The sequence below is a fragment of the Oncorhynchus tshawytscha genome, linkage group LG02 (assembly GCF_018296145.1).
Source record: "Oncorhynchus tshawytscha isolate Ot180627B linkage group LG02, Otsh_v2.0, whole genome shotgun sequence".
NCBI lineage: Eukaryota > Metazoa > Chordata > Actinopteri > Salmoniformes > Salmonidae > Oncorhynchus > Oncorhynchus tshawytscha.
Genome location: NC_056430.1, coordinates 48,896,668 through 48,948,382, shown reverse-complemented (window position 1 = coordinate 48,948,382; position 51,715 = coordinate 48,896,668). Strand labels below are relative to the sequence as shown.

The 51,715-nt window shown below is 41.4% G+C and overlaps 1 protein-coding gene across 3 annotated transcripts; it reads left to right on the top strand.

The window, feature by feature from the left end:
• Positions 1 to 12,973: 12,973 nt before the first annotated feature.
• LOC112214250 (phosphatidate phosphatase LPIN2) lies at positions 12,974 to 49,336 on the top strand. Of its 3 annotated transcripts, none has more exons than XM_024372876.2 (19): positions 12,974 to 13,125; positions 20,864 to 21,064; positions 22,833 to 22,928; positions 24,963 to 25,213; positions 25,446 to 25,556; positions 32,473 to 32,581; positions 32,701 to 33,688; positions 33,886 to 33,982; positions 36,370 to 36,557; positions 38,669 to 38,762; positions 38,884 to 38,953; positions 40,526 to 40,624; positions 40,943 to 41,034; positions 41,234 to 41,381; positions 41,494 to 41,642; positions 44,632 to 44,718; positions 45,062 to 45,329; positions 46,746 to 46,849; positions 47,139 to 49,336. In XM_024372876.2, the coding sequence occupies exons 2-19, from the start codon at positions 20,873 to 20,875 to the stop codon at positions 47,284 to 47,286; spliced, it is 3,291 nt and encodes a 1,096-aa protein (XP_024228644.2). In that variant the 5' UTR covers positions 12,974 to 13,125; positions 20,864 to 20,872; the 3' UTR covers positions 47,287 to 49,336. The 3 variants fall into 3 exon arrangements, with proteins under 3 accessions (XP_024228644.2, XP_024228636.2, XP_024228653.2); XM_024372868.2 differs by lacking the exon at positions 12,974 to 13,125 and adding an exon at positions 17,630 to 17,724; XM_024372885.2 differs by lacking the exon at positions 12,974 to 13,125 and adding an exon at positions 20,369 to 20,391.
• Positions 49,337 to 51,715: the final 2,379 nt, after the last annotated feature.

The following is a 51,715-nucleotide window of genomic DNA, read 5'->3' as shown; positions in this document are numbered from 1 at the left end:
CGACCTGTATGCTCTAGTCGGCTGGCCCTCGCTACATGTTCGTCATCAGACCCACTGGCTCCAGGTCATCTACAAGTCTATGCTAGGTAAAGCTCCGCCTTATCTCAGTTCACTGCTCACGATGGCAACACCCACCCGTAGCACGCGCTCCAGAAGGTGTATCTCACTGATCATCCCTAAAGCCAAAACCTCATTTGGCCGCCTTTCTTTCCAGTTCTCTGCTGCCTGCGACTGGAACGAATTGCAAAAGTCTCCAACTTCAGAGATTTTGATCTCCCTCACCAACTTTAAACATCTGCTATCTGAGCAGCTAACCGATTGCTGCAGCTGTACATAGTCCATCGGTATAAAACCCACCCAATTTACCTACCTCATCCCCATACTGTTTTTATTTTATTTACTTTTCTGCTCTTTTGCACATCAGTATCTCTACCTGCACATGTTCATCTGATCATTTATCACTCCAGTGTTAATCTGCTAAATTGTAATTATTCACTCATATGGCCTATTTATTTGCCTACCTCCTCATGCCTTTTGCACACAATGTATATAGATTATTTTTTTTCTATGTTATTGACTTGTTTATAGTTTACTCCATGTGTAACTCTGTGTTGTTGTCTGTTCACACTGCTATGCTTTATCTTGGCCAGGTCGCAGTTGCAAATGAGAACTTGTTCTCAACTAGCTTTCCTGGATAAATAAAGTTGAAATTAAAAATAAATAAGTGGCAGAAATTGATTTGCAATGACTTATTTCAACATATTGTATCAAATGGTAGGTTACAGTAGCCAACAATGGCATATAAAGTAATAGCATACTTGATGGCCAACAGCTGCAAATGTATCATTCTTCACATTTAATGTCAGTTGGTTTTAGGGCCTATAATGCAATTCTTCAGAAAATGGGCATGGCTTCACAACATTTTCAGACTAGAAGAAAATGGAGGAAAATATAGAGCAGATACAAATCCCTTGCTTTCACAAATTATGGCAAATGTTAAGAAAATGTTTGGCAATGTAATAAAGTAATGACTTTTAAATGACGTTACACGTTATGTTGGCTGACAATTTGTTAGCTACACTAACCTTGAAAACCGCATATCATTACAGCAGTTTGTATGGACCAGTATATTAGCTAGATACCTAACGTTAGTTGGCTAATAACACATCAAACTTGCCAGTATATTAACCAGTGGAAGCTGCTGAGGGGAGGACGGCTCATAATAATGGCTGGAAAGGAAGCAAATGGCATCAAAACACATGGAAACCATGTTTTTTATGTATTTGATACCATTCAACTCATTCCTCATCAGCCATTACCACGAGCCCATCTTCCCCAATTAAGGTGGCACCAACCTCCTGCAATATTAACTATATGCTAACTACCCAATGTGTATCGACTTGATTATTCACGTCACTCTTAGCTTATGTAAGTGGTATAGCCGTTGTGCGTCCCAATGGACATTGTTAATGAAGTCATAAGATGTCGAGCTAGTAACTTGCTATGCTAGCAAGAAGTTGCATAGCAACAGCATCAACTTCCGATAGACAGGCACATCGAAAGAACACTCAACTGAAAGGATAATGTTTGTTTACAATATACTAAAAGGAATTAATTGTATATAGTAAACAGTATTTTAGTATGGGAATTCGAAAACGGCAAGTGTTTCCCAAACTCGGTCCTCAAGATGCAAGAGGTACACGTTTTGGTTTTTGCCATAACACGACTCAAATGATCAAATCTTGATGATTAGTTGATTAGCATATTTTAAATCAGCTGTGTAGTACTAGGGCAAAAAAACAAATGTGCACCCCTTGGGGTGCCAAGGACAGAGTTTGGGAAACCCTGCCATAAGAAAAGTCAACATTAGAATGCAGTTTACTTTAAACCACCTCTGAACGACTTTATCTAAAGCGCTCTAGTGCGCCTAAAGTCATTTTCCAGTGCTTTGTCACAGTTATATCAGTTCTGGAGCATTAATATGTTTTTTGGAAAAAGGGTTGGAAATAGGTCTCTCCATAATGACAATCTAAACAGCCTACCTACAACTAGTAAAAAGTTTTCATGACGTGTACATTCCATATCTGTGACTCAACCAGTGCTCTCAACACACACTCCTCAATCATTCACATGATAGGCATCAGGTCACAGTAAAATAAAATTTAAAAATTTAAAAAAAAATATATATATATATATATATATATATATATATATAATATAATATATACACACACACACACAAAAAGTACCAGTCAAACGTTTGGACACACCGACTCATTCAAGGGTTTTTGTTTATTTGGACTATTTTCTAACTTGTAGAATAAGAGTGAATAAATCAAAACTATGAAATAACACATGGATTCTTCAAAGTAGCCACCCATTGCCTTGATGAGAACTTTGCACACTCTTGGCATTCTCTCAACCAGCTTTACCTGGAATGCTTTTCCAACAGTCTTGAAGGACTTCCCACATATGCTGAGCACTTGTTGGCTGCTTTTCCATCACTCTGCAGTTCAACTCATCCCAAACCATCTCAATTGGGTTGAGGTCAGATGATTGAGGAGGCCAGATTATCTGATGCAGCATACCATCACTCTCCTTCGTGGCCAAATAGCACTTATACAGCCTGGATGTGTGTTGGGTCAATGTCATGTTGAAAAACAAATGACAGTCCCAATAAGCGCAAACGAGATGGGATGGCTTATCGCTGCAGAATGCGGTGGTAGCCATGCTGGGTAAGTGTGCCTTGAATTCTAAATAAATCACAGATAGTGTCACTGGCAAAGGACCATCACACCACCTCCATGCTTCATGCTGGGATCCACACATGCGGAGATCATCCATTCACCTACTCTGCATCTCACAAAGACACAGTGGGTGGAACCAAAAATTGCAAATTTGGACTCATTAGACCAAAGGACAGATTTCCACCGGTCTAATGTCCATTGCTCGTGTTTCTTGGCCCAAGTAAGTCTTCTTATTGGTGTCCTTGAGTAGTGGTGTCTTTGCAGAAATTCGACAATGAAGGCCTGATTCACGCAGTCTCCTCCGAACAGTTGATGTGGAGATGTGTCTGTTATTTTAACTTTGTGAAGCATTTATTTGGGCTGCAATTTCTGAGGCTGGTAACTCTAATGACCTTATCCTCTGCAGCAGAGGTAACTCTGGGTCTTCCTTTCCAGTGGTGGTCCTCGTGAGAGCCAGTTTCATCATAGAGCTTCATGGTTTCAGCAACTGCACTTGAAAAAACGTTCAAATTTCCCAGATTGACTGACCTTCATGCCTTAAGGTAATGATGGACTGTCATTTCTCTTTGCTTAATTGAGCAGTTCCATAATATGGACTTGGGTCTTTTCCCAAATAACAGTAGCGTATAACACACTACCTTGTCACAACACACCTGATTGGCTCAAATGCATTAAGGAAAGAAATTCCACAAATTAACTTTTAACAAGGCCCACATGTTAATTGAAATGTATTCCAGGTAACTACCTCCTCAAGCTGGTTGAAAGAATACCAAGAGTGTGCAAAACTGTCATCAAAGCAAAGGTTGGCTACTTTATTTAACACTTTTTTGGTTACTACATGATTCCATATGTGTTATTTCATAGTTTTGATGTCTTCACCATTATTCTACAACATTCTACAAATGATTAGGTATGTCCAATTTTTTGACTGGTACTGTATATATGTTTTCTTTAAGAGAAATGCCTTGGGGGCCGCAGTGCAATTTAGAAGTAGCGCAAAAACCTGCTACCCGCGACCAAATCATTTTCACCCCTGACATCGTTTTCAAAGTAGCCCAATTGTGCTAGCCCAATTGAGGAAAACCGCAGATATGGCAACCCTGGTGCGACCCTGATATGGCGGACTACAACCCACAATGCTGTATTGTCGCGGGTTGAAAAAAATGTTATGTGGAAAAAATCTAAACCATACGTGATATGAATGAGTGGCATCGGAAGAGATGGCTGACATTTTACGGGCTCCTATCTAATTGTGCTATTGTCTATGTTTTTTTGTCAGGTTATTTGTAACTTATTTTGTATATAATGTTTCTGCCACCCTCTCATATGACAGAAACAAACTTCTGGATATCAGGACAGCGATTACTCACCTCATACTGGACAAAGATTTTTTCTTTAAGTCGGATGCAAATGATTTACATCAGACAAGTCCCACATTCCCATGATGAAGACACATATCGGGGACGTAGGTCAGGGTGCCTTGTAAGGATCCAACGGCGAGTTTGTAATCCCCCTCTATCATCAGTCCTATTAGCCAACGTGCAATCATTGGATAACCAAATGGATGAGCTCTGATCAAGGCTATCCTACCAACGGGACATTAAAAACTGTAATATCTTATGTTTCACAGAGTTGTGGAAACATGGGTAGCATACAGCTGGTGGGGTTTTCGGTTCCTTGGCAAGATAGAACAAGTGCCTTCGGTAAGACAAGAGGTGGCGGTCTGTGTCTAATTGTAAATAACAGCTGGTGCACGAAATCTAATATTAAGGAAGTCTGAAGGTTTTGCTCACCTGAAGTAGAGTATCTCATGATAAGCTGTAAACCACACTACTTACCAAGAGAGTTTTCATCTATATTTATTGGCGTTGTCTATTTACCATCACAAACTGATGCTGGCACTAAGATGGTAAACAAACTGTATAAGGCCATAAGCAAACAAGAACATGCTCATCCAGGTGGTGCTCCTAGTGGCCAGGACTTTAATGCAGGGAAACGTAAATCTGTTCTACCAGCATGTTCAATGTGCAACCAGAGAGGGGTAAAGAGAGAGAGAAAAAATATATAATAAATAAATAAACTCAAGATCACTTTTACGCCACACACAGAGACACGTACAAAGCTCTCCCTCGCCCTTCATTTGGAAAATCTGACCATAATACTGTCCTCCTAATTTCTGTTTACAAGCAAAAACTAAAGCAGAATGTATCAGTGACTCGCTCAATAAGGAAGTAGTCAGATGACACAGATGCTAAGCTACAGGACTGTTTTTCTAGCACAGAGTGGAATATGTTCTGGGATTCTTCCAATGGCATTGAGGAGTACACCACATCAGTCACTGGCTTAATCAATAAGTGCATCGATGACATCATCCCCACAGTGACCGTACGTACATACCCCAACCAGAAGCCATGGATTACAGGCAGCATCCGCACTGAGCTAAAGGGTAGAGCTGCCGCTTTCAAGGAGCGGGACTCTAACCTGAACACTTACAAGAAATCCCGCTATGCAGTCTGACGAACCATCAAACAAGCAAAGCATCTATACAAGACTAAGACTGAATTGTACTACACCGGCTCCGACGCTCGTCAGATGTGGCAGGGCTTGCAAACTATTACAGACTACAAAGGGAAGCACAGCCGCGAGCTGCCCAGTGACACAGCCCTACCTGTAGTGGCTTCCTTTCCTTCTTCCCATAGCCACTGCCCAAGCCTGAAGCGGGGTTGTTTGGTGCGCATACAGTCCACACTCAAGATTTCCAAACGGCCAAACATTCAATGACATCCAGGGATATGGTGCAACAAAAAAGTGTATTCTTCTTATATCTAACAAAGAAATGATTCTCCAATCAACTTAAAGCATAGATTACTTGATATGGAAAATACATATTATGACCTGTATGTATGTCTGTATGTATGGTCAAAAAACTATACCGCTCCCGCATCTAGCAAGGACTCCCTCCCCCGAAGGCCCAACTTCCTGCCTTTATCCTAACACACTTACCACAATACAATGAATGGGCAAGAGGGGGGGCCAAAAACTGAGTTACACTAACAAATTAAAATATCTCAATCAGGTGAATATAAATCATGAAGGTACCTAATATTTCATCATGTACATTCATATTGAATATATTTACACAAATATACATGGAGCTCCGTATGTTCAGTCTTTTATACAAATATGTCCAAATCGGCTCTCACACTACAAGATGAGCGAAATAACTTCTATGATCGCTTCGAGGCAAGCAACACTGAAGCATGCATGAGAGCATCAGCTGTTCCATATGACTGTGTGATCACGCTCTCCGTAGCCAATGTAAGTAAGACGTTAAACAGGTCAACATTCACAAGGCCACAGGGGCAGACGGATTACCAGGATGTGTACTGCAAGCATGCGCTGACCAACTGTTTTCACTGCCATTTTCAACCCGTCCCTGAGAGTCTGTAATACCAACATGTTTCAAGCAGACCACCATAGTCCCTGTGCCCAAGAACACCAAGGTAACCTGCCTAAATGACTACCGACCTGTAGCACTCACGTCTGTAGCCATGAAGTGCTTTGAAAAGGCTGGTCATGGCTCACAGCAACACCATTATCCTAGAAACGCTAGACCCACTCCAATTTACATACCGCCTCAACAGATCCACAGATGATGCAATCTCTATTGCACTCCACACTGTCCTTACCCACCTGGACAAAAGGAACACCTACGTGAGAACGCTATTCATTGACTACAGCTCAGTTTTCAACACCATTGTGCCCTCAAAGCAAATCACCAAGCTAAGGACCCTGGGACGAAACACCTCCCTCTGCAACTGGATCCTGGATTTCATGACGGGTCGCCCTCAGGTGGTAAGGGTAGGTAACAACACATCTGCCACACTGGATCCTCAACACAAGGGACCCTCAGGGGTACGTGCTTTGTCCCCTCCTGTACTCCCTGTTCACCCATGACTGCGTGGCCAAGCACGACTCCAACACCATCATTAAGTTTTCCTACAACACAACCGTGGTAGGTCTGATCACTGACAACGATGAAACAGCCTATAGGGAGGAGGTCTGAGACCAGGCTGAACAACAACGTGATCAAGACAAATTAGATGATTGTGGACAACAGAAAAAGGAGGACCGAGCACGCCCCCATTCTCATCGACGGGGCTGTAGCGGAGTAGGTTGAGAGCTTCAAGTTCCCTAGTGTCCACATCACCAACAAACTATCATGGTCCAAACACACGAAGACAGTTGTGAAGAGGGCACAACAATGCCTATTTCCCCTCAGGAGACTGAAAAGATTTGGCATAGGTCCCCAGATCCTCAAAAAGTTATACAGCTGCACCATCGAGAGCATCTGACTGGTTGCATCACCGCCTGGTATGGCAACTGCTCAGCCTCCGACCGCAAGGCACTACAGAGGGTAGTGCGTACGGCCCTGTACATCACTGGGGCAAAGCTTCCTGCCGTCCAGGACCTCTATACCAGGCAGTGTCAGTGGAAGGCCCTAAAAATTACCAAGGACTTCAGCCACCCTAGTCATAGACTGTTCTCTCTATTAACGCACGGCAAGCGGTCCCGGAGCTCCAAGTCTAGGTCAGAAATGCTTCTTAACAGCTTCTACCCCCAAGCCATAAGGCTCTTGAACAGTTACTCAAACGGCTACCCGGACTATTTGCATTGTCCCCACACCATCCCCCATTTTTACCCTGCTGCAACTCTGTTTATTATCGATGCATAGTCTCTTTACCCCTACATTCATTTAAAAATGACCTCGACTAACTGGTGCCCCCGCACATTGACTCTGTACCGGTACCGACTGTATATAGCCTTGCTACTGTTATTTTATTGTTACTCCTTGATTATTTGTTATTTTTGCTCTTATTGTATTTATTTTTTCCTTCCGTTTATTTTAGTAAATACTTAACACTTTTGTCTTACAACTGCATTGTTGGTTAAGCATTTCACCTGTTGTATTCGGCGCATGTGACAAATACAATTTGATTTGATTGTGAAGCTAACTTAATCCAGCCAAATAAAATTGTAAATTGACAACAACAAAACATTCCATGTAACTCCTCTGCTGAGAAATCTTTCAGTCCCAGGAACCGCTCCGCCGCATCCACAATATAACATCTATTTTCCTGGACCGTCTCTCCACTTTGGCAGTGCCATTAATCACCATAGCTATAAAGTCCACCTTCTTAACCTTTAAAATATCCTGCTGGGTCCTGCTGGTGAAAGGCAACCCCTGCAGCCTGCAGTGAAGGCCCATCCACCACCATGAACTCTTTAAGAGCACCATTCAAACCCACAACCCCTATTAACATCTGCTGCCTAACTTTGGCCACCTCATTTTCTTTCACCCTTGTCAGGCATTCAAAAGACGTGACTTCCTGGTTCCCACCACAATTGCAGCATGTCACATTTTCATAACACATGATATAATCTTTTCCACAACTTGGACATATTGGTTTCTCCCTTCTGCCAACACTTGAAACATGACTAAAAGCTTTACAGTGATCACACTGCATGCTCTGACTCTGTAGTTTATATACCCCAACTGCACTTGAATAGGGAGAGACTCCATATCAAAAAACAAAAGAACAGATGAACTCTTCACTTTTTCATAATTCACCACACAATTCATCCGATGTGCATCAATCACTCCAGGAATATTTTTAATCTCTTCAACATCGACTTCCCACTAGACGCCATATTACCCCCTTGAGGGGTGCCCTGTTCCCAGTACTTAAGTAGTACTTTAAAGTATTTATACTGAATTCTTTTGGGGGGGGTATCTGTACTTTACTATTTATATTTTTGACAACTTTTAATTTACTACATTCCTAAAGACAATAATGTACTTTTTACTCCATGCATTTTCCTCGACATCCAAAAGTACTCGTTACATTTTGAATGCTAGGCAGGACAGGAAAGTGGTCCCATTCACACACTTATCAACAAAACATCCCTGGTCATCCATACTGCTTCTGATCTGGCTTACTCACTAAACACACATGCTTCGTTTGTAAATTATGTTGGTGTGCTTCTGGCTATTCGTAAATATTAAAAAAACAAGAAAATGGTGCCGTCTGGTTAGCTTAATATAAGGAATAAAAAAAGTATTTATACTTTTACTTTTGATACTTAAGTATATTTTAGAAATTACATTTACTTTTGATACGTAAGTATATTTGAAACAAAATACTTTTACTCAAGTTGAATTTTACAGGGTGACTTTTACTTGTATCGTTCTCTATTAAGGTATCTTTACTTTTACTCAAGTATGACGATTGGGTACTTTTTCCACCACTGCCTGTTCCAAAGACACACACACACCACGTCAAACGTACCAAATCGGGTGAGAAGCAACACAAGTTCCTTATTAGGCAAGGTTGTCCTATCTCTCCGTACCTGTTTTTATTAATCACCCAACGTCTTACAAATTCTTTAAATAATAGTCCTGTACAAGGTATTTCCATAGCTGGTAAAGAAATTATTATAAGCCAGCTGGAGGACGATACTACACTTTTTTTGAAAAATGCTAACCAAATTCCCATATCGATCAATGTGATACAATCCTTTTCCAAAGCGTCTGGTGTATATCTTAACATTAATGGCTGTCAAAGATTGTGTGACACCTTCATATTATGGTATTCCAGTAAAAGAAGAACTTACATATTTAGGCATAACCATTACAAAGGATCAGAAGTCTAGAGGCTTACTAAATTTTAACCCTCTTATTAAAAAAACCAAGAAGAAGCTAAATCAATGGCTACAGAGGGACTTATCTTTAAAAGGTAGAGTCCTAATAACCAAGGCTGAAGGTATCTCTAGACTAACATATAGCACTCCATCTTGATATCTTGACAGTAAAATAAGCAAGAAGATAGACATGATGCTTTTCAACTTTCTGTGGAGAAACCGTACCCATTACATTAGGAAAACTGTTGTAATGAAAACTTATGAGAATGGTGGGCTGAATTTTCTGGACTTCACTACCTTAAATAATACTGTTAAGATCAATTGGATAAAACAATTCCTAAGAAGACCCACTTCTATGTGGAATTTTATTCCTCATGTCTTCTCTACTTTTGGTGGCCTTAACTTCATGTTGGTTTGCAATTATAATATTGACAAAGTTCCAGTGAAACTTTCTGCTTTTCATCGGCAGGTTTTAATTTATGAGAATAATTTTTCTCCAAACAGATATTATATATGGAATAATCGGGATATATTGTATAAAAATTTTGTTTTTTAGAATATTGGTTCCGAAATAATATCCTATTGGTGTGCCAACTCGTAAATGCAGAGGGTCTTTTACTCAGTTATAAGGAATTCTTATCACTTTACAAGGTCCCTGTAACACCTAAAGATTTTGCAATTGTTTAGATGCCATTCCCTCAGGTGTTGCTTTATTATTCAGGAACGTGTCAAGACCTGACCCTCAGAGCCTACCTATGTGATTTTCTGGATTTTTTTTCTCATTTTGTCTGTCATAGTTGAAGTGTACCTATGATGAAAATTACAGGCCTCTCTCATCTTTTTAAGTGGGAGAACTTGCACAATTGGTGGCTGACTTAATACCTTTTTGCCCCACTGTACCTACTTGTTAACAAAATTAAGGAAGTCTCCTTTAAAATTATTCATAAATACAGTGCCTTGCGAAAGTATTCGGCCCCCTTGAACTTTGCGACCTTTTGCCACATTTCAGGCTTCAAACATAAAGATATAAACACTGTATTTTTTGTGAAGAATCAACAACAAGTGGGACACAATCGTGAAGTGGAACGACATTTATTGGATATTTCAAACATTTTTAACAAATCAAAAACTGAAAAATTGGGCAGGCAAAATTAATTCAGCCCCCTTAAGTTAATACTTTGTAGCGCCCCCTTTTGCTGCGATTACAGCTGTAACTCGCTTGGGGTATGTCTCTATCAGTTTTGCACATCGAGAGACTGAAATTGTTTCCCATTCCTCCTTGCAAAACAGCTCGAGCTCAGTGAGGTTGGATGGAGAGCATTTGTGAACAGCAGTTTTCAGTTCTTTCCACAGATTCTCGATTGGATTCAGGTCTGGACTTTGACTTGGCCATTCTAACACCTGGATATGTTTATTTTTGAACCATTCCATTGTAGATTTTGCTTTATGTTTTGGATCATTGTCTTGTTGGAAGACAAATCTCCGTCCCAGTCTCAGGTCTTTTGCAGACTCCATCAGGTTTTCTTCCAGATGGGTCCTGTATTTGGCTCCATCCATCTTCCCATCAATTTTAACAATCTTCCCTGTCCCTGCTGAAGAAAAGCAGGCCCAAACCATGATGCTGCCACCACCATGTTTGACAGTGGGGATGGTATGTTCAGGGTGATGAGCTGTGTTGCTTTTACGCCAAACATAACGTTTTGCATTGTTGCCAAAAAGTTCAATATTTGGTTTCATCTGACCAGAGCACCTTCTTCCACATGTTTGGTGTGTCTCCCAGGTGGCTTGTGGCAAACTTTAAACAACACTTTTTATGGATATCTTTAAGAAATGGCTTTCTTCTTGCCACTCTTCCATAAAGGCCAGATTTGTGCAATATACGACTGATTGTTGTCCTATGGACAGAGTCTCCCACCTCAGCTGTAGATCTCTGCAGTTCATCCAGAGTGATCATGGGCCTCTTGGCTGCATCTCTGATCAGTCTTCTCCTTGTATGAGCTGAAAGTTTAGAGGGATGGCCAGGTCTTGGTAGATTTGCAGTGGTCTGATACTCCTTCCATTTCAATATTATCGCTTGCACAGTGCTCCTTGGGATGTTTAAAGCTTGGGAAATCTTTTTGTATCCAAATCCGGCTTTAAACTTCTTCACAACAGTATCTCGGACCTGCCTGGTGTGTTCCTTGTTCTTCGTGATGCTCTCTGCGCTTTTAACGGACCTCTGAGACTATCACAGTGCAGGTGCATTTATACGGAGACTTGATTACACACAGGTGGATTGTATTTATCATCATTAGTCATTTAGGTCAACATTGGATCATTCAGAGATCCTCACTGAACTTCTGGAGAGAGTTTGCTGCACTGAAAGTAAAGGGGCTGAATAATTTTGCACGCCCAATTTTTCAGTTTTTGATTTGTTAAAAATGTTTGAAATATCCAATAAATGTCGTTCCACTTCATGATTGTGTCCCACTTGTTGTTGATTCTTCACAAAAAATTAAGTTTTATATCTTTATGTTTGAAGCCTGAAATGTGGCAAAATGTCGCAAAGTTCAAGGGGGCCGAATACTTTCGCAAGGCACTGTATTATCCTGCCAACCACTATATGAATAAGTTTAAGGAAAACATCAACTAAAACTGCTCCTTTTGTAATGACCACCCAGAAACAGTGTAGCATCTTTTTTGGCATTGTATTCATGTAAGAAACTGTGGCAAGACATCAGTAGATTTATAATTGAACACATTTATGAAGATCTTACACTATTGTGGAGAGATGTACTGCTTGTATTCTTTACCTAAGATAGAAATAAGCTGAAACATTTTTATGTAATTAATTTCATTATTCTTTTGGCCAAATTTCATATTCACAAATGTAAATTTACAAACAAAAAACACATTTTCTTACCTTACAAAAATAAATTGAACTGTATTTTAAGACAATTAAATATTCTACTAACAAAAAAGCTGTTAGAATTATAAGTGTATGTATGTCCCTTAAAGTCCTTGTGTAATGTGATATTGAACCCTCTAGCCCAATTGTCCATTGTATATTATTCATATATACTTGTGTTCCCACAGGTACTTCCTGTATTGATTTGTTGTTAATAAATAAATTATATATATTATATATTATATATATTATATATATATATATATAATTTATTTATTAACAACAAACCAATACAGGAAGTACCTGTGGGAACACAAGTATATATATATATATATATATAAAGCAACACAAGTTCCTTCTGATCCGCAGAAGTACAACAAAACAAATCAAATCAAGCCCACCTCTCGTTTTAATCACAACCTTCACGTTACCCATCACTTTCTCCACCAGTTTGGATAGCTCAAATTGATTCTTCAAGAAGAATTTTGGACAATACACAAATTGTCCTTAATTCTACCGCCATTAGATTCACAATCGCTTGAGTTTCCGCGATCTTTCCCGCCACCATCAAATTTGGCAGGCTGTTGGCAATTTGGCCGGCTGTTGGCAATTTGGCCAACTTCCGACTCCTGGTGCATACGTACCTCCTCTAACCTCGATTTTATTTTGTCGCCTTCCGGCTACTTTCAGTATACCACTCAAACGCTGACTTGCATGTTGTTCCATAGAGAATAGTGTGCGCACGCGCCTGGAGTAGGAAGCATCATTTTGTGGAAACTCCGTTTGTAGGTAAGATCAAATAAACAATCGTTACTGTATCGTTAATTAAACATTACATGTACATGGATAGAAAGATGATGTGCGAAATAATCGTATTTTTTAAATTTTAAATAGTGTTAATACGTTTTTTTGTGAAGCGAACCTAATAGTAGCCATGTCAGCCAGCCACGTCGCAAGGAACGGGAGAGTTTGGTTGATCGTGTTGTTGATGTCCAGAATATTAATTCCTGACAACTATGATGGCTGGCTAGCTGCTAACCCACCACCAACTGCTTTTAGCTACGCACTTGGTTTGAAAACTATAGATAAGTACGGAACGTAAACTATTTTGAACATAAAGGGTTTTGGTCATCATAACATGGAACTGCGCGTTTAGTCTCGCTGAAACAATGTGACAAACCAATTGACTGGCGTCAGTGTTCAAGTCTGGCTTGAAATGGTTCAACATTCGAAGTAGCGTCTTATTGGAGCAGTGTCCAAAGTAAATTGCGTAGTGCTTTCAAGGATAACTTGTATTAAAAACCCCTGGAGACGAATGAATCTAATCAAAATACTGAATATGCCCATTTTAGTCGTTTGTTTGATCCAAACAAGGGTTTGTTTGAATGTTGGCCCATCTCTACATGTAATAAACTATCGCAAAGTCATTGTTGCTAGGATATTGGAATCAAATGTACATAGTCATTTAGCAGACTCCCTTATCCAGAGCAACTTACCGTAGTGAGTGTATACGTTTTCGTACTTTTATCCTGGCAAATGCCACCTCCACCTTTTTTACAGGTCATGTCATGCATGATGGTCTTTATTTTCCAAGTCCAGGTCAGATGCATGCTAGTAGCACATACGTCAGAGGTACACTGTGAGTAGGTGGTTTCTAACCAATGATGTAGCACAAAGGCAAGCAGGCCTTTCTAATCGACCTGGCCCGGGTATCCTGGAAGGATATTGACCTCCAGTCAGTAGAGGATGCCTGGTTGTTCTTTAAAAGTGCTTTCCTCACCATCTTAAATAAGCATGCCCCTTTCAAAAAATAAATACACAATCAGTTAGGAAAGCAAAGGCTAGCTTTTTCAAACAGAAATGTGCATCCTGCAGCACTAATTCCAAAAAGTTCTGGGACACTGAAGTCCATGGAGAATAAGAGCACCACCTCCCAGCTGCCCACTGCACTGAGGCTAGGAAACACTGTCACCACTGATAAATCCACGCTAATTGAGAATTTCAATAAGCATTTCTCAACAGCTGGCCATGCTTTCCATCTGGCGACCCCCAACCCCAGCCAACAGCTCTGCACCCCCCCCGCAGCAACTGGCCCAAGCCCCCCCCTGCTTATCCTTCACCAAAATCCATACAGCTGATTGTTCTAATAGAGCTGCAAAATCTGGATCCTTACAAATCAGCTGGGGCTAGGCAATCTGAATCCTTTCTTCCTAAAATTATCCGCTGCCATTGTTGCAACCCTTATTACTAGTCTGTTCAACCTCTTTCGTATCGTCTGAGATTCCTAAAGATTGGAAAGCGGCCGTGGTCATCCCCCTCTTCAGAGGGGGAGACGCTCTAGACCCTAACTGTTACAGACCTATATCCATCCTGCTTTTCTAAAGTCTTGGAAAGCCAAGTGAACAAACATATCACCGACCATTTCAAATCCCACCGTACCTTCTCCGCTATGCAATCTGGTTTCCGAGCTGGTCACGGGTGCCCCTCAGCCATGCTCAAGGTCCTAAGCAATATCATAACCACCAGCCGTCTTCATCGACCTGGCCAAGGCTTTTCACTCTGTCAATCACCATATTCTTATCGGCAGACTCAACATCCTTGGTTTCTCTAATGACTGCCTCGCCTGGTTCACTAACTACTTCTCAGAGTTCAGTGTATCAAATTGGAGGGCCTGTTGTCTGTACCTCTGGCAGCCTCTATGGGTTTGCCACAGGGTTCAATTCTCAGGCTGACTCTTTTCTCTGTATATATCAATGATGTCGCTCTTGCTGCGGGTGATTCTTTGATCCACCTCTACACAGACGACACCATTCTGACACCACCCGTAGCACGCGCTCCAGCAGGTATATTTCACTGGTCATCCCCAAAGTCAATACTTACTTTGGCCACCTTTCCTTCCAGTTCTCTGCTACCAATGACTGGAACAAATTGCAAAAATCACTGAAGTTGGAGACTTATACCTCCCTCACTAACTTTAGGCATCAGCTGTCAGAGCAGCTTACCGATCGCTGCAGCTGTACACAGCCCATCTGTAAATAGCCCATCTAACTACCTACCTCATCCCATATTTGTTTGTTTTTCTGCTCTTTTGCACACCAGTATCTCTACTTGCACATCATCAGTACATATATCACTCCAGTGTTATTTGCCAAATTGTAATTACTCTGCCACTATGGCCTATTTATTGGCCTATTTATGGCATATTATTTATTATTCCTTACTTCATTTGCACACACTGTATACAGATTTTTCTATTGTGTTATTGACTGTACGATTATTTATCCCATGTGTAACTCTGTTGTTTTTTTTGTCGCACTGCTTTGCTTTGTCTTGGCCAGGTCGCAGTTGTAAATGAGAACTTGTTCTCAACTGGCCTACCTGGTTAAATAAAGGTGAAATAAAAAAAATACATCGGAGGTACACAATGTATTTATTAGGGACACCCATTAGCTGCTGCTGGGGCATCAGCTACTCTTCCTGTGGTCCAAACACATTAAGGCACGTACATATGAAACAAAAGATACAATATTATTACACCACTACATATTTACAATACAAATTGTATAATACCACCATACAACAATATTACAATGTAGATGTGTGTGGAGTACGTGAGCTTGTATGTGTGTCTACCTTTTTGTGTCTCTCTTCACAGGCTCAGCTGTTCCATAAGGTGCATTTTTACCAGTTTTTTTTTTAAATATCTGATTCTACTGCTGTGGAATAGAGTTCCATGTAGTCATGGCTCTATGTAGTACTGTGCGCCTCCCATAGTCTGTTCTGGACTTGGGAACTGTGAAGAGACCTCTGGTGGCATGTATTGTGGGGTATGCATGGGTGTCTGAGCTGTGTGCTAGTAGTTTGAACAGACAGCTCGGTACATTCAGCTTGTCAACACTTCTTACAAAAACAAGTAGTGATTAATTAGGTGGCTTCTAACCAATGATGTATCTTTTGCTTCTAACAGATGGGATGAGTCTCTTTTGACTTTGGCCATGTTTGCCTTTTAAAATGATCTCTACCACTTTGAGGGAATGGTTCTCCTTGGCTACAATGCATGCCTATCAAAATGAAAGTTGTAGTCTGACACGTCGGGAAAAGTAGTAATGGCAAGCTTTGTCCAATGCTTAAAAGGATCAGCACCAAAGTCACAAGTCATTCGCATACTGGCCTTTTTTCGTAGACATCTGAGTAACTTAATTGCAGTGTTACTACAGTTCATCTAGCTTAAACATGTTTAGACATATCAATGAAATAATAGGCCTACTCTTGGCTTTCCAGAAATATATTGAATGCCAGGAGTTTTCCCTCACCACTGTACTCAGTTTGCACTCCCTCCATTTTGTCTCCACACAAAATTGTCCGTTGTGGGCTTTATGTCCAGCCTCCATTACTGCTGACCTAGCAGATTCTATTACAAAGTAATGTATCGCTAAAAATAAATAATATCAACTGCAACTTGAATTGCCTGACAGAGCAAAGAGAAGAAAACAATCACACCATCATCGCTGTAGCCCAGGAGCTTTCCAGCGGCCCTGCTCTACTTGTCTCTTCTAGAACCAGCATGGTTAGGCTATTTGGTCAATTGCACCGTGTGTACCTCTACCCACACTGTACTTCCTCCCTCACCCCCTTGTGCGGTGTGCACCAACTCACCCTTTTTGTTTTCTATTCATGTAAGGATATCCCTTCAAGTTCCCAAAAGTACCGCTTTCAAGTCCCCGAAAGAAATTGTTGTTGATAAATGGTAGCGTTTATTCTAGTGTTGATGTTACGCGTCATGGTTGCTAGAGTCTCTTTTCGAATGGCCAGAGAGTAGCAGTCAATCCCAGAGTGCGCCGGGTGACTGGTCACTGCGTGTTGGGCAGAGCGGAGTGTTCGTGAATAGATCAGCCAAGCTTTTCAGAAACTGCTGGCCTGGCTGTCATGTGCAGTGAGAGGGGAAGTGTGAATTGTGTATACGTGCCTTAATGTGTGTGTGTGTGTGTGTGTTTGTGATCGAGGGAGCGGTGATGTGAGTGAATATACTGGGTCTCTCACATAGACTTCTATATTGCATTCCAGCTCAGAACACATGGGCCCAGAGACTATTAACGCTAGGCTGGTATATGCCAATTAGAAAACCCTCCTCGGGACGGGACTTTGTAGGGGCTGAAAATGACTTTTTCTTTTCAAAGTATCCACGGTTCTACTAAGGTGGCTTTGGAGTCTTCTAGCCTAAGTGTCCAAAATGTAGCCTAGTGGAGGGCTAACTGGAGGGCCAGTGGACCGATTCTGGGGAGCATAAAGAATTCTGGGGGATGAAGGAAGTTTGGGTGACTGATGGCGGAAGGGGGGTCCAGGGAACAAGGCCTTGTGGGGAAAGTACAACTTCACTTCTCTCTGTTGGTAAGGCCTGAAACTGTTAGCCTCCCCAAAAGGATATGGCTATGTTTCTCAAGATTTTACTTTTGGTCTTGTTGTCTTTCCTCTTAAGTCACTTTAATCCACATTCAACATTTTGTTGTGACAGTACACTGACTCCATGATTAGCCTTAGCCTGTTTTATTGGTCTTCTACATTCTGATAGGCTACTCCTTCACCTTTCGAAGTCCTATTGTCATCACTGGCCCGTCAGAATAAAACTAGAACAGCCCAATTTGCCTCGATTTAATGTTCGGTTCTCCTGTTTTGTTTGTTTGTTATTTGGGCCTAGTTTTGTTATAGTGCCTAGTTTTTGTGGAGAGTCTTCAGATCTTATATGTGGTTTTCATTCAAAAGTAGTAGCTTGATCATAATTCAGTCTTGTTAAATATGTGGTCGCTTCCAATAGAGGTTACTACAGAATGCAGAAGTTAACATTTTATTAGCCTTGGGCCTAGGCAATGGGATTTGTTTAACTGTGAATCATAGACTCTACATTTAATGATCATGTTGTGGTTTGTCAATGCGTGTATGCTGAACATGCTTTTTTTGGACCTCGTGCCTTTCTCTACAATGTTACTAATCAGTTTGCCAGTATGGATTTGACTAAAGGACACTCTTGGACACAACTCAAAATGTAGCCTAAGCTACAGTGCCTTCAGAAAGTATTCACACCCCTTGACTTTTTCCACATTTTGTTGTGTTACAGCCTGAATTTAAAATGGATGAAATGTAGATTTTTGTGTCACTGGCCTACACACAATACCCCGTAATATAAAAGTGGAAATATGTTTGACATTTTTACAAATTCATAAAAAATGAAAAGCTGAACTTGCTTGTCAATAAGCATTCAACCTGTTTGTTATGGCAAGCCTAAATAAGTTTAGGAGTAACAATGTGCTTAACAAGTCAGATAATTAGTTGCATGGACTCACTCTGTGTGCAATAATAGTGTTTATCATTTTTTTAATGACATACAATACATAAAAAACATTATCTCCAAGGTCCCTCAGTCGAGCAGTGAATTTCAAACACCGATTCAACCACAATCACAAGGGAGGTTTTCCAATGCCTCACAAAGGGCACCTATTGGCAGATGGGTAAAAAAAAAATAGACAGACATTGAAAATCCCTTTGAGCATGGTGAAGTTATTATACTTTGGATGGTGTATAAAAACACCCAGTCAGTACAAAGATGCAGGCGACCTTCTTAAATGGTTGCCAGAGAGGAAGGAAACCGCTCAGGGATTTCACCATGATGCCAATGGTGACTTAGTTTGTTGGCTGTAATAGGAGAACTGAGTAAGGATCAACATTTTAGTTACTCCACAAAACTAACCTAATGAAAGTGGAAAAAAAGGAAGCCGGTACAGAGTAAATATATTCCGAAACATGCATCCTGTTTGCAAGAATACTGCAAGAAATGTGACAACTATTTACTTTTTTTGTCCTGAATACAAAGTGATATGTTTGGGGCAATCCAATATAAAACATTACTGAGTACCCCTCTCCATATTCTCAAGCATAGTGGTGGCTGCATCATGCTATTGGTATGCTTGTTAATCGTTAACGTCTGGGGAGTTTTTCAGGATAAAAAAAATAAAATAAATAAATGGTGCTAAGCACAGGCAGAAGCCTAGAGGAAAACCTGCTTTAGTCTGCTTTCCACCAGACACTGGGAGATTAAATTAACCTTTCAGCAGGACAATAACCTAAAACACAAAGCCAAATCTACACTTGAGTTGCTTACCAAGAAGACAGTGAATGTTCTTGAGTGGCCTACTTACAGTTTTGACTTAAATCTACTTGAAAGTCTATGGCAAGACCTGAAAATGGTTGTCGAGCAATGATCAACAACCAATTTGACAGAGCTTGAAGAATAATGGACAAATGTTGCACAATCCAGGTGTGGAAAGCTCTTAGAGACTGACCCAGAAAGACTAATCGCTCCCAAAGGTACTTCTACAACATATTGACTCAGTGGTGTGAATACTTATGTAAATTACATTTCTGTATTCATTTTCAATAAATTTGCAAAAATTTCTAAACATGTTTTCACTTTGTCATTATGGGGTATTGAGTGTAGATTGGTGATATATATATATATATATTTAATACTGAATTCAGGCTGTAACACAACAAAATGTGGAATAAGTCAAGGGGTATGAATACTTTCTGAAGTCACTAAGTCTGATTACATGTTGTCAGAAATAATTGATGTAATCCCATCTTTTCTAATTAGGCCTATGTAAGCTGTTTTACAGGGAATTTCAGGCAAGTAGCCTATCAGGAGTACCAAAACATCTCTCTATTGATTTGTTTTCTGTAGGCCTAGAGCCTATTACGCTGTTACAACCTCAGACCTATCTATGTGACAAAACGGCATAGAAAGAATTTTGTAACCCCATAAATAGGAACTCTATATAAGGTGGGTCAATGCATCATCATGAGTAGTTAAAGGAAATGACATCACCAGATTGTTTTGTTGGGTGTGTAATGATGGACCTTGCTCTTTCTCAGAGCAGTGGATCTTTAACCTATAATAATTAATCAATACTCTCGCATATTCCAAGGGTCAAGAAAGCTTGTTTAAAACACTTGGCATCTCGGTTTAGCGTGACAAGATTTTAGAGTGGACATGATCCTGGTAAGGTAAATGTATGTTGTATTCTGCCAACAAACTTGGATAGCCTACTAGGCTATATTATCCTAGGTATTGTAAAAAGTTGATTTTATGGTAGTCCAGCTCGATAATTGTGTTTTGATTTAACCAGGTAAAAGCACATGGGAAGAAACATCAGGTGAAAGCAATATGGCAGTAGCCCATGGGAGTTTAGCTTATAGGGAGGAAGAGAGAAGAGTATAGCCTACCTCATTATTGAATGACGACAAATTGCATTTATATTGTTTGCCTTTGACGTCTCAAAACATGTTACACAATTTGCAGTCGGAGCCTGGATTAGGCCTAATGTAATTCTCAATTCAAGAACATTGATTGGTAGAGAATTGCGTAAACATTGGACAAGAATTGCCCCTTGACCCATTTTCTCCCCCCCTCCCCCACCTCCCCTCCTCTTTCTCCTGCTCTATCTCTCCCCTGCTCTATCTCTCCCTCCACCTCCAGTCCCAGACCATGAACTACGTTGGGCAGCTGGCAGAGTCGGTGTTTGTGACGGTGAAGGAGCTGTACCGGGGCCTGAACCCAGCCACGCTCACGGGGGGCATCGATGTCATCGTGGTGCGCCAGCCCGACGGCAGCCTCCAGTGCTCCCCATTCCACGTGCGCTTCGGCAAACTGGGGGTGCTGCGCTCCAAAGAAAAAGTGGTGAGTAATGTAGAGTACGGAAAATGAGAAGACTGGAGTGTGTGGTGTAGCCTACACCTGATGGGTGTATGTACAGTGCCTTCAGAAAGTGTTCGCACCCCTTGACTTTTTCCACATTTTCTTGTGTTACAGCCTGAATTCAAAATGGATTAAATTGATGTGTTTTGTCAGTAGCCTACACACAATTCCCCCATAATGTCAAAGGGGAATCATGTTTTTAGACATTTTTACAAATTAATCAATTAAAATCTGTCAATTATTCAATCCCTTTTTATGGCAAGCCTAAATCAGTTCAGGAGTAAAAAAAATGTACTTGTTTTTGTAAGAGGTGTTGACAAGCTGAAGGTACCGAGCTGTCTAAAATACTAGCACACAGCTCGGACACCCATGCATACCCCACAAGACATGCCACCAGAGGTCTCTTCACAGTCCCCAAGTCCAGAACAGACAATGGGAGGCACACAGTACTACATAGAGCCATGACTACACAGAACTCTATTCCACATCAGGTAACTGATGCAAGCAGTAGAATCAGATTAAAATTGCAGGTAAAAAATTCACCTTATGGAACAGTGGGGACTGTTGGACGTTGAATATCCCTTTAAGCATGGTGAAGTTATTAATTACACTTTGGATGGTGTGTCAATACACCCAGTCAGTACAAAGATACAGGTGTCCTTCCTAACTCAGTTGCCGGAGTGGAAGGAAACCCCTCAGCAGTTTCACCATGCTGCCAATAGTGACTGACTTAGAGTTTAATGGCTGTGACAGGAGAGAACTGAGGATGGATCAACAACATTGTAGTTACTCCACAATATTAACCTAAATGACAGAGTGAAAATATGGAAGCCTGTCCAGAATACAAATATTCCAAAACATGCATCCTGTTTGTAATAAGGCACTAAAGTAAAACTGCGGCAAAGAATGGACTTTGGCCTGAATACAAAGCTTTATGTTTGTGTCAAAACCATGACTACATCATGTTATGGGTATGCTTGTCATCGGCAAGGACTAGGGAGTTTTTTGGGGGGGATAAAGATAAACAGAATCGAGCCAAGCACAGGCAAAATCCTAGAGAAAAATCTGTTTGTCTGCTTTCCAACAGACACTGGGAGGCAAATTCACCCTTAAACAGGACAAGAACCTGAAACACAAGGTCAAATATACACTGGAGTTGCTTACCAAGACAACATTGAATGTTCCTGAGAGGCCTAGTTACAGTTTGGTCTTAAATCAGCTTGAAAATCTATAGCAAGACTTGAAAATGGCTGTCTAGCAATGATCAACAATCAACTTCACAGAGCTTGAAGAATGTATTAAAACTAATAATGTGCAAATATTGTACAATCCAGGTGTGCCAAGCCCTTAGAGAATTAACCAGAAAGACTCACAGCTGTAATCGCTGCCAAAGCTGATTTTAAAAAACAAAAAAACAAGTGTTATATTTTTTTATATAACGTGTTGACTCGGGTGTGTGAATACTTATGTAAATGAGATTTCCTTTTCAATACATTTTCTACCATTTCTAAAAACATGTTTTCACTTTGTCATTATGCTGACGGTATGTGTAGATGGGTGAGAAAACAAATACATTTTAATAAATGTTGAATTCAGGCTGTAAAACACCTAAATGTGAAGCTCGTCAAGGGGTATGAATACTTTCTGAAGGCACTGTATGTAAGCGGATAAATACACATACAGATGATCAACATTCCCTTTTTCACGCTCTCTCTTAAACGCACACACACTGACTGTGACTGTGTTGCAGGTGGACATTGAGATCAACGGGGAGCCAGTTTACCTGCAAATGAAGCTGGGGGACAACGGAGAAGCTTTTTTCGTGGAGGAAAATGAGGATTTTGAGGTTTGTCCCGTTAAAAATATATATATTTGATCCTATAGGTCTGTTCATTAGTGGAGGTTAACCTCTTTTTTTAGTGGAGGTTAACGTGTTAAACTAATCGGATAGGTGATGTAGCCTGTTATGTTTATTCTTAGGCTTATTGACAATGTACAATGCCTATCATAAGCATTCACACCCCCCTTGGAACTCTTCACATTTTATTGTCACAAAGTGGGATTATAATGTATTTACTTGTCATATTTGGTCAATGGTCTACACCAAATACTGTAATGTCATTGTGGAAGAATAATTATCTAACATTTGTTAAAGAGGAATGAAAAATAAAACACTAATATACCTTGATTAGAAAAGTGTTCACCCCCATAGTCAATACATGTTAGAAACACCTTTGGCAGCAATTACAGCTGTTTGTCTTATTAGGTTTATTGTTACGATCATCGTTAGACCCTTTTTCAAGTCTTGCCTTAGATTTTCAAGACCATTTTTAAGTTGAAACTGGAAGTAGGCCACTCAAGAACATTCCCTGTCTTCTTGGTAAATCACTCCAGTGTAGATTTGGCCTTGTGTTGTAGGTTATTGTCCTGCTGAAAGGTGAATTCCTCTCCCAGTGTCTGGTGTAAAGCAGACTGGGGAAGGTTTTCCTCAAGAATTTGGCTTGTGCTTAGTTCCATCCCATTTATTTTATCCTGAAAAACTCCCCCGTCTTTGCCAATGTCAAGCATACCCATACCATGATGCAGATACCACCATGCTTGAAAAGGAGGAAGTTACTCAGTGAAGTGTTGAGTTGGATTTGCCCTAAACATAAGGCTCAAATTTTTTGGGGGGGGTATTATTACATTAGTGCCTTGTTAAATACAGGATGTATGTTTTGGAATATTTGTATTCTGTATTTTATTATTATTATTATATCATTTTCTTGTGGAGTCACAGTAATGTCCCATCACAGCCATTGAACTGAAGTCACCAATGGGCTCATGGTGACATCCCTGAGCAGTTTCCTTCCTGTCCTTCAGTTCAGTAGGATGACTGTATCTTTGTGTCACAGCCAAATGATTAACTTGACCATGCTTAAAGAGATTCAAAGTCTGATTTCTTCCCTTTCAGTCAATCACTCGGCATAACATACTATGGGGAGTCAACAACCAATCAAATTCACCTGAATAAAAAAAATTATAAACACACGCAAAGGGCCAATGAATTCAGGGCCAGCCCTGGGAAGCCCCGCCTGCCTGCCTGTAATGCCGGGGCTTGCATTCATTTCCTCAATTTACTAACATTTCAAACACACGGACTACTAGGTTTGGCTCCGACTTAGGTGTCTGTTAGTGGGGAGAGAGTACTCGTCCCCTAGATGTCTTGGTATTTACTTTAAGCAAACACAAAAACTAACTTCTTTCTGCTTTGTTTGTGTAGCTAATGCTTCCTTGCTTGAATAAGTTGGCCAGTGGTAAGAGCTCAAAAAGGCTAACCAGACAGAGTTGAATGTCCGACCATGCCCTAGGGCATGTGGTTTCACAATGGAAGTTCAAGATACTCACAAGTGCTGTCTTGTTTGCCTGGGGTGGAAACGCTCTGGCTGCCTTGACTCGGACCAGTTTGTGTGACCGGTGTCAGTGTACAAGAGTCTGAACTCTGTCGGTGACTTCTTAGGAAGATTGGCGTAACTGGAGAAGGCCCTCTCTTTCAATAGACAAAACAGTGTACGACGGCATCAGGGTTGCCTGAGATGGGGAGAGAAGGTCTATTTGTTGGAGTTGTTCCCCGCCTGTCATGCAGGGGACTGGTGTTCAATTCACAGAGGGGCATTCCAACTAGGCTTGGGCGATACCCCGGTATACCGTATAAATGGTATATTTTGTAATACTGATCCTAAGGTTTTCAATAACCTCCCCCAAAAATATACTTTTTTTTGGGGGGGCGTATGAAGTACCAGTCAAAAGTTTAGACACACCTACTCATGTGTAGCCCAGTACATTAACACAACTAATTAGTATTTTAGTTGTGCCTTAATTTTCTCCACTTCACCCCCAGTCCAGAGTGCCAGCCCACCTCTGTACGTCACCCATCCTCATCGAGCTCCCGGAGGGGGCCGAGGAGACCTTCGAAGGCCCCCCCACTTCCGGTAGCACACGCAGGAAAAAGCGGCGGCGCAAACGCATACGCTCCGACTCCCACCTAAGAGATGACGGCAGCTCCTCGTCCGATGAGAGGGAGAGAGAGCGGGAGCAGACTGAACAGGAGAGCCCTTCCAAAGAAGAGCTCACCACATCTATGCTCGCCAGGTCAATGTCAACTCCTGTTGAAAACATGAATACTATTGGCTAAGAATGACTATTCTATTGGATTCATAGTGCTGGCCAAACTAAATCAAACACACCACAAGTGTTAGGTGAAAAAGACAAATACATTTAACCCATGTCCTATTGTTAGATATAGCATTCGGTATATGGCTTTGAACGATTGGATTTTATGTTCTGATATATCCTGTGGCTGGCTCTTTTGTCTCCCTAACAGTAAGTCGGTGTACTTCTCGCTGTCTGAGCAACCGTATGAAGAGTTGGGGGCCGTGCAGACGAGGGACGTACACCCTCACTCAGAGGGAGAGTGGTCCCCCTCAGAGAGCAGGTCAGACAACTTACCCTCTAAGCCTTATGTATTGGTTTTCCACCGGTGTGATTTATTATTTTGACCTCTCACTTAGAAACGTGACCTGTGGATTGCACATGTAATTTTGACTTGGGAGAACCAGTGCCTCTCAGATAATCCATTGAATGGCGCACATGGTTACGTCTATATCGTTGTTTTCAGTCCGGTGCACTCAGGCTGCCAAACTGTTCAAAACTGAACCTTTTTACCGAGGTATAACACATTTTGGCTCATTTGAAGAGTGGTACTAAATTGAGGAAAATAATGCAAGCCCCAGTGTTACAGCTTGAGGAGGGCAGGGCTTCTGAGGGCGGGGTCTGCACTGTGTTCTTTCTAGCGCAGTTTCGCAGGACGCTTTTAAGAGTCCACACAAATTAATCGTCATAAGTAAGGAACTATGCTAACCGTTCAAATAAATCCGATATAATTTGTTAAAAAAAACATTTGTCAAAGAAAATGTATTATTTGCAGAATGGATGAGATGGGAGGTCATTACCACTAAATAAATGAATAGGGACAATTTAGGTGTGACCCATTTTTTAAATTTTTTTATTCCATCGAGGTGTGCTACAGTTTTAAAAAAAGGTTGGAAGCCACTGCTTGGGAACCACTGCTCTAAGGGGCTGTTTCCTGGACACAGATTAAAATAATAATCCACCCGAAACCACCATTTCCTGTACAGTGTTTAATAACAGTGTGAGAACAATATTTTTTGTGTAGAAGTGTTTCACTTTGTCGTTATACAATAATAACACTAATAATAGGTATCGTTATACAAAAACAATCGGGGTTGACATGATTTCTTTATCACTACCCCTTCATATGTCCCTCATACATACAGTACTTTGGACACCTACTCATTCAAGGGTTTTTCTTAATTTGTACTATTTCCTATGTTGTAGAATAATAGTGAAGACATCAACACAATGAAATAACACATGGAATCATGTAGTAACCAAAAAAGTGTTAAACAAATCAAAATACATTTGAGATTCTACAAAGTGGCCACCCTTTGCCTTGATGACATCTTTGCACACTCTGGACAGGAAGGTAACCGCTCAAGGATGTCACCATGAGGCCGATGGTGTTTTTAAAACCGCTTCAGAGTTCAAATGCTGTGAAGGGAGAACTGGGGATGGATCAACCACCCTGTAGTTACTCCACAATAATGACCGAAATGACAGAGGTGAAAAGAAGAATACAAATATTCCCAAACATGTATCCTGTATACAACAGGGCACTAAAGTAATACTGCAAAAAAGACACGGCAAAGTAATACAAGTTTTGTCCGAATTTCAAAGCCTGATGTTTGGGGCATATCCAAGCCATCACTGAGTTAACTACCTCCTTATTTTAAAGCATGGTGGAGGCTGCATGGTATGGTTATGCTTGGCATCGGCAAAGACAGACACTTTTAGGATAAAAAGAAACGAGACAGAGCTAAGCACATTGCAAAATCCTAGAGGAAAACCTGCTTCAGTCTGCTTTACCCCAGACACTGGGAGATTAATTCACCATTCAGCAGGACAATAACTTACAACACAAGGCTAGTTCGTAACGTTAGCATATCAAACATTAACCTATAACAGTCATGCAAGTATTAAAAGTACAGTTTCAACATTTTTAAAGTTTCTTGAGATCAAACCAGGCTTCATTATACTATAGGAGGTAAATGCAAAATTGCGACTGAAATGTTGATAATTCCCCTGGTGAGTTGATCAGCTTCTTGCTGCAAGCTTCTTGCTTGGACGGTGGCTCAAAGCAGCCAAGGGGGGAAAACACAGTTTTTAACATTAGACCTGCTAAAGCACTCATATCAAACTTTATTTGTCACATGCGCCGAATACAACAAGTGTACAGTCGTGGCCAAAAGTTGAGTGACACATATTAATTTTCACAAAGTCTGCTGCCTCAGTTTGTATGATGGCAATTTGCATATACTCCAGAATGTTATGAAGAGTGATCAGATGAATTGCAATTAATTTCAAAGTCCCTCTTTGCCATTCAAATGAACTGAATCCCCCAAAAAACATTTCCACTGCATTTCAGCCCTGCCACAAATGGCACAGCTGACGACATGTCAGCGATTCTCTGATTCACAGGTGTGAGTGTTGACGAGGACAAGGCTGGAGATCACTCAGTCATGCTGCTTGAGTTTGAATAACAGACTGGAAGCTTCAGAGGGTGGTGCTTGGAATCATTGTTCTTCCTCTGTCAAAAATGGTTACCTGCAAGGAAACGCGTGCCGTCATCGTTGCTTTGCACAAAAAAGGGCTTCACAGGCAAGGATATTGCTGCCTGTAAGATTGCACCTAAATCAACCATTTATCGATCATCATGAACTTCAAGGAGAGCGGTTCAAATGTTGTGAAGAAGGCTTCAGGGCGCCCAAGAAAGTCCAGCAAGCGCCAGGACGTCTCCTAAAGTTGATTCAGCTGAGGGATCGGGGCACCACCAGTACAGATCTTGCTCAGGAATGGCAGCAGGCAGGTGTGAGTGCATCTGCACGCACAGTGAGGCAAAGACTTTTGGAAGATGGCCTGGTGTCATGAAGGGCAGCAAAGAAGCCACTTATCTCCAGGAAAAACATCAGGGACAGACTGATATTCTGCAAAAGGTACAGGGATTGGACTGCTGAGGACTGGGGTAAAGTCATTTTCTCTGATGAATCCCCTTTCCTTTTGTTTGCGGCATCCGGGAAAAAAGCTTGTCCGGAGAAGACAAGGTGAGCGCTACCATCAGTCCTGTGTCATGCCGACAGTAAAGCATCTTGAAACCATTCATGTGTGGGGTTGCTTCTCAGCCAAGGGAGTGGGCTCACTCACAATTTTGTCAAAGAACACAGCCTTGAAAAAAGAATGGTACCAATACATCCTCCGAGAGCAACTTCTCCCAACCATCCAGGAACAGTTTGGTGACAAACAATGCCTTTTCCAGCATGATGGATCACCTTGCCATAAGGCGAAAGTGATAACTAAGTGGCTCGGGGAACAAAACATCGATATTTTGGGTCCATGGCCAGGAAACTCCCCAGACCTTAATCGCATTGACAACTTGTGGTCAATCCTCAAGAGGCGGGTGGACAAACAAAAACCCACAAATTCTGACAAACTCCAAGCATTGATTATGCAAGACTGGGCTGCCATCAGTCAGGATGTGGCCCAGAAGTTAATTGACAGCATGCAAATATTGAGTCTTTGCATCAACTTCATGTAATTGTCAATAAAAGCCTTTGACACTTATGAAATGTTTGTAATTATACTTCAGTATTCCATAGTAACACCTGGCAAAAATATCTAAAGACACTGAAGCAGCAAACTTTGTGGAAATTAATATTTGTGTCATTCTCAAAACTTTTGGCCACGACTGTAGACCTTACCTTGAAATGCTTGCTTCCTTAACCAACAGTGCAGTTCAAGAAGAGTTAAGAAAATATTTACCAAATAAACTAAAGTTTAAAAAAATTGACTGCTCATTATTTTATTACTCTGCCCTTTAAAGACCTGGAGTTATAACCAGTTTTAGGAGGGAATGTCACTATTTTAACTTTGCCCCGAGAACAAGCCGGTGACAATGCTACGGGTCAATTATTATCAGCAGAGAGCAGCAGGCCCTACATCTCAAGAAATCAACAACCATCGGCAACGCACTCACCTGCTTTCATTGTTTATGTGACATGGACATGCTACAGCACAGGGACTGTACTGTGGCTGAGGCACACAGGGAGCAAGGAGACACTGCCTGGGATCTGTCTGATGAGCTGGAAGCATTCATTTCAATCCTGCATTTCTGTGAAGCATTCGGTGGAAAGAGTGTGTACCTAAAATATGGAAGGCTTCTGGTCAGACATGTATGGGATACCTTTCTTTGGAGAAACCATGTCACGGGATGGCTTCAAGAGAGATCATGCGTTGCCTCAGTTTTGATGACAAAGAACAGTTGAACAAAGAATTGATTGGACAGTTGAATGTTTTTAAATATAGCCTACAGTGACAAAAACAAATGCCTTATTTTTTCATTTAAAAAAAAAAGTATTCTGTTAACAGCATGAGTACAACCAAATTATTATTTCAGCGATAGCATATATGAAATGTATTAATTACACTGAGAATGTTGCAGTCAGAATGACTGACTGCTCGTTAGCTTGAAGAGGGGTCCCTCGAGGCCCAGCGGTTCTAGTGTTAAAGATGCGGCAACAATTTCAGAATGCAACTCGATAAACAAGTCTCAAATATAATGAAAAATGCCAATACATTTCAGCTGTTTCAAGAACATTGCTCTGCTATTAGTATTTTTACAATCTGAATGTTCGTCTTAACGAGACAATTCTTTTTACACTGCGCTGCTTAGAGGGGAGCCACTATCGGGCAAGTGCTGTGTGCGACCTCCGGAGTTAGCGTTTGAGACGTCAGAAATACAGTAATCTCTGAAATTTCTAATTTAGGCATCTGTGTCCAAGAAAGCACATTTTCTTTCTCTTTCACCCTCTCTCTGCGTCTGTCCCCCTCATTCTCTCTCAAGTTGTTGAACTCTCTCTGTTCTTGTCACTTTTTTCCCTACTGTCTTTCTCCCGCTCTCTTAAAATAGGAAAAGCACACATCTGAGGTTACTTGCTGCAGGTGCGTGGGAATTCTATGATGATAATTCAATAGAAAAAACAATTACCTGCGAACTGCGCTTGCCGGTGTCAATTATGTTTATTTAGCTTATGTATGCATTAGAGGTCGACCGATTTAATCGGAATGGCCGATTTTAATTGGGGCCGATTTTTCAAGTTTTCATAACAATTGGAAATCGGTATTTTTGGACACCGATTTGGACAATTTTATAATTTTTACACCTTTTATTTAACTAGGCAAGTCAGTTAACACATTCTTATTTTCAATGACGGCCTAGGAACGGTGGGTTAACTGCCTTGTTCAGGGACAGAACGACAGATTTTACCTTGTCAGCTCGGGGATTCAATCTTGCAACCTTACGGTTAACTACTCCAACACTCTAACCACCTGCCTCTCATTGCACTCCACGAGGAGCCTGCCTGTTACGCGAATGCAGTAGAAGCCAAGGTAAGTTGCTAGCTAGCATTAAACATATCTTATAAAAAAAATCAATCAATCATAATCACTAGTTAACTACACATGGTTGATGATATTAGTAGTTTATCTAGTGTCCTGCGTTGCATATAATCGATGCGGTGCGCATTCGCGAAAAAGGATTGTCGTTGCTCCATCATGTACCTAACCATAAACATCAATGCCTTTTCTTAAAATCAAAACACAAGTGTATATTTTTAAACCTGCATATTTAGTTAATATTGCCTGCTAACATGAATTTCTTTTAACAAGGAGAATTGTCACTTCTCTTGCAACAGAGTCAGGGTATATGCAGCAGTTTGGGCTGCCTGGCTCATTGCGAACTGTGTGAAGACTATTTATTCTAACAAAGACGGCCAACTTTGCCAAACAGGGGATGATTGAACAAAATCGCATTTGCGAAAAAAGCACAATCGTTGCACGACTGAACCTAGGCATTGATGTTTATGGTTTTCTTAAAATCAATACACAGAAGTACATATTTTTAAACCTGCATATTTAGCTAAAAGAAATCCAGGTTTGCAGGCAATATTAACCAGGAGAAATTGTCACTTCTTTTGCGTTCATTGCACGTAGTCAGGGTATATGCAACAGTTTGGGCCGCCTGGCTCGTTGCTAACTAATTTGCCAGAGTTTTACTTAATTGTGACACATTGAAGGTTGTGCAATGTAACAGCAATATTTAGACTTATGGATGCCACCCGTTAGATAAAATACGGAACGGTTCCGTATTTCACTAAAATAATAAATGTTTGGTTTTCGAAATTATAGTTTCCGGATTCTATCATATTAATGACCTAAGGCTCGTGTTTCTGTCTATGTTATAATTAAGTCTGATTTGATAGAGCAGTCTGACTGAGCGATGGTAGGCAGCAGCAGGCTCGTACACATTCATTCAAACAGCACTTTCGTGCATTTTGCCAGAAGCTCTTCGCAATGACTTCAAGCCTATCAACTCCCGAGATTAGGCTGGTGTAACCGATGTGAAATGGCTAGCTAGTTAGCGGGGTGTGCGCTAATAGCATTTCAATCGGTGACGTCACTCGCTCTGAGACTTGCTCTGCAAGGGCCGCGGCTTTTGTGGAGCAATGGGTAACGATGCTTCGAGGGTGGCTGTTGTCAATGTGTTCCTGGTTCGAGCCCAGGTAGGGGCGAGGAGAGGGACGGAAGCTATACTGTTACACTGGCAATACTAAAGTGCCTATAAGAACATCCAATAGTCAAAGGTATATGAAATACAAATGGTTTAGAGAGAGAGAGTCCTATAATTCCTTAAATAACTACAACCTGAAACTTCTTACCTGGGAATATTGAAGACTCATGTTAAAAGGAACCACCAGCTTTCATATGTTCTATTACACATATTGCACTTTTACTTTCTTCTCCAACACTGTTTTTGCATTATTTAAACCAAATTGAAAATGTTTCATTATATATCTGAGGCTAAATTGATTTTATTGATGTATTATATTAAGTTAAAATAAGTGTTCATTCAGTATTGTTGTAATTGTCATTATTACAAATCAATACAAATTGGCCGTAAAAAAAATGTTTTTTTAAAATGTTTAATCGGTATCGGCTTTTTTGGTCCTCCAATTATCGGTATCGACGTTGAAAAATCATAATCAGTCGACCTCTAGTATGCATGGCCTTTTTAGAGCTTGGCTCTCTTTCTCTCGCTCTTTATCTTCTCGGTCTCCCTCTCTCTTTTAGTTTCTCTCGCTCTCTCTCTGAAGAACAGTTTCTTTGTCTCTTCTGTTTCAATCTCGCGTTCTATTAATGAAGCCTCTCTGTGTCTCTAGTGTGTTCTACAGTCGTCCTTCCTCCCCCAAGAGTGACTCCGAGCTGCTGGTGAAGCCTCAGGAGTCCTCAGGGCCTCAGATGCAGTGGAACTGGGGTGGCTTTCCAAAGGTAGGATATAACAGGGTAGTACAGGTGCCGTAACAGGGCGTACAGGTGTCATAAGTTGATGTAGAAAGTTTGTACTGAAGAAATTCCTAACCACACTTTGTTTTCCCTGCTCCCTCTAGATGTGTTTGGCGGAGAGGGGGACGGTGGAGGTGCAACGCGTCTCCCCTGGTATCCACTGCTTGGACAGCTCCCACTTCCGCACCATCCAGTGGCAGGACTCCTTCGACATGGGCCAGGAGCCCGATTTCAGCTGTGGCCGAGCGAACAGTAGCGTAACGGTGGTGGTCAGGCCCAAGCCCAGGACAGGACCACCGGTCCCACCCACAGAGACTTCCCCCATAGATCTGGAGAGAACCTCTAAGAGAAGCTCCAGCCCATATCACCCCACCGCAGAGCCACTGACTTTAGCATCATTAGCGATGGCTAGCATAGACTTTTCCCAGGCTCCAGGGCATACAAAAAAGCAGCCCCAAGTAGAGACTCTGCAGGCAGGGGAGGAGGGAGCCAAGGAGTCTGCCTCCAACCTGGAGCTGAAAGAGGCAAGATCCTCCCTGGCTAACATAGTTAGCATTGCTAATGGAGGAAATACTGATAGCCTAGCTAGCGAAGGAAACATAGGTGATGTTGAATGTGTAGCTAACACAGTTAGCCTAATTGAAAACGACTGCATAGACACACCCATCCCACCCGAAAAGGGTAGCAAAGCTGGCACAACCAGCACAGACAGGCTAGCTAGCAACAGGATAGATACTTTAGCAAACACTGCTAGCTTAGCCAATGCAGCAGGTCCCAACATTTTCACAGAGTCTCTCGATAGGATAGAACACCCACACCAGCACAGTGCCTTACCAGAAACCAATGGACAGGGGTTTGCAGAAGGAGTTATCGTGAGTGAGGGCAACAGCGGGATCAAGCCCTGCACTGAGGGAGGGGAGGAGATGGAGATCAAATCTGTTATGACGGACAGAGCCACAGAGGGCTCCCTGACCAATCAGGCTGCGGAGAGTATTGGAGTGACCGACATGGGAGCCACTGAGGCTCTGGGGGAGGAGCATTCTGGCTCAGCAGTCACAACGGGCAAAGCAGAGCACAGAGACAAGAAGAAAGGTGAGAACTCTGGGAGAAACAGATCTACCCATACTCAATTCCAAATGAACACCTAGTCTCACTCCCTAAACCCTAGGCACTTATCCCTTAGATCTGCGGGGATTTGACGGGAAAAAGCATTATGTTAATAGATTCAAGAGGATTTGTTGTTTTTGACCTGACTTTGAATTGTGTGGTGGTTCTCTGTGTGAACACAGGTAAACGCAGTCAGCACCTAGGACCCTCCGACATCTACCTGGACGACCTGTCTAACCTTGACCCAGAGGTGGCAGCTCTCTACTTCCCGCCTAAAGGGTAAAGGGCTCCCTGCTCTGATTTCTTTCTTTCCACCCTCCCTCAATGTAATCAGTGTTCATACATGATAGGTGAGAGAACAGATTCCACTATAGATCTACTTAAAGTTAGAACGGACATTGCTCTTAATCCACAGTTTTTCATACCACTTAAAAAAAAAATACATTAAGTTTTGGCGTCTCCCGTGGTTAAATATTAATGGAGGTCAACAGGCAATAGATTTCATAATATGCAGCCCAAAATATGTCACCTTTCCCCCACTCTGATCCAAGTTCCTAGTTGGCATGCCTTCCGCAATCCACACTTACTCAGTGTCAAGGACGACACACATCAATGAACTCTGTGTGGATAATGTAGAAGGATGCATTCCCTAAACTAATCATGAGAAATTGTATCTTATCTTAGGCTTGACTTTGTCCTCACAAGGCAGGTCACACTGCTAGGGACTCGGCATAAGATATCAGTGTTTTTCAAAGTTCTAAATATCAGAGTAAGAAATTGACGGACTCTATAAAAGCTCCAACCAACTTTATTCACCCCAAAGGGTTGAACAGACAAAGAACACATTCATACAAGCCCTGATATTTAACCCTTTCTCCTAAGCTGAGCCCCTCCTTACACATCTGAACAGCCAATACACCTCTGTTGCTATCCAGAAGATTAGTGATATATATTCTTCCTCACTTCATCTAACCTGACTGCTGCCCAAATTCCTCACTCCTCCCCAACTCAGGCGGTCATTGTGATTGGTACCAGACTGTTTCTCTTCTCCTCCCATAGGATCCCTGACCGCTAACAATAACATATCCTGACATAATGTAAACGTTATACATTACCCTTTCTCCCTTAAGAAATCATGAAATATACTTATTTATTTCATTAAGTCAAGAAATCGGAACCTCTCAAAGTCTTATTGATCCCATTGTTACATACCAAACGGATCTGTCACTCATTCTATTTACAGTCAATTCCTGGGACTGTTTTCATAAAGTTTCTCAGTAGGAGTGCTGATCTATGGTCCATTTGAACTTTTCGATCATAATGAACAAGATCACATGGAAAAACTTGTGTTATGGCTTTATATCCCCTGCTATAATGTGGATAATCAGGAATTCCCCAGGGTAGGCCCCTTGCTTTAAAACAAATTGTTACTAACGACATGCCACTGACTTTGAGTAAAGCCAGGGTGTCTATGTATGCGAATGACTCAATACTATACACAGCTACTACAGTGACTGAAATGACTGCAACACTCAACAAAGGGCTGCAGTTAGTTTTAGAGTTGGTGGCAAGCAATAAGTTAGCACTAAATATTTCTAAAACTAAAAGCATTGTATTTGGAACAAAACACTCACTAAACCCTAAACCTCAACTAAATCTTGTAATAAATGATGTGGAAATTGAGCAAGTTGAGATGACTAAACTGCTTGGAGTAACCCTAGATTGTAAACTGTCATGGTCAAAACGTATTGATGCAGTAGTAGCTAAGATGCAGTAGTAGCTAACAACACTTCAACAAGGCAGGTCCTACAGGCCCTAGTTTTGTTGCACCTTGTCTACTGTTAAGTTGTGTGGTCAGGTGCCACAAAAAAAGGATTTTGGCTCAGTGCTGGGCAGCACGGCTGGCCCTTGGATGTACACAGAGAGCTAATATTAATAATATGCATGTCAATCTCTCCTGGCTGAAAGTGGAGGAGAGATTGACTTCATCACTGCTTGCATTTATGAGAGGTATTGACATGTTGAATGCACCGAGCTTGTCTGTCTAAACTACTGGCACACCGATGCATACCCCACAAGACATGCCACGAGGTCTCTTCACAGTCCCCAAGTCCAGAACAGACTATGGGAGGCACACAGTACTACATGGAACTCTATTCCACATTAAGTAACTGACACAATCAGTAAAATTAGATTTTAAAAAGACCTTATGGAACAGCAGGGACTGTGAAGCAAGAAACATTGGCACACACACACACACACACGATAACATACGCACTATACATACACTTATTTAGTACTGTAGATATGTGGTAGGGGCCTGAGGGCACACAGTGTGTTGGGAAACCTATGAATGTATTGTAATGTTATAAAAATTGTATAAACTGCCTTCATTTAGCTGGACCCCAGATAGAATGGGAATACATGAACTAGGGGGACCCCGATCCTTGAGGAACACTCCTGCTCTGAGAAGCTTTAAGAAAACGGCCTATGATAAATGCAACAGCTTGGAACTAGTATTTTCACCCATTGTAATTATGAAATGGTAGCGTTAAATTATGAATTATTATTTGGAAGCAGGTTTTGGGGTCACTTCCATTTTTAACTCAGGCAAAGTAAACTCCAAGGCATAGAGGTAGATGATTTTCCCTCTACTCTCTATTTAGTGAGACAGAAGGGAGCTCGCGGCAGGGTGCTGAGCAAGGGTCTGGGTCTGGTAACCAGTCTCCCCAGTCGGTGGGCAGCGGGGCCATGGACAGCGGAACAGAGTACCTGTCGGACTCCACCTCCGACCACATGGATGTCAGCATGTCCCTCTGCGGCCGCACCGGCCACACCAGCCAAATCAACAAAGGTGTGTGTGTGTGTGACAGAGTGTGAGAGAGAGGGAGTTATTGGAAGTACTGTATGTATATTTTCCTTCCATGAGACAGCTGTGCATGTCTCATGGAAGGGCACATTTCCTTCACTCTTTGCTGCTCCTAATGATGGCCTTTCTGAAGCTTGTGAGTAAACAATGAAGACAGTATTTATTTAATCTAAAAAGGACTAAGTATGGGTTAATCAATAAGGGGCTATGTGTCCTGTGGAAAATAAAGCATGACGTGAAAGTGTGTGCCACGAAGCACTAGCAGAATTGCATTTTCCACAGAAGGCATAGGGCCCTGAATTGATTATCCCACTTATTGCGCAGCTATAATTGAGCACATTTGCTGCTAGAAATGTGTTAATTTGCCGGTAGAAATGTGCTCATCATCCACTGAAGTAGCGAGCAGGTTTATTAGATAGCTACAATAGTTGCCTTTGTAACCAAACAGACTTGCTAGCTTATCTCACCAAAATGTCGGTCCTGCTAGCTTGCTACTATGAAAATTTAATTCAACAATGCCAATAATATATTCATTTTGACTTTTGCTTTCAAAAGAATGAACTTCATAGCGATTGAATATTGCCATGCATTATTTAAGCAATAAGGCCTGAGAACCCGGGGCCTAAGAACAGCCCTTAGTCGGGAGGTATCACACGATAATCCCCGAGTTTGAGGGCCTTATAGCTTAAATTATTATAAAATATTTTAATTAAAAACATTATTTTAACGAGTAGATTCATTTTTACATTCTGAAGTTGCTACCCAAGCGGCCTGACCGTTAATTATTTTCTGTTGTTTTGACCCAGTTGTTCATTCTATTCATTCAACGTTGCTATGCTAAACAAATCATTGGCATGCAGCTAGCTAGCAGAGGTTCAATGATGATGAGCTACAAGTACTTCAATAAATGCTTTAATAAATATCGAATAGGCCTACATAGGCATCAACTATTACAATTGGCGAGTCTGAGCTAACCAAGCTAGTTAATGTTAATAGTGATGTTTACGTTGATGGCAAACGAGTGGAAGAGCTGTCCATGGTTCGACGTTGCTATTTTTAAATAAATCATTGGCATATCAAATTTTATTTGTCACAAACACATGGTTAGCAGATGTTAATGCGAGTGTCGCGAAATGCGTGTAGCTAGTTAACTTAGAGCCAGGCAGGTAGGTCTGTTTCAAACCAAATAGTAGCATGGGAAAATGTATGTGTAGATGCTTTTTCCCCAAGGGCGATAAAAGTTTCGGAATTTTCCTTCCTGGGCTGCGGGACAGTGGAATTATGACATTAACACGTCATGGTATTTTGTGGAAGTTGTTGTCCCACGACTCCTGCATATCAACCAATCAGCATCCAGGATTTAAACAATCTGGTTTGTAATGGGAAATAATGCACACTCTAGAATGCCCTTCAAGACAAAAAAACGAGTATTCATCAATGCCATTGTACTCATGGGTTGCACCTCTGTCACTCAGTCGTGTCATTGCCATTGTTATCAAGGTTCTACAGACCCTCCAGCCACATTTGATATCAAAAAGTAGAATGAGGGCTAATGACTTTGAATGGGAGCTATGACTGTTTTGCCTAAATTACACTAATGGTTTGGAAATACAATGACATTGCTAAAGTAGGCAAATATTTTGCAGGAAACAGCTTTGCCATCATGTCTTCAAGTTTACTTTAGACAGTTGGCAATATTGTCATTAGCCATCAAAGCTTGTCGAAAAAAGCTACAAATGCTAACTTTAGCTAGCTAACGTCTGGTCTCCATCTAACCAAATGTTATATTGCAACTAAATTCTATCTGGTGACAGTGATGCCACAAGGTTTTGCTAGTAAGAATTGACCTTTTAGATATGGCGTCAGGTTTTCAAGCGACAGTAATGCACTTTAGACCAGATCTTTATCGGCACCTATTGAAAGATGTATTGAATAGAATGTTCAGTTGGCCGTCAGTCCTAAAACAAACGTTCAAAACAATGTTGTGACAATGTTCAGCCCATGAATAATGTGGTAACCTATGTTATTATTATGATTTTTTTTTTACCCATTTGTATTGATGAGACATTCTCTATTGCCATTTCCCTTTGTTCCAGATAAGTTTATGGAGCAAGTTGTGAACTACCAAGATTTGGTGAGCAACCCTGGACTTATCGAAGATCCAAATCTGGTTATCTGCATCAACTCAAAGTAAGTTCCATATATGGTAATGATATACAATACATCTGATCTTGTGGTTCTGCTGTGGTACTGTATGATTTGTATAGGTCTCTGTCAGTTGACTAATTAGGTGTTTTTGGTGCTCTTTTAGGTACTATAACTGGGCAGTAGCTGCCCCTATGGTCCTGTCAATGCAAGTCTTTCAAAAGAATCTACCAAAGGTATATCACCGATCTCTCATCAGTCTATACCTACTCCTTTGTAATACTTTTGAATGTATGAGGTAGAGGTCGACCGATTAAACGGAAGGGCCGATTTCAAGTTTTCATAACAATCGGTAGCTTATCTTATGAAAAAACAATCAATCTTAACATGGTTGATGATATTACTAGTTTAACTAGCTTGTCCTGTGTTGCATATAATCAATGCAGTGCCTTAAATTGTGTCACTTTTCTTGCGTTCAGTGTAAGCAGAGTCAGAGTATATGCAGCAGTTTGGGTCGCCTGACTCGTTGCAAACTGTGTGAAGACCATTTCTTCCTAACAAAGACTGTAATTAATTTGTCTGAATTTTACATAATTATGACATAACATGGAAGTTTCCGTATTTCACTGAAAGTATAAACGTTTTGTTTTCGAAATGATAGTTTACGGATTTGACCATATTAATGACCTGAGGCTCGTAGTTCTGTGTTTATTATATTGTAATTAAGTCTATGATTTGATAGAGCAGTCTGACTGAGCGGTGGTAGGCAGCAGCAGGCTCGTAAGCATTCTTTCAAACCGCACTTTCCTCCGTTTGCCAGCAGCTTTTCGCAATGCTTGAAGCACATCGCTGTTTATGAATTCGAGCCTATCAACTCCCGAGATTAGGCTGGCAAAACTAAAGTACCTATTAGAACATCCAATCGTCAAAGGTATATGAAATACAAATGGTATAGAGAGAAATAGTCATATAATAACTACAACCTAAAACTTCTTAACTGGGAATATTGAAGACTCATGTTAAAAGGAACCACCAGCTTTCATATGTTCTTATGTTCTGAGCAAGGAACTTAAACATGGCACATATTGCACTTTTACTTTCTTCTCCAACACTTTGTTGTTGCAATATTTAAACCAAATTGAACATTTATTTATTTGAGGCTAAGTTGATTTTGATGTATTATGTTAAGTTAAAATAAGTGAATCAGTCGACCTCTAGTATGGGGAGTAGTATGCCAGGGCACACTTCAAGGGTGCGTTCAGTTTGATTCAACTTTTGCGTGACGGTTTGTACTGAATGACACGTTTCCTCAAAACGGTGTGCAGCGTTTTCAACAGCTTTTGAGGTACGTTTGCTCCCGTTTGGTGGGTGTTGCAAGGGGTGGCCCTAAGTTGTGGCACGATCAATATGTGTGTGACCATTTGAAATAGTCCCGTGTGACTCAGTTGGTAGTGCATGGCTCTTGCAATGCCAGGGTTGAGGGTTCGATTCCCACGGGGGACCAGTACGAAAATGTATGCACTCAATACTGTAAGTCGCTCTGGATAAGAGCGTCTGATAAATGATTCAAATGTAAAATGTAGTAAACTCCTGCGGCACACCGTACACAAATGTCCACTAGACCACCATAATTACAATGTTCTTCAACTGGTCCTTCAATACAGTACTTTTTCCATTGAACTAAATTTTGCACACCGTTCTGTCATACTGAATGCACCCAAGGATAAGGAACGCTAATTGGTAGGCAGGGAAAGTGGTGGCAGGTGTAATATATGACCTTTAACCTTGTGCTGTCTGTTTGTCTGTAGAGTGCCATTGACCAGCTGGTGAAGGATAAGATGCCCAAAAAGTCTGGCCGCTGGTGGTTCTCCTGGAGGAGGAAGGACATGGACACTAACCCAAACCAGGTAGCCTATCGCAGTGTTTTTCAATCCAGGCTAGGGCCGTGTTCAGTAAACACGAAACCGATGAAAACTGGGAGGTACTATCTGAAATTGTTTTCTGTTGCAAAATGTTATGCTACGGTGTGGCCTAATGAACATGACCCAGGACTTCTGGGGACCCCCAGCCGTCGCACATACAGTTTGTCCCAGTCTAGCACCAGCACACAATTAATTTGACATTTTAGTTGGATTGGAATGTCTTCTTATTGAAGGATAATGGGTAAACCGCTGCTTAGCTTTTAATTTATAACAATATTTTTCGCCATCTTTCTTTTACTACAGCCTGGAGAGAATTCCAAGCAGGATCAAGAGAAGGCACAAGCAGAGACTGAAGAAGCCTCAACCTCTGTTTCCGGTCACTCAACAACGATACTGTGAGTGATCACAGGCGCACATTGTTCCCCATGCGTAACTCAAATGCACGTTTTGCCTAAAAGAGTTCCATGAAAAATTTAGAATTTGGCCTTTTGTGGTTTATTTTAGCAGAATTGCTTGTCTATTCCATTAGCTATCTACCATTACAGTGTGAAATAAGACTGCGTGCTAAAATAGTGTGTATGTGTGACTGTCCAGGGCCACTCTCGATGACCTGACAAGCGACGAGGAGGCGGGCCTGGGCCGAGATGGCAGCCTATCATCAGAGACCTCCGAGACCATGACCACCGCCCAGTGTTTCAGCCAGATGTACCGGAAGTCCCTACGCCTCACTTCCGATCAGATAGTACGTCACCAGTGACACACACACACGACCACTACCTCATGATCCCGACCATGTGGTAATTTCCCTGCCCCCTCAGTAAGCCATCTTAACCTCGTGATTGTGTTGTGGCCAGGAGCGGTTGAACCTGCGGGAAGGGGCCAACAAGGTTGTGTTCAGCGTGACCACTCAGTACCAGGGCACCTGTCGCTGCGAGGCCGCCATCTACCTATGGAACTGGGACGACCGCGTCGTCATCTCAGACATCGACGGCACCATCACCAAGTGAGCAGAATGCTTTCTCCAAGTACTACTGAATGCCTTTAGGGGTGGTTTATTACAATTTATTGTAATAATAGGAAGAAAACAATTGTAACACAAGGACTAAAGACGCAATGATAGATTTGCTATATATACATGGGGTTCCAAGTCGATGTGCAGGGGTAAGATGAAGTTGAGGTAGGTATGTACACTAACCATTCAAAGGTTTGGGCTCACTTAGAAATTTCCAGCTACAGTTAGTCATTTACAACATTAACAATGTCTACACTGTATTTCTGATCAATTTCATGTTATTTTAATGGACAAAATGTTTTTCTTTTCTTTCAAAAACAAGGACATTTCTAAGTGACCCCAAACTTTTTTGAACGGTAGTGGACATAGGGGTAAAGTGACTAGGCAACAGGATGGATAAATAGACTGTAGCAGCAGCGTATGTGATGATGAGTTTGTGTGTTATACTATAAGTACACTACTTGACCAAAAGCATGTGGACACCTGCTCCTCGAACATCTCATTCCAAAATCATGGGCATTAATATGGAGTTGGTCCCCCCCCTTTGCTGCTATAACAGCCTCCACTCTTCTAGGAAGGCTTTCCACTAGATGTTAGAAGTAGAACATTGCTGTGGGGACTTGCTTCCATTCAGCCACAAGCGTTAGTGAGGGCACTGATGTTGGGCAATTATGCCTGGCTCACAGTCGTTGTTCCAATTCATCCCAAAGGTGTTCGGTGGGGTTGAGGTCAGGGCTCTGTGCAGGCCAGTCAAGTTCTTCCACATTGATCTTGACAGACCATTTCTGTATGGACCTTGCTTTGTCATGCTGAAACAGGGAAAGGGCCTTTCCCAAACTGTTGCCACAAAGTTGGAAGCACAGAATCGTCTAAAATTGAATTGTATGCTCTAGTGTGAAGATTTCCCTTTATTGGAACTAAGAAGCCTAGCCCGGACCATTATTCCTCCTCCACCAAACTTTACGGTTGGCACTATGCATTGGGACAGGTAGCATTCTCCAGATTCGCCCGTCTAACTGCCAGATGGGAACCGTGATTTATCACTCCAAAGAAGGCGTTTCCACTGCTCCCGAGTCCAATGGCAGCGAGCTTTACACCACTCCAGGCGACGCTTGGCATTGCACATGGTGATCTTAGGCTTGTGTGCGGCAGCTCGGCCATGGAAACCCATTTCATGAAGCTCCCAAATAACAATTATTGTGCTGATGTTGCTTCCAAAGGCAGTTTGGAACTTTATAGTGAGTGTTACACCTGAGGACAGGCGAGGCACTTCAGCACTCGGTGGTCCCGTTCTGTGAGCTTGTGTGGCGTACCACTTTGTTGCTGAGCCGTGGTTTCCACTTCACAATAACAGCACTTACAGGCAGCTCTAGCAGGGCAGACATTTGACAAACTGACTTGTTGGAAAGGTGGCATTATTATGACGTTGGCATGTTAAGTCACTGAGCTCTTCAGTTAGGCCATTCTACTGCCAATGTCTGTTTGTCTATGGAGATTGCATGGCTGTGTGCTCGATTTTTATACACCCGTCAGCAACGGTGTGGCTGAAATAGCCAAATTCACTCATTTTAAGGGGTGTCCACTTACTTTTGTATGTGTGTATTTATATATCTATATATGAGATAGATATATATCTCCTGAGGGGGAGGAGGTGTTGTCGTGCCCTATTCACGACTGTGCTGGTGTGTTTGGATCATGATGGGTCCTTTAGCGTTGTGGACACCAAGGAACTTGAAGCTCTCGACCTGCTCCACTACAGCACCATTAGTGTGAATAGGGGCGTGTTTGGCCCTCCCTATCCTGTAGTCCACATTAAGCTTCTTTGTCTTGCCCACATTGAGAGAGTGGTTGTTGTCCTGGCATCACACTGCCAGGTCTCTGACCACCACCTCCTTATATGCCGTCTCATCGTCGTTGGTGATCAGGCCCACCACCATCGTGTCATTGGTAAACTTGATGATGGTGTTGGAGTCACGTGCGGCCACGCAGTTGTGGGTGAACAGGGAGTACAGGAGGGGACTAAGCACACACCCCTGTGGTGCCCCCGCATTGAAGGTCAGTGTAGCGGAAGTTTACCCTTCCCACACCACATGGGGGTGGCCCATCAGGAAGTCCAGGATCCAGTTGCAGAGGAAGGTGTTTTGTCCCAGGGTCCTTAGCTTAGTCATGAGATTTGAGGGCACTATGGTGGTGAACGCTGAGCTGTAGTCTATGAACAGCATTCTCACATAGGTGTTCCTTTTGGCCAGGTGGGGAAGGGCAGTGTGACATGCAATAGAGTTTGCATCATCTATTGATCTGTTTGGGCGATTTGCAAATTGGAGTGGGTCCAGGTTTTCTGGGATGATGGTGTTGATGTGAGCCATGACCAGCCTTTCAAAGCATTACATGGCTACAGATGTGAGTGCTATTGGGCGATAGTCATTTAGACAGGTTACCTTGGCGTTCTTGGGCACAGCAACTATGGTGGTCTGCTTGAAACTTGTAGGTATTACTGACTGGGTCAGGGAGGTTGAAAATATAAGTGAAGACACTTGCCAGCTGGTCATGCTCAGCGTACTAGTCCTGCAGCCTTGTGAATGTTAACCTGTTTAAAGGTCGTACTACCATCGGCCTAGCGGTTAAGAGCGTTGGGCCAGTAATCTCAAGGTTGTTGGTTTGAATCCCCAAGCCGATGAGGTGAAATATCTGTATTCCCTTGAGCAAGGCACTTAACCCTAATTGCTTCTGGATAAGAGCGTCTGCTAAATGACAAAAATATAACATGTAAATTATTCACAATTCATTCAGGATGATCCGTAATCATGAGCAATTGGATTAGTATAAAATACTATAATTTTCCTTTTTTTTTTTAGTATACAATATATTTATTTTATATAGTCATTTTTGCTCATCTTTATCAAGGTGTCAATAATTTCGAACCCCAGTGTATATATGTGTGTGTTCAGTGATGTACTTACTCTCTCCTTACTCGTCATAGGTCTGATGCTCTTGGGCATATCCTACCTCAGCTGGGGAAAGACTGGACGCACCAGGGCATCGCCCGACTGTACCACAAAATCCACCAGTAAGTGCCTATGCTCACACCAGGGTCATGTTCAGTAGGGCACACTGCAGCAAAACCTAATGAGACAAAAATGAGCATTTCTTATTGGACATGTCTTCTGTTTGATACATAATGAACATGAAGCAGCCTCATGATCACCTCCATTTAACTTTTACTGTGCACGCATTGGTGCCGAAACACTTGTATGTGCCCAAAAAGGGTGACATTGTGACACATCCTGGTCTGAATATGCAATGCTGAGCTTCTCATTAGAAGCTGTTGATAACTGACAAGATTATTCTATATTTCTCTCCTGCACTCTCTCTCCCCTTGCTCTTTCTCACTCTTTCTCTCTCCCTCCTAGGAACGGCTACAAGTTCCTGTACTGTTCGGCGCGGGCCATCGGCATGGCCGATATCACCAAGGGCTACCTGCAGTGGGTGAACGACAAAGGCACCGTCCTCCCCAAGGGCCCCGTGCTGCTGGCCCCCAGCAGTTTCTTCTCTGCCCTGCACAGAGAGGTGGTGGAGAAAAAGCCTGAGGTGTTTAAGGTTGCCTGCCTTACCGACATCCGAGATCTGTTCAACCCCCAGAGGCAGCCCTTCTACGCAGCATTCGGTAACAGGACCAATGTAAGCCACACGCGTACAGTACTAACACAGGCCTTGTCCCGTTCCCCGACTTGCGTCCTATGAGAAATTAGGGAGTTTTATAGTATTTCAAATTGTGAAAATGTTGTGTGCTTTAAATGCCATGATGTCATACTCATTTCGGCTTTTTTATCTTGTACGAATTCACTATTAAGGAAGAGAATCATCTTTCCAGACCCACGTGTCTTTGACCACAGCTGGTAATCAGCTGATAGTTAAATAAGGGGATGGGCTGTACCAAAATGAACCAATGGCGGGAAACAATGTGCACGTTAGACCATGCGTTCTCAGTATTGGTGAGCCTAGTATGTTGACAGGGCTCGATGTTACCGCTTGTCCGGGACAAGTAAAAATATATATATACAAAATTTGGACAACTTAAATCTATATTCTGCTTGTCCAACAAGTTAAAAAAATTACAATATCAAACAATTACTCCGATCAGTTGAACACCCTTCTCCCATTCTCTGCAGAGCGCATTGGAGTATAATTATTGTATCGCGTGTGTGCCAGTGCAAGGGGGCTGTTGCTCGAGGAGAGCTGGGACATTTCAGCAGTAGTTAGCCTATGAAATAATGACACACAACAGACGAACTAGATGGCCGATTCAAAACATATTGTGTAGTCTGGCAAATGTATTTGGGTAGTTGGCTGTTCAGCTATTTGCTTGTGTTAATGTCATTGTTATGTCCTATGCCCTAAAAAAAAGCACTTGTGAATAACCGCAAATGGCACACGCAGCTGAACGGGTGCGTTCATAAAACCAATGCAACATACAACCTACTTCGGTTGTAAAACAGTCTCTCAAGTGCTCAATATCGGGAGTTGAGGAAAACATCTGACAGCGTTGGAAAACATGGATTCCCCTCAATTCGATATTGGCCATGTAATTTTGACAACGTTATAGAATGTTCTTAGAATAGCCTAATTGACAAATGGCTCCCATGCTATCAATAGATCTCCCCTAAAACCTAAATTGAGAGACATTTGTGAAAGGTTTGTCTTAAAGTGGCAGTGTTGTATTTTGAGACAGACTTGAATGCAATTTTTGTCTGATTCTCTGTATGGCAATAATAATAATATATATATATTTTTGTGGTTCCTTTCAACATACAACACAATTGTCAGTCACTTTTTTTGGCCCATGGTGTTACAGACCATTTTCTATTTTTGGAAAAGTGACTTGATCTTTCGGATAAGTAAACTCAAACTTTTTTTTTTTTATGTCAAGCCCTGGTTGATATTAGCTGCTTACTGTGTGTCAGTTCGGGGGGGACACACACCTGACTCATTTTCTTTTTGTTTGACCTATGTTTCTAAATCCATTCCCTGGGTGAGGTATTGAGGTGTTTTCTAATATATTTGAAATAATGTTTGAGTTGAGTGTTGTTATTTCAGGATGCCTATGCCTATAAGAAGGTGGGTGTCCCTGACACCAGGATCTTCACTGTGAACCCCAAAGGAGAGCTCATTCAAGAGAAGACCAAAGGGAACAAGTCATCGTAAGTGTACCACCCAACCGAGAAGAGTGACAGTGGTCAGTCAACTCCTCATAAGTGCACTTTGGATAAGTGCACACTTGACACATGCAGTACAATTTTCCCAGTCCCAATTTAATTACATTCTTTTAAAAAAGATTGCTCATAATAACTGCATGTTCTGGTTTAGAGCATGCTGTGTCATGTCGGTTCCAATTTGCTGAATATAAAGTATGAGTTGACTCATGATTAGTAAAACTGAATCCATAGAGCTGCGATAGCTCCAGTACATTATGCTCTGTGTGTGTCACAGGTACACACACCTCGGCGAGCTGGTGGAGCACTTCTTCCCTGAGATCTCCAAGGATGGGACTTCATCCTCCTTCCACTGCCCTGAGTACAGCCACTTCTCCTACTGGAGAGAGCCCCTACCACCACTGGACATGTCCTCTCTGGACTAGACACACACACACACACACACCACTGGACCAGTCCTCTCTGGACTAGACACTAGCGCGCATGCACACACTTTCTTTCCTCCCCTTTGCTACTTTTCCTTCTCTCTCGCTCTCTGTCGATCCGTTTCTGAATTCATAAATGGCTTTACTAAGTGTTCATTGCCTGGAATATTCTAGATGTGAAAGGTTCTCATTTAATATACTCTATATTCTCCTGTGTCATTAATCTAATGCAATAGAGAAGACAAAGCTAAAGTGTATGGATTTCAAAAAATTACTGGGAGACACACACACACACACACACACACAGACATGCACAGAGCTAAATTGAGACCAAATATGCATTGATGACTATTCATTTTACGTAACACTGTATACTTCATATTGTGGAATATTGATTGCAAAAGGTCACTGCACAGGCCGTGCCATATTGCCATTATCCAAACGATACTGGAGCAAGGTACATTTGTGCGTCTCAAGAGTTCCAAAAAGAGCTTTGCCATTTTAAAACACAGTTAGCAAACCTGCATACTAATATACTATACAAATTATAACATCCACGTACAGACGCAACTGGACAAAAATACCCTTCTGAGTTTAAAGTTTGTTTTGTCACTTTTTTGCCTGAACTTTCTACTTCATTTGGTGTATGCATACAATTCCATCCTATATATTGTTTTGAAAAACATATTTATTAGCTCATTGTACTATTGAGCGCAAAACAGCTTTTTAGTGTATAGAAAAGGTAAGTAAAGCCTTTAGCTTGGTTTGAAAACAAAGACCCCCAAAAAACAATGCCAAACCACGTGAGTATTTATGCCTTGTGTTCTAGTGGGACTGATCTGGAATTGTCCAACTTCCTCTCTGCCTGTACTCGCTATAGTCCATTGCAGTGACGACTCAGTAGTCTGCTTTAAAGGGATAGTTCACCCAAATTCCTCCCTTTTTTTCTGTACTTTAAAAGTAGTCCATAGACTATTATGATAGACTGCAGTACACTCTTCCCATGTGATGGTGGAACATTGAATGTCAGCATGACCAAGTAACCGTACTTTGAGTTTTACATTAGATGAGTAAAGGACAAAACCATTTTATTTTTACAGTGCTAAAATTAGATTAGTGTAAAAACTCTAAAAAAAAAAAGGCAATAGAAGTGTGCGTGCATGTTGACCCCAAAGAGTATATTGTAGCTCGAAAATACAGTCATTGTAATGGAGACAATGTGCTGAGTTGTAGCCTAGCGTGATGAGTAAGCCCGTCCGTCTGAGACCAAAATGACTTGAACTGCTGCTTTTGACTGGAAGCTAGCTTTTTGATCTAGTTTATAGTTGACTTCGCTATGTATTTTGGAGCTCTTGCATCAAGGATTTGGTAGCAGTTGGATACACACAGGCCCCAACCAGAAACGGGACCCAACCAGAAGCAATGCCTAGCCCCTGTCCCCGCAGTGGTCAGGGTGGTGCATCAGGCTTCTTGCACCCTGGAAAAAAGTGTTTCAGCTTTACACAAGAGACGAGGGAGTAGGGGCTAGGGGTTGTTTCAGGACAGGTGCAATGGCATAGTAGGTTAGGGGTTGATTCTAAAGTCTGGGTTAAAGCTATAGCCCCTCATTAGCTTTTGTCACGCAGAGGTGCGTTATGGGAGAGATCTTAGCAGAATGTGTGTTGCTACTAGTTTAACAGTGGGCTCGGATCACACCACTCTCTTTAAGGTTACTACACTTCATGTTTTCGAGCTGAGCCATATAGATATTTATATATGGTTTCGATACGAGGCCGTACGTGAATCGGGTGGTTCAGAATCGGACACATTCCAGGGTTGAGTAAATAGAACCGGTTGGGGAATTGAAATGGTCTGGTTTGACAAGGTGCCTTCTTGTTTATATGATTCGTAAGCGTTTTATATGTATTGATATTTCTAAATATATTGTTTAATGTAATACCATGGGCTCTGTGTGGAGACTAGAGAAATTGCATTGGACCCGAAAAGCTACGTCGTTGCTGTAAAGTTTTTATCAAATTATCTTAATATAAAGTAAACACTGTAAAACACACCATGTTTCTTTTTGTCTTATTTGGTCTGAGTTGGGTTGGAACATGTGCTTTGCCGTTTTTAAAAAGTAGCCTACTGCAGCAGAGGTGTCGTGGTGCCTGGAAGTGGGTGCATTCAACATTTTTCTTTTTTAATCCTAAACGTCCCGCCAAGCGAAGGAAACACGCCCTGTGTGAAAAATTCTATGACAAACAGTGCCATGTACTCTCAATGACTTAAAATCATCAATCTTAGTCTTTCACAATCTTGGTCTTTCACAGTCAGGCTAACCCAAATTCTACTATGCAAGTAAGCTAATATTAGTAGACCTAATATTGAAACATAAATGAGGCAGTCAACAGAGTTGGAAATTCGATTTTTTTTTTAAAATTAGTTTGAGGTCTGGGAAGAATCTAAGAAATGTATATTTGAGTGTAGTTTATGAAGTCAAATCATTGACAATGATTTGAGTGTACAGAATAGTTTTGTAGTTAACATCATTTGCAAGTGTGTAACTGATTAGTTGTGAACATGAAAGATGAATCTGTAGTTCTAAGCACATTCTCAAACGTGTAAATGACACGTTGTTTAGTTTATTTGGATTCCCATTAGCTACTGTATATGCAGCAGATACTCTTCCTGGGGTCCAGATAAAGCCTACAAATACATGACAAAGTACAGAGCAGTAAATGGACAACAACTCCGTTAAGATATATTCAAAGTAAAATGTCATACACCGAGTGTACAAAACATTAGGAATACCTTTGTACAAGTCATAATTCCATAAAACCTAGCAGTAAAACCCGAATGTGGTTCCAATCGTTTTTTCACGGTTCAGTATGGTCATTTTTAAACTACTTCATATAAGGTCTGTTTCGTGTAGGATTACCCTGGTGTGATGTTTTGATAACTGCAAATCTCTCTCGGACAAGGTAACTTTTATCAATATGTTTGCTTGTAATTAGCTAACACAACGTGCCATTGGAACACATAAGTGATGGTTGCTGATAATGGGCCTCTGTATGCCTATGTAGATATTCTGTTACAAATGAGCCGTTCCAGCTACAAAAGTAATTTACAACATTAACAATGTCTACACTCTTTCTGATCAATTTGATATTTTGAATGGACAAAAAATTGTGCTTTTCTTTCAAAAACAAGGACATTTCTAAGTCAACCCAAACTTTTGAACGGTAGTGTAGGCTCAGCGAAGTGATGTTGCACGAACAGCAGCACAAAAGTTTGGAAAAGCGAGATGCAAGACTACACTCTCACACAGTATATGCACATGTTCATGGTAGATAAAAGACCAAAACAGCTGAGCAGTTGAGCCTCGTGTAAAAGCTCTTAGTAGTAGCGGAAATTGACCCACTCAGCTGTTTACTTTCTACATCATATCGCTGAGTCTACCTTCATTAAGCTGTCCCGTTTCTTTTTACGTCACAGTCCAGCGCCATACAATTGCTTTCATTTTTGGTCTAATTCTCATTTCTGGAAAAGGCTTAAAATGAATGTTTAAAATCCAGGTCATGTGACATGATTCATCAAAAGACGGGACCCTATACATGAGTCACAGAGGGCAATACAGACTAACTTTTGGAAGGACCCAGGAGAGGAGGGATGCAATTTTGCTGACCATCAGGTCATGTGATATCTGGGCATCAGTCCCAATTGTGTTATTACACAACTATTTCAAGCCACTGTCTGCAAAAAGTTTTTTTTTTTCCCCAAACGCTATATACCCCTTGATTATGGTTTATACCTTAATTTGTATAACGGGTGTTATATCAAAATTAGAACAACAAGGAACTACTACTGAATAGTTGCATGGGAGACTTCTGAAACACTGTTGTGACTGGACACCACTAATGTTTACAACTGGAAAGCATTAAGATCAATTCGCTTAGCGGTTACCCTCAAACAACATGTTTGAAGGTGAAATCACCGTATGGGGAGAAAAGCTAAAAACCTTAATTTTGAGTTACAGCAGCACACTGACAATATGCAGTGGGAAGGCAAGGGGTTGACTGGGCCAAAATGAATGGTAAAATAAGCAAGTTGTCCTTATTGATACTGTTTTAACCCATTCTTTGTTTTTGTTGTCATAAGTCTTTCTTGTGTCAACTGAGCCATATTTTTTAAACTGTCTGTCATTATAGTAGCCCACACATGCATAGTAATTTTACTCCTAATTGTATGGTCTTAAACTCTCATTACTTAAAAGGCTGTGAAAACAATGAACACAATATTGGGATACAAACCAAGGGTGTATTCATTATACCGATTCTGTTGCAAAAGGTTTATTAAACGGAAGCAAGCAGAACGAAATGGGAAGGGACCTACCTGAATTTGTCCAACAAACTATTTATCTCTTTTGGTTCTTAAATGTTTTCTGTAATGA

What these genes read in the sequence shown, in the direction of transcription:
- LOC112214250 (XM_024372868.2), top strand. Translation starts at nt 17,659, where the DNA reads ATGGCGGAAGGGGGGTCCAGGGAACAAGGCCTTGTGGGGAAAGTACAA. An exon ending in CTCTACTTCCCGCCTAAAGG is followed by an intron (nt 33,983 to 36,369) that starts GTAAAGGGCTCC and finishes CTCTCTATTTAG; the next exon opens with TGAGACAGAAGGGAGCTCGC. An exon ending in CACCAGCCAAATCAACAAAG is followed by an intron (nt 36,558 to 38,668) that starts GTGTGTGTGTGT and finishes CCTTTGTTCCAG; the next exon opens with ATAAGTTTATGGAGCAAGTT.